General features: G+C 41.4%; 3 non-coding genes across 3 annotated transcripts; 1 reads left to right on the forward strand and 2 right to left on the reverse strand.

The window, feature by feature from the left end:
- Positions 1-11376: 11376 nt before the first annotated feature.
- TRNAV-UAC (transfer RNA valine (anticodon UAC)) lies at positions 11377-11449 on the reverse strand. The gene has a single exon. It is a non-coding gene; the product is annotated as a tRNA-Val (tRNA).
- A 26554-nt stretch (positions 11450-38003) lies between these two features.
- TRNAS-AGA (transfer RNA serine (anticodon AGA)) lies at positions 38004-38085 on the forward strand. The gene has a single exon. It is a non-coding gene; the product is annotated as a tRNA-Ser (tRNA).
- Positions 38086-47768: 9683 nt separating this feature from the next.
- LOC145393118 (5S ribosomal RNA) lies at positions 47769-47885 on the reverse strand. Its single transcript, XR_013896135.1, has one exon. It is a non-coding gene; the product is annotated as a 5S ribosomal RNA (ribosomal RNA).
- Positions 47886-64585: the final 16700 nt, after the last annotated feature.

Here is a 64585-nt window from a genome sequence, read left to right on the forward strand (position 1 = left end):
TTTTTTTTTTTTTTTTTTTTTTAATCCAAGCACCCATCTTTCCCTTATGACATGTCTCTCTTTGAACATTGAAAAACTCTTCATCTCCAGGAATACTTATGAATAGAAATGCATCCCTTTGAGCTATATTAAACAGGTCATGTAAACTCGCCTTGAATTGAGTTTGGTTTCGCAAGTGTTTCATTCATCCATGAGATGTTCTTCTTAGACCTTACAGTTCTTTATATTGAAGATGAAGGTGTTTGCGAACATCGGGCTCGTACATAGTCAGGAAATTTTCTTCGTGCCAGATTTCCATGACTGTCCTGGATGCGATGATGATGCCTTCAGTCAGGGCCCGTTTTTTCTTCACGGGGAAGATAGAACAGGAGCTTCAGCACATCTCCCGTCGGTGGAAGTTTCTGCCTGGGAATGGGAAGGAAAGGACTGGGTGATCCAACGAGCCCCATCTGTTTCTTAGAAGGATTTCCAGTGGCCATTGGTGGAAACTCTGAATCTCATATCCTGAAAGAAAACATTAACACAATAAGAAACTGCTCCCATTCAGCAGTGAAAAAGTCAGATCAAACAAGAGAGACTGAAATATGATAGGGCATAGAACATCTGGGTCAGTTCAACATCCTTATATCTAGGCCACAGCATGTACAGAGCTAAATTTACACGAAATTTAAACAACCGCTCAGTATTCAGTTTTCATTAAAATTTGTATGCGATACCTTTTTCAATAGTTGTCACACAACGGTAGGTTCTTCAGATATGATTTACTGAGTTTAATTTTTAAGAACACTCTAATGGATTAAGAACACATTAACACGATGAAAAGTTCGCCGGTACTTTCATGCCGGCAATACCTATAAATTTAATGAACCGTTTTTGTGACAAGCGGGGAACGCACGACAAAGAGTGTGACGTTCGGGAGGATTGTGAAATATGAAAGGCATAACAAAGCTGTCAGGGGATTGTCGGCGAACTATTGCTCCTGGTAGTGAAATGTTGATCTTATTCCTTGTACTATGCTATATATTATTTTAAAACGTTTTCAAAGGCTTTTATGAATAATGAATAGACGTGTGAACAGTTTCAGTGGCTACTCTTACTTTCACCTTTTCTGTTACTGGATCGTGCTTGCCCCTTTGGTAGTTGTGGGAAACATTGTTATGATGGTGATAATGATGGTACCTTTAATCCCTTTAAAACGATGACGTCTTTTAACATTTAGTTTTTGCTGCCACCAAACGATTCTACTGATGCTAAAAACCGCATGTCACGAAGGGGTTAAAGAGGTCTGTACGATATCTAACCCCTCCAGTTCAAAATAAGTCTCCTGACCTAAGTACAAGAATCGGGACAAAGCAAAAATAAAAGGAGAATGACGTCCTTGGGCTGAAAGGTTTAGTCGACTGACCTAAATTTAAGAATGAGTACCTTTTTTTTTTTTTTTTTTTTTTTTTTTTTTTTAATGAATGTGGACGAAGGTGTTAAGTGGCTTGTGGGAGTAACTGATGATTCGTTTATTTACTAGAGAGTCTGTGTTTGCTGGTTTGGCTATAGTTTGTAGTAGCGGCATAAGTACGTGTGGATTAAGACGTCCGTCCTTGATGTGGTTGTTTGACAGGGTTACTTGAGAGTATTTAGAAGGGTACTCTGTCTTGTGGTGGCCTTCGTCACGGGCCTCACATACTACATGAATTTGTTGTTTGAGAAAGCCTTTAGTTAGCACCTTCATTACAGTGCAGTATTTTTTATAGTGTTCTTGCTGCCTGCAACTGATTACAATGAATTCTGGGGAAACCCTTTTACTGTACTTGGATTAGCAACGATTGGCACTAAGCTGCTCCACTATGAAAAGTCTCCCCCGAGGTATGTAAGATTGACAGATGGCATTAAGAATAAATTGAAAAGACGTCCCCGGGCTGAATGAGATTAAATCTTCGTCACGCCTATGCTACCTAACCTACAGTGACCATATTTTATCCATAGAGACAACCTTGGTTGAAGCTATCACTGCCACACATCCTCGCAACCATACATTACCCAACTACTCATACTGAAAAACAAACTATTGATTTAAATTGCACCAGACCCAAACACACCAACTCACAGCACCCATCTTCACTGGGTGTCCTACGTCCTCCACGAACCTCTTCCCGCTGGATAAAGAAGCGAATGAGTTTAGGTATGTAGTAAAATTGATGTGGAAATGAAAAGAATAAGAATGATACACTGACAGCTGAATTGATGGAGTGATTAACAGTCAGGTTCTTATGTAAACAGACAGACAGGTAGATATATAATCCAGTAAGTTGATGGTAAATATATTGATACCTGAATTTATATGCTGAATTTAAAACTTTTAGTTTAACAGATAAACAGAAATAAATAGACAGCTAAATAGATATCCTAAGTTATTATTTTATACTATGTTAGATACATCTGAAATACTGTAGTAGACATAATAATAAGTTTGTAAATGAACAGGTGATAAGTAGATAGATAGCTACACAGATAGATGTGTAAGTTTGTAAGTATAATGTATTGTAAATAAGTCAGTGAAAAAAGTAAAAGCCTCGACAAACAACCTGACGCTCAGCTGTGCAGATTAATTACCACTTGAAATGCTAGAACGGTCTCCGGCTTGGCGATAGATAAACTGAGGTGGATAAATGCTTTAAAAAGATATACTGAATAGTATTCCAGACGAAGAGATTTATACATGATTGCTAAAATGAGAGGCGTAAGCTAACTTAGTCGATGAATGTATAAACAGAACTAGAGTGGTCGATAGACAGTATATGTAATTTCTTAGAAATTTATTGTTGGATTGATGAATATAAAAACTGAGATATATACGAGCAGCCTGAACTGATTGGTGGAATGATAAAATTGTAAGTGAACAGATAAACGCAGACAGATAGAAACAAACAGATGTAAACATTAACCCCTTCTCTACGATGGCAACTTTTTACATTTTGATCTGTCACAAGACACATTTTTACTGTCAAGACAAGACTCAAGCTGGGAGGGTTAGGTATAGGCTTTGTTAACTCAGTCACAAGAACAGGTCTGCCCTAACCTGAATATAATTTGTAATAAGCAAGAAAAATTAACACCAATGCATCATCCTATTGAAGAGGTAAATTATAAGTCGAGTTAGACGAATGAATTATGACAATTGAATTAATATTTTGAATATAATGATGTCTATTTATTTATTATTATTATTATTTTTTTTTACCAACAGACTTTTATTCAGGACACAGAAGCCTTGTCAAACAGGAAGGGTTACATGCAGCTTTCATTGCCCAAACCTGTCAGTATAAAAAGTGTTTAGCCAATTTCAGTAACATCATATTGTGGCAGCTAGGAAAAAAATTACGTCCCTGGGCTAAATGGGTCAACTCTCAGGCTTCTGTAACTCTCTTAAAGTGAATAATAACATCGTCTGGCGTTAAGGAGAATATAAGACTAGAGTCCCGTGTCCATGGTTTAATTGCACCAGTGTTAATGCTCAGGCTCCATTGAATCTGTCTCACTTGAATAAAATCGTCTGTTGTATCTTGAAGAAAGTACTCAAGTTGTCACATCCTTGCGCTAAACTAATTGATAAAAGGGTGAGGGATAAACTGAAAGATGAATTAGTGGAACACTCCCTCTAATCTTAATAAAGTCTTCTGATACAGTACCGTAACAGTAAAAATGAATAGAAATAAAATAGAAAGCAATAAATTGATAGATAACCTGCTAAATACAAATTAGAGCAGTCCCGCAGATAATGCTCTACTGGAATCACACACCAGCAATAAAAAAGTGAAACTGACTTTACCACTTTTATTTAGCCTCCGATTACCGTGTGTGTGTGTGTGTGTGTGTGTGCAATTGACTTTTATGAATGTAGCTCATGTTTAGTTATGAGTAGGTTGTGTCTGCCTATGTGTACCTCTTTGTGTATGTACTGTATGTGTGCGTATAAGTAATTAGCCACCGGACACCACCGCCCACTGAAAAACAGATCATTAGCATCGATAATGAGTGCAATTTCTGGCTTTATTCATGCAGAACCTCCATGATGTGTTGGTGTGTGTAATTGTCGGAATGATGATGGGTAGGACTGGTGTGTGTGTGTGTGTGTGTGTGTGTGTGTGTGTGTTAATGACACTAGGAAATTGAAAGTGGGGTGATTTCACGAGTGGTAATGTGTCAACCAGATCCAATGTATAAGAGTAATACCTGTGACAGTTTCTGAGCTGAGGATGGGAATTATTACTGTAACGGAATAGATTTCTTGTTTTATGACGGTGAAAATCTGAAGGTAAAGTCTCATCAGGTGTGGTAAGGGGGTGTAAAGGTTAGATAAGGGGAACATAAGAAGAGAGGGTAACTGCAGTAGGCCGGTTGACCCATGCTGGGCAGCTCCTATAAGAGTAACTGAACTACTAAAATGAGATAAGGATAGCAAAGAAGAAGGCTCTCCCCCGCCCTCCAAACCCTCAAACCGAAGCTGGCAGGAAAAATTCAGAAGAAACACCACGAACTGTAGAAAAACTAGCGTGGACATCTTATAGGAAAGTGTGAAAGGAGGAAATGAGACTATCATAGTGTAAACTGAAAAGGAAAAATAATGAATTAGTTCTTGGTTGCAAGATTTTTTTTATACCCACCCTTATGCTTATCTAGCCAATGCCTGAAACTCTCAGTGGAAGGGGCAGGAACTACATTACTAGGTAGCTTATTCCACTTGTCTGCTACTCTTTTGCCAAACCAGTTTCTACCTATTTCCTTACTAAATCGGAATTTATCTAGTTTGAAACCATTACTTCTAGTTCTATCCTGTATGGTTACTTGAAGTACCCTGCTAATATCTTCCTTATTTATTCCTTTCATCCACTTAAACACCTCAGTTAAGTCTCCCCCTACTCTACGCCTTTCGAGTGAGTGCAGATTTAGTCATTTTAGTCTTTCTTCATATGAAAGGTTCTGAACATCGTGTATCATTTTTGTCATTATACTTTGTATATTTTCTAAAGATTTATATCCGTTCTATAGTACGGACACCAAAATTGCACGGCGTAATCTAAATGTGACCTTGCTAATGCAAGATAAAGTTGCAGTATTACTTTAGATGTCCTGTTGCTCACACGTAGCGAAATAAATCCCAGGACCCTATTTGCTGTATTTCTCTCATTAATACGCTGTTGCCTTGGTTTGAAGTTTTTACTAACCATAACTCCTCGATCTCACTCGCATTTCGATTTACTACTTTCTTTGTCATCTAGGTTGTATTGAGTATCTCCAGTGGTCTTGCTTACTTTAAGTATATACTTTATATTTTCATCGATAAATTCCATTTGCCAATTTAGACCATTTGGAGGAAGATAATGGAAAGGGTGAGGCTGGTAAGGGTTTGTAGTAAGTTTGTTGGTTAATGACTACTGAATTTGAAGGTGGGTTAGGTAATTGGCAGAAAAGTTTGAGGGTAAGGTTATGTGAGAGTAAACTGTGTGTAGGCTAATTGTCTGAGTGGAGTGTAGGACTGATGAATGCATAGGTTTAGATACGGTGGCTAATAGCTATGGGAAATTGAAGATAAAGTTAGGTAATAGACCCACAAGTCTATATTTGTAGCTAGTTATCTGAGTGTTTGGTTGACGTAATTATCTGAATGAAGGGTAGGATTGCTGGGGAGGGATCGTGAGATTAATAGTGAATATTTCTGGACAGTTGAGCTGGAAATTAAAAGTGCGGGATGCTAAGGTCGTGTGTGATTAAGTTCATGGTAGTTTAAGATTGCAGTACCTTCCAATTAGAGAATTGGCTCAGTGGATGCTTGGGAAGTGGTACATGTGTGCTTGTTGACGACGGCTGAAGCACAGTAGTATGATCAAATCAGAGTAAGACCATATGAAAATATTTATTTGATTTTGTGATTGGAGTGTACGATCTGTGCTTCTAACTGTCAGTGTATGATTAATGTTGATTGTTTAGGGACATGTGCTCTAGCTAATGACTGGAAGGTGATGTGCTTGTTTATGAATTTTATTAAACAAAATGAAAGAACCCAGGGCAGAGAACCTTCAAACTTTTCTTTTCCGGATGAGGCAAGACCAAGATAGATTCATATTCATGATCCGTTCATTTCGAGATGTCTGCAAACATTATCTTTAAAAGACTGACGGTCATAGACGGTGTGAAAGACAGTATAAGGAGGCTAGCTTCTGAGCTGATGATATAGGCTTGTAATTTGTGGATACGAGACGTTCTCTCAGTTGAACAATATTGATGCTGGCTGCTGACTGCTAGGACTTTTCAGCTGAACAAATGTGTTAGACGTTTTCTTGAACAGAACACCCAGGTTAGGAAATGTAAAGACAGATGAATGATGGCTAGCTCGCGTGAGGATTACTTGATGAGTAGACTGGTGTGGTCGTAACTTAGCTGCCTTCCAGTTTGAAAAAAAAATCCTAAGGAAGTAGGTATAATAAGTAAAGAGACATCAACCGCCTCGAGGGGAAAAGGAAGGAATGGTAAAGTCAGGTCAGTCAATATAGCTCTTACTCCCCACCACGTTGACCATTTCGTACTTCCTGATTTAAACTGGTGTGATTGTGCCCTTGCATATCAGTCAATTTTCACCAAAATCCTGTTTCTTCATCTTTATATACTCTTATGTGACAAAATCCCTATACATTATCATCATGATCCTTCTTTTTCTGTGTTCAGAGAGAAAGAGAGAGAGAGAGAGAGAGAGAGAGAGAGAGAGAGAGAGAGAGAGAGAGAGAACCATAACCTCCATCCTCATTCTTTATAGGAGGTGGGTTATCTTGCATGAGATATACCTGGGTTATACACTACAGACGGTGCTCATTTGGTGTTAATGTGTGATGTCTTTGTTAGCATGCGGAAAGGTAACTGAGGGGTGTGAGGGCTGGGTGGTTAGGTGGGTTAAATCTGTGGGTGTTGGTAGGTGAAGCCTGTGAGTGCTGGTAGGTGAAGGCTGTGAGGACTGTGAGTGCTGGTAGGTGAAGGCTGTGAAGACCTTGAGTGCTGGTAGGTGAAGGCTGTGAGGACTGTGAGTGCTGGTAGGTGAAGGCTGTGAGGACTGTGAGCGCTGGTAGGTGAAGGCTGTGAGGACTGAGTGCTGGTAGGTGAAGGCTGTGAGGACTGTGAGTGCTGGTAGGTGAAGGCTGTGAGGACTGTGAGTGCTGGTAGGTGAAGGCTGTGAGGACTGAGTGCTGGTAGGTGAAGGCTGTGAGGACTGTGAGTACTGGTAGGTGAAAGCTGTGAGGACTATGAATGCTGGTAGGTGAAGGCTGTGAGGACTGTGAGTGCTGGTAGGTGAAGGCTGTGAGGACTGTGAGTGCTGGTAGGTGAAGGCTGTGAGGACTGTGAGTGCTGGTAGGTGAAGGCTGTGAGGACTGTCAGTACTAGTAGGTGAAAGCTGTGAGGACTATGAATGCTGGTAGGTGAAGGCTGTGAGGACTGTGAGTGCTGGTAGGTGAAGCCTGTGAGGACTGTGAAGGCTGTTTAATGGCAGTGCATTGTGCAAGGTGGTTGAAGGCTGGAAAGGCTGATTTGAGAATTGTGAGGGCCGGTTGAAGGCTGTAAGTGCAGGTTGAGGGATGTAAGGTTCAGGTTGAAAGCTGTAGCGCTGGCTGAGGGATGTAGGGACTTGTTTGAGAACTGTGAGGACAAGTTGGTGTGGGCCTGTCTACGGGCAATGAGGGCTATGAGGGCTGATATGAGGGCTGGTTGAGGGCTCTAAGGGATGGTTGAGGAGTTCAAGGACTGATTTGGAGGTTGTGATAGCTGGTTGAGGGCTGGTTTGAGGGCTGTGAGAACTGGATGGGCGTTATACTGACAGGATTGAGGCTGAGACTGGTGTGAAAGTTGTGTTGGTTGTTTTAAGGATTTTGAGAGATAATTTAAAGGTGATGTAGGCTGACTGAGAGCCTTGAGGGCTGTAAAGGCTGGTCTGACAGCTGTAAGGGCTTGCTAAGAGCTGCGAGGGATGGAAGAGCTTGTTGATGGCTGTGAGGGCTTGTCTGAGAGTTTTGAGTGCGGTGAGGGTTGGTTTAAGGGTTGTCTGGCCTATTTCAAGAGTTCTGATAGCTGGTCTGTGGGCTGTGAGGGATAGTTGAGGGCACTGAGAGCTATGAGAGCTTTTTTGAAGGCTTTGGGATATGTTTAAGGGTTGTAAGCGCTTCAGATTTTTTTTTTTCTGTTTGGATGGTTGTGAAGGCTGGTTTGAAGGCTGTGAGGGCACGGGCTGGAGTCCCCTGGAGATCATTAAAACTGGTCGGAGCAAGTTGGGTGTGGCGAGGAATGCTGCCCATGTTGTGAAGGAGGGTGACTTTCAGGATATGAGGATGTAGACGAGATTTGTGAGAGAAGATTTGAAGGTGTGGGGAGATTTGAGGGTGATTGTGGGGTGTGCGGGTGTGGGGTGGGGATGGGAAGAGTGTGAGGATGTGGGGAGATTGTGAGGGTGTGAGGAGCGTGTGGGGTGTGTGGGAAGGATGTGAGGGTTTGGGGAGTTTTTGAGGGTGTAGGGAGGGTGTCGGGGTGTGGGAAAGGTGAGACGGCGTGGGGAGGATGTGAGGGTGTGGGGAGGGTGAGGGTGTGGGGAAGTTATGAGGGTGTAGGGAGGGTGTGGGGAGGTTATGAGGGTGTAGGGAGGGTGTGTGGAATGAAAGACGGCATGGAGAGGATGTGAGGAGGGTGTGAGGGTGACTGTCAGGTGTGAGGGTGTGGTGTATGATGTAACGGTATCTGTAATGGTGTGAGGGAGTATGTTAGGGTGACTGTCAAGGTATGGCGGAGGGTGTAAAGGTGGTTGTGAGGGTGTTCGGGAAGATAAGAGGATATGAAGTTGATGGCTGTGAGTGAATGCGTGAGGGTGTAAATATGAGGTGATTGTAAGGGTAGCTGTGAGAGTGTAACGGTGTGAAACTAGCCCACAGGCTACAGGGCAGACCCTGCCTAAGGCTGTAATTACATCCAGGCACAAAAATGGCAAGGAAAAGCGAGAAGGAAGACCATGCAGTACACAGAACGACAACTAGAGAAGAAACTGAATATCAAAGAGATATCGTAATGGCATTTGAAAAGAATGTTTCGTATCGTTTTACCATCATCATCATCATCATTTAACCCTCTGTTGCCCCATGAGAAGCGTAGGAGCCCGGGGCTAGGCAAGTTGGTCCTGACATTTAAGATGGGAGTGACCAGTCTCACTCATCCCTGAATTTCATCACATGGGCAATAAACTTCAACCACCCCTTGGATATAAACCTGCACAGGCTCAGTCCGGCTGGAGCGCCTTAATTACCTACTAAACCACCAGGCGCCATGATCTGGTTACATGGTTGCCACCGAGCGTGGTAAATGGTTTCCTGGTGTACAGGAAACCATTTGGCTTGTCACTCAGTGTAGTCACCAGTAGACAGGAGGAAGAGGAAAGAATGAAGGAAAGAAAGACAGAAGAGGAAGGAATGGGCAGTCATCCGTGAGCAGCACCATATCGAGTGAGTGGGCGCCCCACCTACGACGTTCGTATCTATCTACCTATCATTCTATCTATCTTTATCTATCTATCAGTCTATCTGTCTATCTGTCTATCTATCTGTCTGTCTATCCATCTATAAGCCGAAATAGAAAGTTCCTGGACATCTTATAATCCGTCTTCAAAAGCATAAGAGGTACATGGTCTTTCTGGAGTAGAAAGAAAGACTGAACTAGAACAAACAGGATTAGAGTGTTCGCCTATTTGGCCTGGCAGCACCGGGTACCTCTGCTAGCTGTTTATAAAGGCTTCAACATGCTTGCATGCATCAGCCTTGGTCGCCTAATGGCGGCTCTGCTTTCCACGCCGCACGATCTCTGGCAGCCTCCCTATTTAGTCCTTTATCTTTGAAGTCAAACTCTACGAGTATGACCTCGTCCCAGGTCTTTTTCGGTCTACCTCTCGCAACCATATCCCCGACGTTCACACTGCTCATTTTCCGTACCCAGTTGTCATCCTCATCCTCTCCACATTCCCAAACCATCTCAGTCTCTCCTTCCTCATCACAACATCAATACACTCTAGTCTTTAATAATAATGATGATGATGACGATGATAATAATAATAATAATAATAATAATAATAATAATAGTAAATCATAATCATCATCATAATATTGTGCATAAAAACTGTCCTGAGTGCATTACTAACGTAGACGATTCTTAGTGCTATAACTCTATGCCCCATACTGTCCAGTCTTGCTTATCTTATATTTTCAGCCGAGCTCTCACCACGTACGCAAGCCCCAATTTCTGACGCCAATTTTATGAACGCATGAAGAGAACAAAACTCGTCTGGCTTAATGGCTCCCTGGAAGTATGGACACTGATAAAATCTAACAATCATGGGCGTTTCATAAATGTCAGAAATGGAAGGCTTCTTTACACCTTCGTACTCTTGGTTTGGCAATTCAGTCCGGTGACGCAGTTAATATTTTATTCTTGTTATCTCATACAGTCTTATTCAGCGTAAGAACACTCTTCAGACTGGAGACGTTACATGCAGTCTTTATTAACCAGTTCACATGGGGGTAATCCTAAGCTGAAAACGGTAAGAAATGCAAAACTATAATATGCAACGCTGTACTGAATACGTTGATAAAACGGTTGTCATATCTTTCCTCAGCAAGACGCATACATTTTCTCATCGGACTGATCGTTCTCAACATTACTGATATTATCATCGGCTTCTTCCACAGATCTTCTAACATTAAACATTCCTGTACGATGACTTCGCAGATTATTTTGTTTTAGGAAAGACCATTTGATTTGAAAGGGTAAATGAAAGTTAATATCTAGCCTCCCCAGTTCGAAAGGTCTCCAGCTGAATAAACTAGTCTGTCTGTGTTTGGTAATGGAGACGTAGAGGCACGAGGGTAGATCACCATTATCCACATGACTTAAAGGTAGGCGATCGAACTACCTCTCACGGCTTTCCATGCCCATAAAACCTTCACCCAGATCTTAAGGTGAACCAGTGCGCACAGCACTTACCACACCGACAGGCACCGTACACCACTAGACAACCAGAGCCTTATCAGTTTATGCAGGTGTGGTCAGTAATCTGCTTTCACTCTGGAGTTGCCAGAATTATGAAGCAGGTTTCCAGCCCTTTCAAATCGGGTGAATTAGAAGGTTAGTTAAAATTATATTACTATCTGACATGATTTTAAGATATCGGTAATGTAAAAGAAATTTTGCTCGTGACCAGATATAAATAGGTAATTACCTGCGTTCGCTGATGAAGTTTCCACACTACGTGAGCTGCATGTAATAAACGTTCATTTACTACTCCTCCAGGCGTTTAAAAACTTTCCATGCTCCCGCCAGGGCTCGAACCTGGGACCTTCTGCGTGTAAAGCAGACGTGATAACCACTACACTACGAGAGCTGTGAAACTAGGGTGTAGGGTATGGAGATGATTGTTGAGGATAATCGTGGGGCTACGAGGATGTGTATGAGGGAGTTGGAATGGGTGTCAAGGAGGTTGTAACTATGAGGATGTGAGGGTGAAAAGATGTAAAGGTGTGGGAGAAGGAGTGAGGGTAAAAAGGGTATGAGATAGAGTGGAAAGGTGGCTGTGAAGGTGTGCGTGTGAGGGTGCAAGGATGTGAGGACGTGGGTATGAGAGGTGTGTGAGGGTAAGAGTGCTAGGATTCCTGTGAGGATGCAAGGATATGAGGATGATTGGATGTGAAGAGGGTCTGAGTGTGTGAGGGGAAGTGTGAGGTTGCGGAGAAGGGTGTGGCTGTGAGGGTGTCAGTCAGTGTGATCGTGGGCATGAGGGTGTGAAAATGGGCATGAGGGTGGGTATGAGGATGTGAAAATGGGTGTGAGGGTAAGAGGAGATGAGGGTGTGAGAAGGGTGTTGATATGTAAGGAGTGGATATGTGAAGGTGTGAAGGATATCAGGATGTGAGGAGAGTGTTAGGGAAGTTTAAGGGTGTGACGCTGTGAGATATATGAGGGTGTGAGGAGAGCGTGTACTTGAGGCAAGTCTCATGAATTTCTAGGTGATTTGTTATCGAGCCCCTTCCTGGGCAGCGGTCTTGCAAGGTACACACACACACACACACACACACACACACACACACACACACACACACACACACACACACACACACACACACACACACACACACACACACACACACACACACACACACACACACACACACACAGTCCAAACACGCACGTGCACACTTTTGCACTGGACTATCCAAAACACACACATTGACGTCATATATAGCACACAGATACATGCACGGACACACTCAGTCAAGCGAATCTATAATGACACATCTCTCTCTCTCTCTCTCTCTCTCTCACACACCGCTCGCTGGTGCAGTGGTAACGCTCTCGCCTAGCATCTGCTAAGACGGGGGTTCGCGCCTTGCTCGGGATGCGAAAAAGTTTCACTGACAAAGCGGGTGGTCACTCTCCTCCTTGAGCAAGAGGATGGGTGTGTGCGTGTGTGAAGGTCAAGGCTTTGCCCTTAGATCGGACTATATGAGCCCTCAGCTCTCTTCCGGGAGGGTAAAATGCCAATGATCACAAAACCATCACGTGATCCTGACCGACCCGGTGAATTACACACACACACACACACACACAAAGATCACTACCTTCATTCGTAGCAAACACACACACACACAGTTTTACTTTGAATACGACTGATAACAGGAGTCAGCTTTATAAAATGATTGGTCAGATTTGAATATGTAACATTAGCAGCATCTGATTCAAAACCTTGATTCCTCTTGGCTGATTATTTGCAGTGTTACGAAGTCTGCACTGAATAAGTCTCACAAAGCCTGAAATAAGTAAGTTTTCGAGGCAAATTTCTCTTTTTTTTTTTTTCAGGTGTTGCGTGTGGGAAGGACAAAAATCTAACCCTTTTCTCAGCTTTCTTCTTCTTCTTCTTCCTCTTCTTTTTTCAATTTCATTCTCCCCGGTAGCATCTGATTCTAAGCATTAACTCCTCGCTTATTTTTTTGCGTGGAAAGGTAGAAGTATGACGTTTTCTTCCTTATTTCCTCTTTTTTTTTTTTTTTTTTTTTTTTCCTGAAGTAATTCTATACCTTAACTTCGATTTGGTGATTTTTTGAGTGTTGTCGAGTCTGCAGTAAACCTCCCATGCTGTTCCGTTTTTTAGCTCAGGCACTATTTTTCTTCTTTAGTTTAACATCACACACACACACACACACACACACACACACACACACACACACACACACACACACATTCTGTATTTTTCGGAAACTTTTTTTTTTTTTTTAATTTCGGTTTCCTTTGCAACATTTGGTTCTAATGTATGGCTCCTCCTCTTCAGTAACCCTTTATATTGTTCCCAAATATCCAATGCATTTCTGGCATTTCGCTTTAGCTTTCTTTTATTTTTTCCCCTTTGTGTTGTGAGACATGACTCCAACGATCTACCTGATTTGGATAACAATATCACCTTCACTGATCTTACTTTCTACTTTTTCGCTTTTTTTCCTTTTTTTTTCTTAGAATGTACCATAACAAAATGTTTTAAAATATATATACTGTATATATGCTTTGGTTTCTATAATTTCTAATTTCTGTCGTAATCATCCACGATCATTTCCGCCCATATAACTTGTCTGCAATAAAACATACATTTTATTATGATAGTTGGTGTTATCTCTCATTGCTCTTTAGTGTGTGCCAAGGCTAACCAACGAAATTTATATACCTAGTCACATCCTTCAATGAGGTTATACTTTTGGCTTGGTTTGTGTGTGTGTGTCAGTGTGTCTGTTTGTCTTGTTGTCTAGATGTCTGTTAGCAAAATTACGGAAAACTACTGAATGGAATTACTCCAGTCTTTAAATTACTACTGAGGACCATCAGAGGAGCAACTTATTAATTCTTAGGCGAAAGAGATCAAAGGTCAGTGTTATGAAATAACATGTAGGGGGATGGTGTTGCCTTGGTGAAGGTATGCGCTCTCTAAATGATTTAAAATTTCTTGTTTCTTGTCGTTCGTGCATCTAGAAGATCCAGTTGAATAATGTGCATTTTAATCTTTAATATGGCCAGTCTTCAGAAACTCCAAGATGGTGTCCTGATTCTAAAAATTTTGTATTTCAATTTTTAGACTGAGGCAACTTTACAGCTCTAATTGTCCCCCGCGTTGGGAAGCGAGCAGACTGATGATGTTTCCAGTTGTGAGGTTGCCTGGCTGGCTTTGTTTGTGTGTGGCACAAGATATCTCATGAACGGCTTGAGCTATCAACATGAAATTTTCAAGGTATCAGGATATGGCCAAAATGTTGGACGAGTTCGACAATGGGCACTAGGGGTCAAAGTCAAGGTCACCAAAATGGCTGCCAAAGGTTAACTAGTTGACCTTTGGTGACCTTGACGCCGAGTGCCCATTTTCGAACTCGTCAAAGATTTTGGCCATATCTTAGTACTCTGAAAGTTTCATGTTGATAGCTCAAGCCGTTCATGAGATATCTTGTTTACCCACGCACAAACAAAGTCAGCCAGCCAACCTCACAACTGAAAACATTACCACTCCGCTTGCTTACCACCCGCGTTGCGAAACTAGTGAAGTGGTAATGTTTTCAGTTGTGAGGTTGGTTGGCTGGCTTTGTTTGTGTGTTTTACATCCTGAATTTACGTTAAATCAGAAATGGAGGTGCAAAATTACGTGCCGAGGAAGATCTGGCTATGCAGGTGTGAGATTCCATCTTGAGATGGCCTCTAGTTCTTCGCCAACTTTTATTTTTTTTCCTCTATTTCATCATTTCCTTCTTAAAGCTTCACGTTCCTAGACGAGTCGTTTTGTCATGATGTATGTTAGCCATTATTATACCCAGATTATTATAAAGCCCCGACTCAGATGTAATCTTTTCTTCCATTATCTTTTATTGAAATCTTTCACCATGTTCAATACTTCATTAAATTCCTTACTTTACATTTCTCATTTGTTTGTGAGTCTTCCACCTTCCTAGATGATCCATTTAAAAACTGTGTGTTATAGATTTTGTAATGCCACACTCATCAGTTAATCTTTTATGATATTCCGATTTTCTACATATATCGCTTTCTTTTAAAGTGGAAATGTGAAACACCTGAACACACTGAGGCTCTCATGTCACATTCGCAACTGACTGAAATCATACGATTAGCTGGACCAGAATAATAGCCGTCCCGACCATGAGGGGGTTAGTTGTACCAATATCAACAACCTCACCTGATTGAAAATAATCCTGCATTAGTTGCAACAAAATATTCATGTTGCCTCAAACATGAGGGGACTAATATGGCAATGCGAAAGAACATACCTTCCTTCTTCTGTACCTTCCTTTCTTCTATATTTCCTCATTTCCTCTTAGTCTTTTACACTCCAAGGCGTGTCAGTTGAACAGTATGCATTTGAACAATGGTGTTTCTTATCTGCAGTAACCTTTCAGTTTGATGGTGCATTTTTTTTATTCTTGCTATCAAACCAGATCATTTTATTTAGCTTATGAAAGACTTCTTATAGCAAAATGGGCTAATGAAGTTTGGTTCTGAACCTTAAACAACTTGGTTCTTTTCCTTCAGAAAAATCGTGTAAAGATTGCAAAAATAGAGTAAACATTATATCTTCAGAGTGAAATGGTAAATACTCCCATTCTCATCTGGTACGAGTACTTTGCCCTTGCCTATTTATCGTGGCAGTGCAAATTTTCAAAACCCACTGAGTCTGTAGACGCCATTTGTATTTGGATATCACCAGACGATTTTATTCACCTTAGGAGAGATTTTCTTTGTTTAACTGAAGGTTTAGATACAGCTTTATGTAACCCCTTCACTGTAAGAGAAATCTCTCTAGTTGATTAACAGTCGTATGATGGTACCGAGAATAAAAGCTAAAGGACGTCACTGGGGTGAATTGGTTTAGGTATATCTATATCTGTCATATCTGTTTGCCTATCAGTATCTATCTGTGTGCGTATATACATGCATAACGTAGTACATACATACATTGTTCCTCTCTCTCTCTCTCTCTCTCTCTCCTTTACCTACCTACCTAGTACGTGGGGAAAATTTCCTAGGCGAGAATAAGTCCATGTTAGACAATAGATCCACTCGGTAAAAATATTACCACGAGGGCAATAAGTTCATGGGAAAAATAGGTCCATGTGCAGAATAGGTGTCTCTGGATTCATGGGGGAAGAGATCTGTGGTGAAAATATGTCCAAGGGGTGAATGCATCCATGGGGGAAAAGAGGTCCATGGGTGAAAATGTATCCATGGGGGAAAAAACTAGTACATGCAGGAACAAATTCTTTTGGGTGGGGGGTTGACGCTTAGGGGTGTAGCAGGAGACTCTCATGTTGCTAGAATTCACAGTTAGATTCTCCTAACATCTCATCTATTACACTTGCCTTTAGTGAATCTTGTGAATCTGTTCTTCCATACATTTCATTTGAGAAAATCGCTGTGCGGCAAATTTTGAAAAATAGATGCACTCTTGCTGGCTCTAATATCGATACACTTTTTCAAGATAATTAATGATATATTGAACAGTGACGTGAAACCCAATGATGCGATCTTCGGTGCCCAACAAACTTGCCGGGATATTGTACAGTATATTAAGTTGACGTACTTTCGATTAAGAAGTGAACGAATATTCCTTACTGCAACTGTTCGTACACAGGTTGAGCGGTTCAGTCTCAGATAAAACTGTTACAACAACAAACGCTAACCATAAGGTATGTAAGGTGTTTAATTTCATAATACTGGGTTATTAACCGCTAAGATCATAATCCGTCAGCTTTAGCAGTCATACTCCTGTGGCAGCTGATTTTCACCATTTATACTGACTGTGACGCTATAAGAGATGGCACAGAGTGGTGTTTTGAAAAATTGGTTGTTACTCAGCTAATCGAAAAATTTATAGCTAAATATAACAGAAAATGTCTTCTTAAAAAAAAAAAAAAATGGGATTTGACTGATGCTTCCAGTTTAAGGAAACAGAAAGTATGTGTTAAGAAAGATCCATATTGTCCAAGTGTCTGACAGGTGATTGTCTGCAGTTCGTTGAACTCAACACGAACAGTCCCCAGTCAGTTACAGTTGCCATACTGGAAAAACACCCATATTTAAAAACACACTACAGCTGTTTGTGGATAAAACATTCTCTACTAAAAACGTCTTAAGTATGGTAATGGGTCAGATGCGGCCCGAATTGTCAAGCTCATAAGTATACACATTTTCAGCGTGAAGGTACAATTCTTACTTCTTCATGGGTTCACCTCTCCCTCCAAATGACTTCTCAAGCACGTCGAAAGTACTCTGTAGTAAATCATCTCCCCATTCTACACATATGGTTTCCCTCTGTTCATGTTTCAGTACCATATGCTGCTCTGGGTAATAAGATACCGGTACTGTCATGCAATGCCTTCCTTAATACCATACTCACACTTAATCCACTATTCACTGCCTTCACCGTTCTACTTTTGTCTTGCTGTACTCTGGCTTCACCTCTTCAGTCATCCCGCTATCCTTACTATGCCTCTCTCGTTACTGCTTTACTTCACTAGATAAAATTTAGGGAAGACCTCGGAAAGAGGAGGGGTTAGACACAAAGTCAATTTTGCCTTTCTTTATGATGACGTCAATGCATGTGGTTTTGTTTACTCCGGACGAATTTATCTAGCTTCGTGGAGGGCTCTCGTAGTAAGAGTTAATCCTTTCGCTTCCCTAGGTGTAGTTGGTTAGTATATTCAGGCTAACATCTGCCGTTTTTCTTTTGATGAGAGGAACCATAACAGTGATAGGGTTAAACGGTACCTTGATGAATTCTTATCTCTTTCGTGGTAGCACTTAGATATTCCGTTCGTACTAAATCCAGACGATTTTGTTCTACTGAGAGAAACTAAAAGCAGGTGGAGGTTAATACACACACACACACACACACACACACACACACACACACACACACACACACACACACACACACACACACACACACACACACTTATTTAACCCATTCAGTATATTTTATGCCTCAGTAGTCACTTTACATTCATCATCAAACTGTGGTACTCAATTTCTCCCTACTCAGTGGATTTCTTATTTCCAGTTATCAACCTTCATGTCATGTTTATTCTAGTGCTGTATTTTGCTCCACCCAGTACCAGCTGAAAGTGAGTTATAAGAATCTGTGTTTAATCTATTGCCATTAATCCTTTCATGAACAAGACAACAATAATATTCTGTTCCAGCTGAGCCAGATGATTTCATTCAGCTGAAAGTGAATCGTGGAAACCTTAGCATTTTAGTGCTGAGAATATCCTCTCTCTTCTTTTCATAATCGTCTGCCTTTAACACCTTCACTTTTGTTGAAAAAAATTATCTGGCTGTAGTAATAATGTGGAGGGCTTAATGAAGAATTTTTAACCAGTCCATCAAAGATTTGTCCTTTATCTTGAATCAGATCATCTGATAGTAGTAAGAATGAAATTTAATGTTTTACTGTAAAGCCATCTCTTACGAAACTGGTCCTCTAAGATTATAAAAATTATCTAGTGGTAACAGGACTGGATAAGACGGGGGCGATTAAACCTTTCACTGCCCGGAGTTTCCGTAAAGTTGAACAGTATTATTCAGCGGTGGTGAGAAATAAATAATGAAGGCTTCACCGTACTGAAGGGATATTAAAGACTGAAGATATTGGTATTCAGAATATTGATACTGAAGAAAATCGTCTGACAGTTAAAAAACAAAGAGACGCCCTTGCACATAGCGCCCTTCCCGCCTACCAAAATCTTGTCTGTGTCACCGGAAAATCAGGGTGTATAGCGAACTCACCACATACTGTACTGCAAAGTTGACCCTAGCGGCCCAAGGACATCCTTTTAGGTTATTCTCGCTATCATTAAATAACTGTGTGTCGCTTGTGCGAAACATTTTGATCTTGAGGAGTTATATTTAGCCTGGTGTGACCTTCTCCACCACGAGGGATCTCTTAAAATATAATTATTCTGCTGTCTGAAGAATCAACTAATATATACCTGGTATGTATATAACATAGATAGATAATTAGATAGACAGATAGATACATACATACATAGATATAGACATAGATAGACAAATAGATAGATAGATAGATACATACATATATTGTAATGGACGGATTAAAGTGTGCTCACCATTTGCTTTAAATTCAACTCTTTGCCTGCACCTAAGAACTTTTCATATATCCTGCAAACCTCAAACGATCTTGGTCAGCTCAGATAAATCCGCCACAGGAAACGGTTAACGAACTTTCTTAATTAGCGTTTTGGCCAAGAATGAACAGCTCTGTGTGTTCTCCCATTTAACATCAGCCGACTTACTGACCTCAGAAATCCCGCCACAGTCTAAAGGTGAAAACTTTGAGAGAACAGTCACAGGCAACAGGTCGTCTACTATTCCACTGCGTCTGCTTCACACTTCTCGCATGTCCCTCACTTTTCTCCTTGGCCCAATGTATCAAAGAGCATCATCAGTGGTCAGAGAAAGATACTAAGCCTCACTGAGTTTAGGAATATTAGGCAACAGAGGAAAGTAAGAGGCAGAAGGGGTGAATTATTAGACAGACTTTTTCCTCCGGCTATACTGGACCGTCAACAAACGTATGAATTCCATGTTACTATACTTGACTGGGGTCGACATTCTCGTGGGACAATATTTATTTTGGGATATGGCTGGTTAATATCCTTTTGTACTTATTATTACAGAGTTTGGAAATATTAGAAGGATTTATATAACACTGAATAGGACAGTAAGATGTAATAAACAAATCGCTTAGGAAAAGGTGTTAGGGAACTTCCATAATTGACGAGAATACGGGCCTGGGAAGCAGAGCGATATATACGACCACTGGAATAAAACACATTCAAAAAGCTTCGTTCTGCGGTTCAGATTGTATTCCATAGTCCAGGTTTTTTTTTTTTTCCCCTACATGAACACGAGACTGATAGCAAATATGTATGATCTTATGTGCATCAGTAAGTGAGGAAGACGAGGCAGATCTCCGTGAATGATAAGGTCAATCCCTGTGATCTGGTGACGTATTTTAGTTGTACTGCCCCCAAACGACTTTAACATTATGATAGACTTAATGAACTAGCGAGTTTACATATTATATACGGTACACAAGTATGATTAACCCCTGCAGTGTAATTACTATCCTCTTAACTAAGGAAACTGTTTATAGTTAGCATGAATAAAATCAGAAATACATCAGTACGATGATGCTTAATTTTTATTTTATTTTTATTCTTCAAACTGCCAAAAGAGTTTATACAGCTCAGGAGAGCCTTTCCGTGCCGGAAACGTTAAATAAATCATTCTTTAACATTGTCACTTCAAAGGGCGTTTCCCAATCTGAGTAGAGTCGCCCAGTGATTAAAAAATAAATAAATAAACATATAAGACATCATCTTTGTCTTTAAGCGATGAAGTGTGCTCTGACAATCGGCTGATCTATCTTAGTATATTCTACACCTTTTAGAAGCGAACATGACTCACAGACGTTAGAGCATTTACATCTTATTATTTATGAAGCTGAATAGTAGCACCGGGGATTATTCATGAAAATACTCCGACTGTAAGAGATGTAAATATGACTCCCTTAGTTATTCACTCCTGTTAAGCATTATTCAGCAGCTTTCTTGATGCTACGTATATCCGTCTTTAGTAATAGATAGCAGCGTAAGATACAGTATTGGGAATGCCATTGCAAGTATTGACAAACTAAAATTACCTTCATGTAAATGGTTGATTAGTGTGGTGGGGATGGGTATGAGAGGATACGAGATGGGGGTTTGCGTGTGTTTGTGTCTGTGTGTGTGTTTGTGTGAGAGAGAGAGAGAGGGGGGGGGATGTGAGGATGAGGTAGGAGTGCAGATATTTATGTTGTGAGCCAGTGTGGATGTGATGGGTGTGAGGTAAGTGTGTGAAGGTTTGGAGGCGGATTTGAGGGTATGGCGGAGGGAAATACGGTTGTGGGACTGTGAGTATTTGTGTGTGTGATGGATGTTAGGGAGGGGTGAGTGTAATCTTGCAGAGATGAGAGGTATAAATTCTGGTAGTGTACTGGGGGATGTAAGGGTGTGGTGAGGTGTGAGGATGGGAGGAATTTGAAGGTCGGGTAGGGGGAAAGAAGAATGATGGTGGTGTGACTAGTAGGTGAAGTACTGTGGAAGAATCAACGTGAACTGGATGTGAAACTGAGGTGGGGGTGGATGGGAGGTAAGGATAAAGCAACGTGGTGTGGGTGCGGGATGTGAGGATAGAGAGGAGTACACTGGAGTTGGGTTATAAGGATGTGAGTGGTTATGAAAATTGTAGTCATGTTTCTCTAGCCTTACTACAACAAGTACAAAATCACTCGTGCTACAATACCCTCTGCGACGAACACTGTGCTTAAATATGCATGACCTCTATTTTTTTTCTTTGTCGGGTGTATTTTTCATGCTGACAGACAAGGGCTCCGCAGTATGGCGCACCCTCCTGAATTTATATGGCTTATGAACTCCTAGCGTTGCGGCTGGTGGAGTGAAGGGTTGACAAAGAGAGAACACTGAGGCGAGGATGATGGGAGACAGAAGAGGAAGACCGAGAACGTGGTGGAAGACAGGGTTGAGGAATGTACGCAGATGGAAGGTGGGAAGATGCTGGGGTCTAAAAATGATGGGAGAAAGGAATGGTGATATATTGTCGTAGCAAACCTAGGTTATCTCTAGGATTAGACTTTTGCTGTAGATAGATATTCAGTTCAGATAGGTAGGTGCACAAGTATACTTTGATGTCTGTTTAAGGCATACATAGAAATTTGTACTTGTAACAGGGTATACTCTTTTTCATATACAAAGACGTGCTAAAGTCGGGCACATTCACACACATGCCAGCAAGGGCACACACAAACATACCCTCACTAAAACAAACTAAACACACACACACACACACACACACACACACACACACACACACACACACACACACACACACACAAAACATTCTGATTTATGCGGACGTACATCTAAAAAGGCACATGGAGGTCTATAGCCACACTCATTTGCTACATACACATACATAGTCATAAGGTCACGCACAGTCTTGCAACCACACGCCATTTAAGCGCACACACACACACACACACACACACACACACACACTGGCATACAAAATCTCATTACTGTAATACTCTTACCAGCCACGCATACATGAAGTCACAAACAGTTTCATTTTAAAGCACAGGGCCACATGGAGTCATTAGCACACACACACACACACACACACACACACACACACACACACACACACACACACACACACACACACACACACACACACACACACACACACACACACACACACACACACACACACACACATTAGCATACAGAATCTCATTACAGTAATACTCTTGCCAGCAACTCATACATACAGGAAGTCACAAACACTTTCATTTTAAAGCGCATGACCACAGACAATTATATCACACAAACACACACACACACACACACACACACACACACACACACACACACACACACACACACACACACACACACACACATTTCGACGCATACGGAACACTAATAAAAACTTCCCAGCCAGACATCCACACACATGGTGTTGAGCTCGTACACATACATCCCGTACATGCACACAAATAGATACACACACGCGCACATTTTGCTTCAGACTACTGTTCGCTGACACACACACACACACACACACACACACACACACACACACACACACACACACACACACACACACACACACACACACACACACACACACACACACACACACACACACACACACACACACACACACACACACACACACACACACACACACATTAATCGCTAGGAAGTGTTTCATCAGGCAGAGTGCAGGTAAGGCTTTTGCAGCGAATTAATTTTTCTTCATCCTTGGCAGTGTCCAGCCCAACACAGTGATGAGTAGGGATGAGGACAGGAGAAGGGCTGGAAGTGTAGGTCAAGGAGAGGTAGGCTGGTTTGCATTATCAGGCTCATATGACTCATTCGTCGGTTAAACACTTCGTATGGCGTGAGGTGAATAAGAATGCTAGAGTTTCCCCAACCACTGAAGGGCTAATTGGGATAGTATTAGCACACCTCGACTCCTATGACCCACTCCCAGCCGAATAAGATCATCTGGTGTTGACTGGAATAATCAGGCTCATGAAGACACAACCACAGCAAAAAATATTAACGATTGAAGGGCAAGATATGAATAGGGATGGAGAAGAGGGGTGGAGACAGGTTTGGTCAAGGAAGGTAGGGCCAGTAGATAAGATGATTACATGAAGAGATAAAAGTATGGATGGATATGGAGCGAAAGTGATCGAGATAGATAATACTATGATAGAGAGATTAACGTTATATGAATGGGATGAGGACTGATGATGTCATGATGGGGATGGATTAGTGAGATAAGTATAGGTAAGCAGGATAGTGATAAGGATAGATGTGTAGAATAATGATAGGATGGATCATACGTTAGGGATATATAGTTAGGAATAGGATAAGTATGATAATGATAGGGACATGATTAGGAAATTTTTGACTAAGTAGGAATGATGTTGACGAGGATAGACACCTGACTGTATAAGGAGAATAAGGACAGCGATAGATGAGTGTGGATAGATAGAACGGAATAGATAACACTATGGTTAGGTAACTAGGACCGAGATAAATAAATAATGAGTACCGATAGGATAATGATAGTGATGGATATGAAAGTTAAGAAGAGGGAAAAAGGGATTAATATGATGGGTATATATAAACAGGATAGAGATAGATTTAAATGTGAGTAAAAAAAAACATAGTGATAAGAGAGAAACAGAATAAAAATAGGCATGAGAATGATCAAGACTGATGCATGAGTGTGGACAGAAAAATATAAGAGGAAATGGCAAGGACAAATATATGTGTGGAGGGGTAAAAAAGGATAAAGATAAAGATACATAAGCAGATCAAGGATAGATATAGATGGATAAATAGGATAATGGTGGGGATATATCATTTGGGATAAAGATAAAATTGTAAAAAAGGTAGACTGACAAATTCGGTTCGGATAAGAGGAGGTAAAATACGTAATGATAGATAAAATGGGAAAGGGTAGATAAATTGGGTAAAGGTTAGGACAGATAATTGGATAAGGAGATAGATAGATAAACAGAGTAGGGAAAGGGATACATGTATCAGATAAGGATAACAGTCGGTAAATCGGATATTGATTGATAAAGTGAGTAAGAAAAAAGGTAGATAAATAGGATAAAGAAGGGATAAATTGTATGAAAATTGGGACTGAAAAGTATGGCAGAGGTTCAAAAATTGGGTAAGGATGTGTAGATAGGTAGGGAAGGATATACATTATTTGTTGGGTAAGGATAAATACATAAATAAGGCATGGTTGGGGTTAATAAACAGGATAATGATAGGGTAGAGAAGTAGGATGAAGATATGGATAGGTAAATGGGGTAAGGATATAAATAGAAAAGTAGGTAAGGATTGAGGTAAGTAAACAAGATTAAGATAGGATAGAAATTAGGGCGAGAATAGGATAGACTGATAAGGATAAGGGTAGATAAATTGGGTACTAACAGGAATAGATAAGTAAAGAAGGGCAGAGGTAGATAATTTGGCTAAGGATGGGCACTGAATAGTAGGATGGTGAAAGGAATAGCGAGATGGGTATTAGGTTGCAGTATATAGGCGATAAGGAGGATATTAGATAAAATGGATGAGGATTGCGATAGACTGGGTAAAGATATAGGATATGATGAGCATAAATATTTAGGATAAAGCATTAGTAAATAGGGTATGGCTGTTGGCTATATCAACACTGTTAGGGTTGTATGCTCAGTATCAGAGGCATAAATTAGTCTGGCATAACTAGAATAAAATATTTATGGGCCATGAGAGTCACGGCAATATTAACATTCAGCTTCAGTGACTCACTCTGAGATGTATAATATCGTCTGGCGTAAACTGGAACAGAATATTGTACCAGAGTTGTCCAGATCTTGTGTGCATTGCAACGGCGGGCTTGCACACGCCCGATGTAGATGAACAACTGTATTATGCACCTTGAAGCCATGTTTTGCCGGTCCTGAGGGTCAACTGATTCGTAGCCCCGAGGATCTCCATTTTTTGTCAGTGGGAAAGGCACCCGGTCCACCCCAATGCTGCACGTTTGGTCGTAGGTATAGAAGACTTTTGGAGTGTAGAGTCGCGGAGTGGCTGTGTTTGTGAGAGAGTCCTTGTGTGTCATTCAAGGAACCTCGAAAAAGCCATGAAAAGGTTAATCAACGTAAAAAGTGCTATACAGTATTTAATTAAGAGTAAATTGAATACTATATCTAGCCCTTAAAATTTTAAAAGACTTGCCCAAGCTCAATAAAATCGTTTTGACTGGGACAGCACATAAGCAAAAACGATCTCCAGACTAAGGATAGATCAGTAGGATACAGAAGGGAGAAATGCAGATGGAAATGAGAAGGATAGGGATAAATTAGCAAGAAAAGATTATTAGGTAAGTGTTGATCAGCAGACAACGATAGATAAAGAGTTCTGATAATAGATAAGACAAAATAAACAATAAAGATAAAATACAGGTGAGCTGGCGAGAGAGAGAGAGAGAGAGAGAGAGAGAGAGAGAGAGCATATGTGTAAGCTTGAGTACATGTGCAAATCTTCAGCATTCGCCCGTGTAAGCTATCTCTAATTCAGTTACTCCTTCAAGATTGCCTCAAATCAAGTTAAGTCAGATTTCATCTCGTTACCTCTGGCTAAATCCAACCCACGTCCCAGATCTGGTGATTCAATTTGAGAGAGAGAGAGAGAGAGAGAGAGAGAGAGAGAGAGAGAGAAAGAGAGAGAGAGAAAGAGAGAGAGAGAGAGAGATTATTACATAATCACCTTGAGACATACATACCACACAGGCTTTACGGTTCTTACTCGGTGGTCCAAGCTCATTAGCTTGAAATGTAGCAGTGTGTAGTGTGTGTTTGTGGGGGGGAGGGGGGGACATCCGACTTCATCCCAGTAAGTTTTGGTGTAAGACAGTGATGTGTCCTTGCCCCCACACTTTTCAACACCTGTGTGGATTGGGTACTGGACCTGTCTGTGAGTCGAAATCACTGTGGGGTATCAATTGGCAATTTCAGGGCTATCGGCCTTGACTTTGCTGATGATGGAGTTATCCTAGCGGAGTCGCTACTGAGTGCCCTCGAGGAACTTCACGAGAAAGAGAAGCCATTGGATTAAAGGTCTCTTGGGCCAAACCAAGGTCCAGGCATTTGGTGGCTTGTTGGATGAAGCAGTTCAGTCTCTCCAAGCATGTGGTGAGGATATAGAATTCTTGGAAAGATTCGTTTATCATGGTAGTGTGGTCCATAACAACGATAGATCAGACAGTGAGATCTCTCGTCGCACTGGTCTGGCTACGGGTTTATGGATTCACTTAATTCGGGTATTGGCGCTATCATTTGTGTAGAGGGACGAAAGTTCGCATCTTCAAGGCGCTGGTGATCCCTGTCTTACTTTATGGCTGTGAGATATGGACGCTAAACAGTGACCTTAAGCGGTGAACTGACTCCTTTGGTACTAAGTGTCTTCGCAGGATCACGGGATATCGCTGGTGCAACCGGCTGCATAACGAGCGACTACTCCGTGATACTAAATCAAGGTCTGTTACCCGCATAATACGTCATCAACGCCAGCTCCAGCTATACGGGCACGTGACCCGCTTTCTTGAGGCTAATCCTGCTCACTGGGTGATCTCGGAACGAGTTAACCCAAGGTGGAGGAGGCCAAGGGAAGGCCATGTACCGTAACTCATGGCTGGAGCAGGTCGATCACTCCTGTCGGGAGATACTTAGAGGAGGAAGAGTAGCTGCCTGGAGGGTTGCACAAAGGGACCCGTATGGGTGAGTCGGAGAGTGAGTGAGGCTACACCACCCGCGGCTTTTGCCCTTTCTTGATTGATTGAGGTGTGTTAGTGTGGGGTGTGGCGGTGTGGGGTGTGGTAGTGGCAGTGTGGCGTGTGGCAGTGTGAAGTGTAGTGTGTGGTTTATGGGCCTTGAGAGGTGTGGCAGCGTGAGGTGTGGCAATGCAAGATGTGGCAATGAGAATCATAGCAGTGGCATTGTGTGGTACAGCAGTGTGAGGTTAGACATTGTGTAGTATAGTGATGTGAGGTATAGCAGAGTGAGTCGTCGCAATGTGACGTTGTAATGATTTGTTTAAACCATTATAAATATGTGATCGAGACTGTGGCCTTATCAAGTCTGTGATCGAGACTGCTTGTCACATTCGCATTTACTACTCTGGATATAGATAGCACTGGGTACAAACGCGGGCTTACTCAATAACTCAGGAGATGGTCGATTGAAAGTACTCGTATATCGCCGCCTCCTCTCCGCGGACCTTTGATAAACTGTGGAAGAAAATAATAAGCATGACGGTGGTGTTACATGGATAGACAGACTGACGAATGAGGAAGTGAAGGAGAGTTGTTGTGTGGATGTGGATGTAATAGAAAGCGCTAGGAGAAATACACTGAGGTGGTTTGGCCATGTGGAGAGGACGGAGAGTGAGAGACCAACTAGGAGAGTGTATATGATTGAAATGGAGGGGGGGAGAGGGAGGGGGAGACCGAGGATGGGGTGGAGGAATGGAATAGAGAGGAGTATGTGGGAGGGGGTTATACGTTGGGGGAGGGCAGCGAAATGGCAGGGAGCAGGGCGACATGGAGGCGATTTGTTTGTGGCTACCCCATACAGAATTAAGACGTTTGGCAATAGATAGAAATAGGTTAGCATCGGCCTCAGAAGAAAGAGCTAGATCGCAGTATCGTCATTTAACGAGATTGTAGAACGTTTAGGTCCTTTAAGTTGAATCTGGGTAATCTTCCTCTGATTTGGTGTACGGTGCATATATAGCCACGTCCACAAATCTTCAAAGCGAGAAGAGATAAGCTGCCCAGACCCAACAAAAAGTGATGGAGAAAAAGAAGGTGATACCAACAATCTTGACGAACTTGAAAATGTCCCGCAGTTGTTCATACCGGGAGAACTCAATTTGGTGAGATATTTGGACCTACCTAAGGATACAGCTGAAGTTCTTGGTTTTCTAGACTGAAATAAAAGAATCTTTCGGCACCAGAAACCTTATCCTCTTGGTATCGTCACAGGGACTGGGAGCTGTCACCATTCTTTGCTGAGGACGAATCAGTGGTGCTTTTGCTGTAACATTCCAGACCTGCTGAGCTATTTTGGGATCTGAGTGAAGGCTTTTCAGTGACTCCTCCAAAAGGAGTTTAAAAGGTGTTTTGCTGCACAATGGGAATAAATATGCCTTCATGCCAGTAGCACATTCTGTCCAACTAAAGATGTATGAAAATGTAAAGTAAGCTGTTTGTTGATATCAAGCATGGGGAATACAACTGTCGGGTGTGTGATTTCAAAATCACAGGCATGCTTCAGGTCAGCAGGCAGGCTACACAAAAAAGCCATGTTTCTTATATGAATGGGACAGCTGAGCTAAAGACAAGAACAGCGTGATCAAAACCTGGCCACAAAGAAGAAATCTGTTGCCTGGCACAAAAAATACAAGTACTTTGCACGAGCCAATGATTGAACCCACAAAAGTACTGCTTCCACCTTTACACATCAAACTGGGTTTGATGAAAGAGTTCGTCAAAGCTATGCCTGCAGATGAACTTTGCCTGCAGTACCTTTCAAAAAAGTTCCCAAACTTCACCTCTGAGAAGAAGCAGGAATATTTGTCGGCTCTGAGATTCATACACAGATGAAAGACTCACAGTTTGAAAAAAACTGTGAATGAAATTTGTTTCAAGTCTGTTGTCGAGGGCTTTTGTGGAAACAATAACTGTTCAAATTACAAAGTCATAGCTGAGACAATGTTGTAGAAGTTCAGGAAACTTGGGTGCAACATGAGTGTTCAGGTGCCCGTTTTACACTCATATCTCGCTTATTTCCCGGAGAAACTCGGCGACCTGAGTGAGGAGCACGGTGAAAGGTTTCACCAAGACATCAAAGAGATGTGGCGGAGGTACCAGGGAAAGTGGAATGTAAACATGATGGCGGATACTGCTGGACCCCAAAGAGAGACTGTAAGCAACTACCAGGAAGTGGGAGGAAGTCACGTGATAGAAAAAGACTGAAAAATGTTTGAAATCTGCATTAATAATCTATCTATCTATCTATAGCCCGACGCCCTAATCCCGCAAAGGGTGGCCGCAGACAAAACGCCTCCAAGTCGCTCTGTCACCCGCCATTTGACTACCCTCCCCCCAACTCACCCCCCCTCCCTCATATACCTCTCAACTCCATCCCTCCACCTCCTGTCAGTAGACAATTATCATTCTATTCATCTCAAAGTGCAGAGTGGTGTTATCGCTGCTTTATGTTAGATCTACTCAGAGAGTTTGAATATCAACATAGTTTTCATAAGAATTATAAATGTGGGTTCTGATGTGTAATGTGCAGAATAAATCACTATCCAAGAAGTGTTACGAAAAAACCCGAACCAACTTGAATATGAACACTGCTCATTCGATGCTCAAATTGTCCAAGCTGAAGCAGTTTCGTACGCAACACATTCCTCACATTATATGCAAATCGAGAACCGTCTGAGGTAAAAGTCAATCCTAAAATAAACGAATATGCCTACTGATCACCCCTCCGCAATGTTATCATCTTTGTCAAACTCGTGATATACCATTCTCAGTTTCATAACCCATGCATTACTAAATTCATGTTTAATTGATGTGGTTAATATTATAGAAATACCACGATACATAGTATATCTATTTTATGTGCTTTGTTCATGAGGTGTTGTATAACCTGGACAGTTAGGCCTGTGAAGTTTTCATCAACTCATTCTTAAAACACAAGTAGTGGTTGTCATTGTATCACAACGTGTAAGAAAATCCTAAGATGATAACCTCGGATATGACAGGTGCCAAGCAGAGAAGTAGCACTTTGATTTCTATATTATCTAGTGGATAATTGTTTGTTGTTTTGTGACCCTCGTTTGAACATTATGCCCATTGCTATGAATTATTCGTTATACACGACATGAAGCTATTAGAGTTATACTATATCTGAGAGAGAGAGAGAGAGAAAGGATCAGGTGTACCAATCCTTACCGCGTATTCACAGCTCCTGTGCCAGTGATAGTTGTGAAGGGTATCAAAGTATGATGTGCTTATACTTTTAGTGGTTGTACATGAAAACACTGCGTTCTTACTTCCATGTTGTTCTTCTTTGCTTGAAGAAAACGTTGAACTGAACCACTGCCACAGCCAGAACGGCCAACAAGAACCGCCTATACATAAAGGGCTTATTATCCCCATCCTGCAGTACTTCTCACTACTACCCCAACCCTCCCCAAAAACCCCATTTTTACCATTCAAACCTAGAATTTCAAGAGGAATGTGGGACATACGCATTCCCACAGTTAGTGTCCTCCCCATATGACGCCTATCGTCACTGAGTACTCGTCCAGCCCTGTCCCACCATTGATCACAATCTATGCCACTGTCCCCTTCCCTACTCCCACCGGTAACTCCATACGGGTGCGAACTACGAGTACTTGGGGACTGAGGCTGCCCTTCTAACTACATACATTAAGAATAATAAAATACTGGTACAGCTTTTCTAGAATTCCATGCATCCTATGGTGAAAGATTTTTTTTTGTAGTTTTGTGACTGTCATTTTCTTATACTTTATTAATATAGTTTACTTGTCTATTTACTGGGACCCTCCACAAGCTGGGAGCCTGAGGTTTCAGTCTCGTTAACTTCCATGTAAATCCTCTTGTGACTTCATATCATTTTAACTCGCTCATTTTTTGCTCCCCATCTTTGACTGGCACCTCAGTGGCCTACTTACAACATCCATCTTCACAGGAAATACATTCACTGGCATGCCCCGCTGCCCACCTTTGTTTAGTCCATCATGTGTACTCCACCCATTTTTGGTATGCTGTGGTTCATATCACAAAAATGATTTCTGCGACTGCCAACCCACCTACAACGCCCATGTTCGCAGGATATACTTACCCTTTCATGTCCCACCATCCATACCTCATCATATACACTTGTTTTTGTCCACGTCACCCAATCCTAAAAGACGTGATTCGCCATTATTTCAAGAACTATTGCGCAGATGGGATTGGTATTTGGCATACGCTTTTACACTCATGACCTGAAGCGATCTGTAATTATTTAGCGATCAGATGAACCTAAACGGACTCAAGAGGGACTGGAATACCTTAACTTCCTTATCTCGGACAGCGTTGCACAGATAAGGATGATTTGGGGGCACGTCCTTATAGGCATCACCTGAATCGATAATTACCTAAGTTGAAATGGTGGAAAAAAAGTGGGCTGAGGGATCATAGAGAGAATTAACTTTTCTGAAATAGGTCTGGACTGATCTACTTGGACGTGAACATGGCTGAACTAAAGAAAAAGAGCTTTAAAACTGTTGATTTGAATTGATGTGGGTTGAGTTGAAGTTCCGTGAATGGATCTAACTGGCCCAGAAATGACGAATGAACATGTCTTCTCATCGCTCGGTCCAACTTGATGTAGTAGGAGTATTAATGTTAGTATTGTCAGTAGTGGCTCAATAGATTAATGATTTTAGTAGCATTGTAAATAAAAAAATAAAGTAGTAATACAAGTAATATAATACTGTTGGTAATCATAGTCGTTTATGCGTTTGGAAACAACAGATTGAAGGTTAGTGTTACTCTTCACATTACAGGTCCACATGATGAACTGGACTGTGAAACTTCGTGTTAATGTGGTACAGTAGTATTAATAGTGCAGTAGGAAGTGTAGTAATGGTAGTAATAGTAATACAGTAGTAACTATAATGGTAGTAGTGGTAACAGTAGCAGTACTAATAGTAGTGGTAGAAAAGAAGTTAGGTCAGTAGTAGTGGTGGAAGTAACAGTAGTATAACTAGTGGTAGTTATGTAATAGTGGTAGTAGTAGATATGGGTAGAAGAAATACATTTGCTATCCAGCCACGCAAAAACAGAACCCCATGCAGCATTCATTGTATTTACGTACGATATGATGTAAAACACAAATGGACCTTCGTGATGCGGACCATCCCCGACATAGAGTTGCTGCTACAACCACTGGAGGATGCTGTCAGGGAACCATTCCTTCCATCACCGACCAATGGCCGTCCCTACACCAGAAGAGAGGGATCTTTTAGCATTGCCATCCAGGATAGGAGGCCTTGGTATTATGAATCCAGCAGCCCTGGCAGGCTGTGAACGTGGGGGTTCACTTGGGTTCATCGAATCCTTGTTAAAGAAGATTTGTGCCCAGGTTTGGACTAGTGAAATCGACCAGGCAAAGGCAGAAAGATATAAAGATACAGATAAGCAAAGAGTGAGAAGCATGACAAAAGGGTCAGCTGCAACACTTAACCGAACAACTTACATCAGACCAGTGCAGAGGAGTTGAAATGGCACATGAGGTTGGGGCATCGAATTAGTTGACAACCCTGCCTCTCAAGCAAAAGGGCATCCACCTCAACACACACGAATTTATTGACGCCATAGCCTTGAGATATGGGTGGCCAACAGAGAACCTACCTCAACAGTGTGCCAGGCACTGTCTTTGATGCGAACCATGCAATGGCTTGGAAGAAGGGAGGTATTGTGTGCATTCGACATGTTGAAGTACCCGACCTCGCTGCGAAAATGCTACAGGATATATGCCACGATGTCAAATCAGAGCCAGCTCTGCTCCCTCTAGGGGTCTGCAACCTTTGATGGACTGGAGGCTGGAACTGCTCTGTTACTCAGCTGGCGGGCCAGATGTTCTGAACTTGTCAAAGACTACACCCCCTCCTCCAGTGATATAATAATAATGATGATAATAATAATAATAATAATAATAATAATAATAATAAAAAAAAATAATAATAATAATTATCTATCTATCTATCTGTCTATCTATCTATCTCTTTCCATAAGCCTTAATCTCGTAAGTGGTGGCCACAAACAAGTCGCCTTCATGTCGCCCTGTCCGCCACCATTTCACTGTCCTGCTCCTAGCTCATATACCCCTCTCTCATATACCTCTCTACTCAACCCTCCATCCCATCCTCGGCCTCCCCTTCTCTTCCCCCCTCTCCACCTCACTCACATACTCTCCTTGTTAGCCTCTCGTTCTCTATCCTCTCCACATGACGAAACCACCTCAGTGTATTTCTCTTAACGCTTTCTGTCACATCCACATCCACACCACAACGCTCCTCCACTGATTCATTAGTCAGCCTGTCTCTCAATGCAGCTCCACATGCTTCTCTCAGATAACTCATTTTCACTGCTCTCACTCTTGACTTGTGTCCTTCCAACATGGTCCAAGCTTCACTTAACAATAATAACAATAATAATAATAATAATAATAATAATAATCATGATAATGATGGTGATGATGATGATGATGATGATGATGATGATGATGATAATAATAATAATAATAATAATAATAATAATGATAATAATAATAATAATGATAATAATAATAATAATAATGATAATAATAGATAATATATAGGAAACAAAACAACACAGCAAAAATTGAAGACGGTCAAAACTCACCTATCTTCACTGGCGACTAGTAGACTGATGGGTGGGGCCCAACTTTGTCTTGTTGGGGGGGGGGGGCAGCATTTTATTTTATTTTTTTTTTTTTTTTAGCAAAATATCGAACCAACTAAAATAAAGGCATTTCTTTTAAATAACCATTAGTTATTAAATATATCGCATGCATGTTATCGTTTATCACATCCCAGATTATCGCACTGGACAATATTTCTTGCATATCTGGCAGTGCTGGATCACTAAGCGCTGGGTGCAGCACGTCACAGCCTCCTAATCTGAGCTCAAATCTGTTCGAATACACACTTTTTCGAACAAACTAACTCTAACCAGTGTTCATCATTGTGAGTAACAGCCAGCAAGAGTTACTAGTTTTTCGCTGACTGGGTAAGTGAGAAACGGAAGAATTTTTGTGTGAGTTTGTGGAACATACTGGCGGACAGGTCAGATTAAGTTTATGGTCCGGGTCAGGCCCTCGGGCAGTAGGTTGCCGACCCCTGCTCTAGACGGTGAGGACTTCATCCACAGAACGCAAACACGTCAAATGATGCAAGAGTGGATGTCAACGCTCAAGGTTTCTGGACACGTGGGCAGGGGGCTTTCTTCGACATTACGATACTATTAATGCCATGGCAGCATGTCACCGCGAACTGTCTGTCGAAGCTACACACAAGAGAGAGAGAGAAAAAAAAACAGAGTCTATCAAGAAAGGATCCAACATGTGGACCACGGCCGATTCACTTCACTCGTGTTCATAACATCAGGTGGGACGGGTCCAGAGGTGGAAGGATTCTACTTGAGACTGGCAGAGGTTCTTTCTGAGAAGAAGCATCAACCTAAGAGTTCTGGTATGACCTGGATGAGATGTCGACTGCCCTTCTCCCACGTGAGATCGACACTCCTATACCTCAAGGGCACAAGGTCATTAGCCCTCAGGCTTGTCTCTCTGGCGGGTATGGATTACGAAGCTACTGTGGTCGAGAGTCACATAGACCAGTGACTCCAATAGATTAATATCTTTATTAGCACTGTAATATTAATGAAAAAAAGTAACGTAATAAAAGTAGTAGTATATGGTTGGTAACCACAGTCGTTGGCGTGTTTGGGGCCGACGGATTGTATTATTAGGATTAGTGTTAATCTTCGCATTACAACTCCAAATGGTGAACAGTATTATGAAGGTTGGTTTTGATCTTCACATTATAATTACCAAATGGATGAAGGTGAGTTTTGAATAAAAAACAGTAGTGGTTGTAGTAGTAGTAGTAGTAGTATATAGTAGAAGTGATAGTAGTAGTAGTAGATTGGTAGTAGTAGTAGTAGTAGTAGTAGTGGTAGTAGTAGTAGTAATAGTAGTAGTACTAGTAGTAACTCCAGGCTCATCTGAATGTGAACCCAATGGACTGCAAGCTGGAGGTGCCCTTCTCCTGCAGTCCACTACCTCCTTTCGGGAAGATAGAGAGGGAGCTGAGGGACGTTTGTATGTGAGTAACAGGACAGCTCCACCCCCCACATATATCGCTGCCACCACATGAGGGCCCTCCTCTCCAGTACCCCGACTGGATGTATAACCCCTAAATAGACTTAAATAAACCCATCTGAATTTAGAGCTCCCTGAATGAACGTGACCGTGCCTGAATTGCTGTGGCCTGAACAGTACCTGAATGGGCCTGAAGTGATTTAACAGACTGGGGAAGAACTGAAGGGCCAGACTTCAGAAGAACTAAAGAGTGTATTGATCTGAACCTATTTGTCCTTTAACCCTGTTAATCCAAGTGACATTATTTTAAGATTTCTACTACTACACCTATTTTACCAAAGTTTGGCTTGAAATTGCCATCTCCCTGTCTTGCATACCGGGTTAAAAAAAAAAAGAAAAGAAAAAATTTACGCTAGAATATTATGCTAGTCATGAGTAAGTGCTGTAGGAATGATGTAGAGCCGCAGTACCATATTTTTTTCTGCCATTTTTTTTTTTATGAAAGGAAGAAGGAACCAAAGGCTAGGAGCCCGCATAACAGTTCCTTCCAAGAAAAAAAAATACAAAAGAGAGCCAAATTCAAGATCCGTTCATTTTGAGTTGCCTTGACACACTGCGTTTGAAAGACTGGAGATCAAAGGAAGTAGGAAATACAGACAGAGGGGGACAGTTCAAGAGGACAGTTCAAGAGGTGCAGTACATAAGAAAAAAAAAAAAAAAAAAAGGCGAAAGGACGAAAATCGGGCCCAAGTTAGTGTGAAAGATCTGTAGGCGATTTTGCTGAAATGAGGTGAGACCCCTCATAGTAAGGGGGCTATATCTAATCCCACCAGTTGGAAAAGCTTCCCCTAAGAGAATATAACAGTCTGAGCTTCCCCCACTTCAGGGGACTAATGGGCCTGAACTGGCGAACTGACCTGACTTCGCCGAAACAGATGAAACTGCCTTTATGAATAAAAAATAGCCTGAGTGGTAGTGAAATGACCTGATGCTGAGTGCACCTGAACTGACCCTGGGCCGGATTTACAAAGCTAATAACGTGCGATACTGCTTCCCTGTCGCAAGTAGGATTTTTTTTTTTTTTTCTAGAAAGAGCAGGAAATGTGTGTATTCAAGGGTACTAGTCTACTTACTAATAGAAAACAGTAAACTGATCCCCTTGCAATCCATATTTGTCGCTTGGCACTTGACCTCCGATACCCACATCTCCCGTGTAATTTGTTAGCGATATCACTGTCATTATCTGATGCTACAGTAGTATGGTGTGACGTTTCTGTGGGGCTGCATGGAAGAGCAATGGACATTTGGCGATCTCGAGGTCAAATCCACCCACTGGGGTTCAACCCCAAACCATATATATACAGTCGCAGTCTCCAATCCACTGCTGTATCCACTCTTATGATCATTACCCCCAAAAGGACCTTCAGTTGTCAGTGCAGTTGTGAGACGGGAGTAAAGCCTAACTGGACCTATGTGGCACTGAACTCACGTTAGTGAACAAAAAAAGAAAAATCTTACTGGATTTAACTGAGAATTGGACCCGAACTACTCTGAACGAATCTTATCACTGCTGAAGATACTAAGTACACTGGTTGTAAAAATACCGGAATTGACCGGAGATATCTTGTTGTGCTGGTATAGATCTGAAGTGGTACCACTGGATATCACTAACTAGGTCATGCAAAAAGGTATTAAGGCCTTTTTATTGTTGTTCTTCCGATGGTATTTCCAGATATTCTCTGGATCTTGCAGGCATGGCACCATGCAGTCATACGGTGGACAAGCGCTACCATCAATAATGTCTGTATTTAGGCTACCTCTGCCAGCAAAGATATAGGAGGTTATGTAATCTCACCCCTGTGTGTTTGCCTCAAAAGGTTATTGATGGATTTCAATGAAATTTTTTTATTATGTGGGTCATTAGCCAAGGAAGAATTTGTTAAATTTTGGTGGTGATTTAATTTCGAATCCCAGTTCAGGACTTTTTTTTGTTGTTTGTTCACAAGGTATCCAAATAAGTTATTGGTTGATATCAATGATATTTTGTGGATATGTGGGTCATGGGCCAATGAGTAGTTGGTAAAATTTTGGTGGTGGTCTAAGGTGGAATCGCGGTTCAGGACTGTTTTTTTTTATATTTATCTACATCATATCTCAAAAAATTATCAATGGATTTCAACGAATTTTTGTGGATATGTGGGTCATGGTCCGAAGAAAAGTTGATTAAATTTTGTTGGTGATCTGAGTTTTCTTGTGTAGGTGTTGATGGAGGTATGTGCTCTCTATGTGCCCTTAACATGTTTGGAGATGGACTTTGCAGTGATGGGGTGAGAAATTACAGGTATCTCTATTAATCCCTTCAGTAGAGTGACTCCATTTTACTTTTGTCCTTTCAGCCACGAAACGATTTTATTCACTTTATCAAGGTGTCTCATAGGGAAAAGGTTAATGTACGTGGCTAGAATAACTGATTGGATATATCTGATCGCGTTGCAGACATTAATGAAAATTTTGAAAGGAATGAGTTCTTTCTTTGGGTGAAAATTACTTGCACTGATTCTTATTTCGGCAGGTGTCAGCGATTTTTCATTTTTAATGTCCAAGAAAAACCTCAGACAACAAAATGTAAGCATCAACACTACTAACGTTTGGCCGATGACTGAGAACCTTTTATTGCATCCTAACTTACAACAGACCAAATTACCTAGCTCGCAGAAACTTATGACAGAGGGTTAATCTCTTGCAGTAGAGCGCAGTGATGGCCGAGTGGTTAAGGCGTCTGACTAGAAATCAGATGGGATCTTCCCGCGTAGGTTCGAATCCTACTCACTGCGAGAGAGTTTTAAGCTAGGATTTTTGAAGCAGACGAAGAAAGACCTACATTATGTCTGCCACGTTAGGAGCTGAATAGGTCAGTTGCGTCAGATCTGATAAGCTGTAGTACAGTTACCCATTAACTGTAGAAGGTAGGCTACGAGAGCGCAGAGAAGGTTAAGGCTCCCTGCAAGTTTCGGGAGAAGGATGTTGGGACTATGTGAGAGTCTTCCTATGTGCAGTTGTAACAACCTGTGTATTTTAGTGCCTTTAGAAAAGAGTAACCCTATCTAGGCCAACCGAGTTACTTTAGTTGTGCTATTTTCTTATGTTTCATATGTTCCTATTTTTGACTGTTGCTTTCAGTGATAGCTGTACATTTGTGTTTTTCCTCTTTTCTTGCTTCTGAGTCCTGCCTACTCCATTTCTCGTAGATCAACTAAGGATAGGATGGTATCTGTGTCTGTCGATGGGTGGGTGCTTTCGATTCTTGCTCACTCCATTTTTGATACTGGGAATCGCGTTATGATAATGATGACGACGAGGATGAGGATGATGATTATGATAATGATAGTATTAACAGCAACAACAAAGGAATCAAGAAGAATTGACCCGGCAGTAGCGCAGGTCTGACTTCTCAAATACTCATAAATAATCAACACAATCAACCACCAATCAAGCCCCCAGCGCATCACCACACCTGACTGACGCGCCCTGCCCCCTGCCGCAAAACAAGTGACTGTGAGCGTGCCGCCTGTTACCTCTTTCATGGCAACTGGCGCTCTCATGAAATATGATACCCGCGTTGTGTCTCCTCATGAAAAGTGGAGGATCAGTGGTGTGTGTGTGTGTGTGTGTGTGGGTGTGGGTGTATGTGTGTGTGTGTGTGTGTGTGTGTGTGTGTGGTGGATGGATGGATAGGTGGATGTTTACTTGTTTTATGGGGGGGGGGGAGTTCAGATAGTAATTAGTGTTGCATATATGGGGGATAGAGGAGTGTGGAACCTGTGCTTAGGATGAAGATATAGGTGAATATTTTTTTCATTCCTTTTCTTTTTGTTTTTCATTTTTACATATACAGTATAAGCTGTGGCGGAACAGTGTAAAAGATTGTGAGATAAAGATATGGGTAAGTTTTATTGATTTTTTTTTTTTTCGCAGTTACTAGAGATGGTGGAACGTGGAAATTGTGGTGAAGATGAAGAAAGGTAAGGAAAGTGAGGAGTATTTTTCTTTCTCTGTTGCTTGTACGGGAGGGTAAAGATAACAGTGTGAATAAAGTGTAGAAGACGAGGAATTGTAAATCAGGTGAAGATCAGTTCTTTTTTTTGCATATACGAGGTACAGATTAACATGGATAACGTTTCTTATATGTATGAAGAGTTAAAGGGAAAAGCCAAACTGAGAGATTATGAATAAATGTAAGAGGTGAGTTTTATTTTTGTTTATATTTTGTTTACTTGTTTTTCAGGTACGAGAGGCCAGAGGAGTGGGAAAAGATATAAGAATGTGGAGATGAAGCAATGTAAGGTGAGGAGAGGAACATTTCCTTCTTGCCCGAGACAGTTTAGGTGCTACCAATATGTGCAAAGTGTGAGAAAGATGATGAAATGTTAGATAGGGTGAATATTTTTATATTTTTCTTACTTGCATGAAGGCGAGACAAAAATGGAAGGCCAAGATGAAAACTGCGAAGAAAAGCAAGATTTTTTGTTTTTATGTGCGTGTCTGCGAGGCCAAAGGCTAAAGAATGTGGGAGATGACAGGAAAGTGAAGACTCTTAAGGCATCCGTGAATTCCAGCTGAGATGCCTTCATATGTATGGTAGGACAACGATAGAGAGCGGTAGGATGAGAGTTGCAGAAAAAAAAATGAAGTTGAAGAAAGGTGAGAAATATAAAGAACTGTGTGTGTGTGTGTGTGTGTGTGTGTGTGTGTGTGTGTGTGTGTGTGTGTGTGTGTGAGTGAGTGAGTGAGTGAGAGAGAGAGAGAGAGAGAGAGAGAGGGAAGCTATGGGATTCTTCTGACACCGGGAAATTTCGCTTACAACTAGGGATCAGAGGATACTGCTACATCTTTTATTACGATGAAATCCCCTTAGATGCGGAAGCATCTCTTAGAGAGGCCCAGTCAGTCAGTCACTCATTAAGAATTTTCGCAAACGTGGTGCTTTACTCAAGGGAAACCCATATTATGCTGCATTTTAATGAAGCCCCGTATTTTCCCGCACCTGTCTAGTACATCCCTGTATATTTGTTTCTTGCAATCGTCAGAGTATATAATCAAAGCATGGAGACGCGCCTCATAGTGGTTATATATTCTTCCATCATTTCATTTATAGAGCACTCTAGTTATCGCATTCTGTGACAGGTCAGAACACGTGTGTTTTGGGGCCAGGACAGGTGTGTGATTAGACTAGGACAGATGTATAGTAAGACCAGGACAGGTGCGTGATGAGACAGGACAAGTTTGTGATGGAGCAGGACAGGTGTATGAAAGGCCAGTACAGGTGTGTAAAGGGCTGGAACGGGTGTGTGTGCCAGGATTGATGTACGATGGTGCCATGACAGGTGTGTAAAGGGCTGGGACAGGTGTGTGTTTGTGTTAGGATATATGAACGATGGTACCAAGAAAGTTGTGTGATAAGAGACAGATGTGTGACGATGTTTGTGAAGGGCCAGGACAGGTGTGTGCCGGAGCTGGGAGGGGCGGGATGGGACGTAACACGAACAGACCACTTTAAAGCTGAGGACTCTGGCAGAGGTTGGCCTGTGCGGTGTACCAGAGCTTCATTGTATTAGAGTGTTAGTGTGTCAGTATGTCAGAGTCAGTGTGTCAGAATCAGAGTCAGCGTTCCAGGTTATCAGAGGGTCAGTATGTTACAGTGTCAGTGTTTTCTATTGTCAGTGTCGTGTATCAGGGTGTCAGTGTACCAGAGGGTCAGTACTCGTAAGTCAGAGTCTCAGATTGTCAGCGTACCAGTGTGTCAAAGTCTCTGTGTGTGTAAAAGTGCCAAAGTGCCAGTGAGTCAGTGCATCATTGTTAGGCGCTGCGCCATTGTGTCTAAGTGCAAGTTTATCAGTGATTGGAGTACCAGTACAGTATGTCATGGTATCAGAGTATCACTTTTAGTTTCGATTTTTGCAAGTGTTTTAGCGTGCCATTGGGTCAGTGTAAATGTGAAAATGTCAGTGCCAGTGTAACACATTATCGCTATCAGTATCGTTGTGAAGGACTGTGAGTGATTCAGTGTTACTGTGTCAGAAACAGTGTGTAAGTGTCAGTGTCTGTGGATCAGAATGTATGTGTCACTGTGTCAGAGTTTCTGTCAAAGGTGTCAATGAAGCAGTGTAAGTGCAGCAGTGTCAGCATGGTTCCGTCAGAGTATTTGTGTCAGTGAAAAACGATCAGTGTCAGTGTGTCACTGCCCGTGTATTATTGTCAGTTTGTTAGTGTAAGTGTCAGTGTGTCAGATTTAGTTGGTGTGTGTGTGTGTGTGTGTGTGTGTGTGTGTGTGTGTGTGTGTGTGTGTGTGTGTGTGTGTGTGTGAAGAGGTTGCTTTTTATACAGTATATATATATATATATATATATATATATATATATATATATATATATATATATATAAAATGAGAGAGAGAGAGAGTTAAAGTCTAACTACAGTCATCCTTGTTTTGAATTTTTCTGTGACCGTTTCAAAAAATGATGATGATAATAATGATGATGATGGTGATGATGGTGATGGATACACTGAAGACTAGGAATATTGTTTTGACAACAAGAGATCTAGTACACTATTATATGCCGTAATGTGAAACCAGAACAACCTGGCAAACCGGTCATTAAAAACCCATTAACACTTTTTTAAGAGGACCGCAGATATTCTCAGTGTTCACAGATGCACCGCCACACACAGGTACTCCTCAGGCCATGGAGAAATATAAGGTCATAAAGCAACAGTGAGAAGCAGAACGAATTGGGTATCATGCACTCGTATAACAACACTGCCATCTGCTTCAGTCCTCTGCTACCAGAGTTACCTGTCAGCCCTTCAGCTGACACTACCCACAGACCAGAGCCAGAGAGAAGGGCCTAGTTCTTCTTTCGCAGTATCGGGCTCTGAAGAGGACACTACAGTAGAAGCTCCAGAGAATACTCCTGTGCCAAACACTACAGTAGATTTCGAGTACTCCGTCAGTGCTTTCTTAGTTGGCATTTGTGTATTTCCTTAATATCGATGTATACTGCATTGGCATTATACAAACATGGATATTGTACAAGGGTATATTACTCTTTAGCCAGATGATGCAGTTTTACTTTTTTCATGCTACCGGTGGATGATTTTACTTTCATTAAAATTAACACATAGCAGTGGAAGAGTTAACTTTATACTGCTATACAAAAAAAAAAAAAAAAATGGTAGGGGAGAGACTGTGGGGAAATTCCTTAAATAAGCCGGGAAAAGCCAGGGATGGGGTTTGGAGGCCTTGGGAGGCATGATGTTGTATTTTTAATATATGATTGGCATGACCATGTGAGTGTCTGTCTAGATAAAGATTTCACCGACTGATTTTGTTTTCACACACACACACACACACACACACACACACACACACACACACACACACACACACACACACACACACACACACACACACACACACACACACACACACACACCATCATTTATTCCCTGCTATCGTGGTTGTGTTATTTCTGACATAACTAAGTAGACAGTTGGTATTAGCTCTCTATTGGTGTACGGGAGAAAATCGGAAATGTGAATCCGAGACTTTTGGCAAAACCGGATAAATGTACATAACCTTGAATTATTGATGAACTTGTTAGCTATTTTGTGAGATGAAACCTAACATAAACGTAAAAACAAACTTACAGGAAGGTCTGATGCAGTAAAGATTAGCATACCAAAATGCAACTGTGCAAACATAAAAATTGAGTCATCATTATCATCATCGTCACCTAATTCATCACAACCATCACCATCATATTCGTCACTTACCCTTTACTTTCAGTCATGGTGTAGGCAGGCTCTAGAAACAGGCAGAATTATAACACATAGAAGTAAGAGAACAATCACCAGCGGTCAAGGAAAACACCTACATTTACCCATCGTCGAAACCTCTGGAATCCTGAGCCCTTCTCTGCAATGGCATCTTATGTATTTTATTCCTACTACCACTAGCCACTTTTAACTGCGGAAATATCTCTTGGAGCGAGCTTGTCAGTCACTCACACTCCAAGGATATTCACACACAAGGAGCTTCACTTTAGTGAGGCCCCATATTAAGGTTCACTTTAGCGAGGCCCCATATGAAGCTTCACTTTAGCGAGGCCTGATATTAAGCTTCACTTTAGTGAGGCCCCATCTGAAGCTTCTTTTTAGCAAGGCCTCATATGAAGCTTCACTGTAGTGAGGTCCCATATTAAGCATCACTTTAACGGGGCCTCATATTAAGTTTCACTGTATGGAGGCCCCAAATTGAGTTTGTGTTTCGAGGCCTCAAATTGAGCTTCACTTTAACGAGGCGCCATATTAAGCTTCACTTTAGTGAGGCCCCATAATAAAATTCACTGTATTGAGGTCCCATGTTGAGCTTCACTTTCGTTGTCTAAGGATTTTCTCACGTTAGCTGCTTCAGTCTAGCTAAACCTCATGTGGTGCTTGGTGCTTCACTTTAATGAAACCCCATATCGTCCCTAATTTATCAAGGACTCCAGTATTTTTTCTTGCAATCGCAAGACAATTTTATCCAACTTAAGATTAAAAAGGAAATCTTGTGAAAGGTTTACTGAGATTACATCAAATCCCTGCATTTCGAGAAGTCACTCCACCCTCAGAATCGTTTGAGGATGGTGAAAATATAATATAAAAGCGTCATCCCGCGAAACAAGCAATAATGGAAAATACGATTATGATGATGAACTTGAACCATCAATACATACACTCTCATCAGGTTACATTTCGTTTTGCAAGATCCCCGCATCGATGTGCCTAACCTATCACAGTCACTCTAGCCGTCATGCACAGTTGCACAGATTCCTTCAGAGCATTTTTGTGTTGGGTGACCCACGTTCAGTCGTGACGGGAATGTGTGTGTGTGTGTGTGTGTGTGAGAGAGAGAGAGAGAGAGAGAGAGAGAGAGAGAGAGAGTAGATCTAGCGAGCATTGAATACCATTGTGATGTTCTGAGGATCTTGCATCGTTTTGCAGGTTTTTGTGTTTTACCCGGGGTACATTTTTTACACATTGATCAGTGGCAAGAATCCTATATTATATTGCGTACCTGCATGCAGCATTGTTGAACCTTTTGATGCAAGATATACCTAAGTGTACCTCAACCAGCCTTGCACATGAAGGGATCCCATTATTGATTATAATGCTTAGAAACCTGATTGAATTATATTTAAAAATTAAAGTTGGAAAGACTGAAAAATATTTTAAAAATCCAAATCAGTAGAACTCAAAGAACCACAAACATAGCAAGATAGAGTAACACTTGAAAGATGAAAATAAACCTATCTTCTCTGCAGCGATATCCGAGGTGAAAGTATTCTATACTATATTGCGTACCTGCACGCAGTATTGTTGAACCTTTTGATGCAGAATATTCCTAACTGTACCTCAACCAGCTTTTCACATGAAGGGATCCCTTTATTGATTATAACCGCGTGCCATGAGCCAGACTTTGAATGCTTAGAAACCTGATAGGGTTATATTTAAAAATTAAAGTTGGAAAGATTGAAAAATATTTAAAAAATCCAAATCAGTAGAACTCAAAGAACCACAAATATAGCAAGATGGAGTAACATTTGAAAGATGAAATTAAACCCATCTTCTCTGCAGCGATATCAGAGGTGAAAGTATCAAATTCCTTGGTCCTGCCTTGAATCGGGCCACCTCAGTCTTTACTTTTCTCTTCTTTTCTTTCTTCCACTCATCTTCTTCACTTTTCTCTTTTCCCCTGTTTCCTCTCTGGGCTTTCTTTCTCCGCTCTTGTCGCGTTCCCTCCTTCTCCTCTTCACTTCTGTCTTTTCCCCTGGTTTCTTTTCTGGCTTTCTCCAATGCCCTCCACTGTTTTACTTCTTTTTATTTCTCTTCTGTTACTCATCTCGTCTCTTTTCATTTTCTCGTATTCCCTGCTTCCTTCCCTGTACTCTGCACTTCTCATCCTATCCCTGTCGTCCTCTTGCTTTCTTTCATGGCTCATCTTTCTCCTTCATTCTCTCCTCTTCTCTACCCCTTTCCTCCACGCTTCTCATCATTTCTATATCCCCGCCCGTCACAAGTACGCGGGCTGACCAATTCATTCTTTCCTTCTCTGCCCTTCTTATTTCATCTCATTTTCGCATTATTCACTTCCCTGCTTTTCTCCACGTCTTCTCTCCTCTCTCGCCTGGTTCCTTCCCTGATATTTTTCTCCTTTTTTTTAAGGTTTTGCTTTCTCTCTCTGCTCTCTTTTTCCCTTGTTCACTCCCTGATATTCTCTTCGCTTCTTTTCTCTCTTATTTTCGTACTGTTTCCTTTTATTTTCATTTCTAATCTTTCTTCTTTCTTCCCTTCGTTTCTTTCATTATTCTTCCTTCTCAGTAGTTCACATTCCGCATCCTTTCTTATCCGTGCTTTTTTTTCTTTTCCATTCTTCGCCTCCTATCTTTCCCAGTTTATTCTTCCCATCTCTTCCTGTCTCTTCTATATCCATGTCTCCATTTTCTCATGAGTCTTCTTTTTTCATGCTCTTTTATCTTCTGTTTTTCCCTCTTTTTCTTCCTTGCCATTCTCTTCCTCCTTTCTCTCCTCTTCGTGTCGTACTCGAGCCTCTTGACCCGTGTCTCCCCGGCAATCTCTCTTTATCATCTCTTCCTCTTCACTTCTCATCACTTCGTCTTTCTTTTCTCACCTCTCTCCCCGTTTCCTCATTTTTCTTTCTTTGGTCATGGTCCTTTCTTGCATTTCCCCACATATATCAGTTTTTCTTTTCCCTCCTTTCTCCGGTTTTCTTCTTTTCTCCCTGATTTTTCTCCTCTTCCTCCTCCTCCTCTTCCTGTTCTCAGTTCTTCTCCCAGTCCCTTTCTTGACATTCCTTTTCCTCTCTTCTGTATTTTTTATTTTCCACCTTTTTTATTTATTTTGTTTTCACCCTTACTCCCCCACTCTTCTCTCTCTCTCTCTCTCTCTCTCTCTCTCTATTATCTATCTATCTATCTATCCACCTAGCGTAAGGGGTGTATCGGATCTTACCCGTCTTTCGCCTTCCAATATTTGGATTACCGATAAACAGAGGGCGCGCTTCTCTCTCTCTCTCTCTCTCTCTCTCTCTCTCTCTCTCTCTCTCTCTCTCTCTCTCTCTCTCTCTCTCTCTCTGCCAGATTTTACCCTTCCCCATGGCAACAAAGTGCGAGTGCGGGTGTGGTGTCTCTAAGGGGAATGAGGGGAATGATGCATGTAAAACTGAGTGGTGTGTGTGTGTGTGTGTGTGTGTGTGTGTGTGTGTGTGTTTCGATAGGTGATCTTTTGTCTGAAAAGATGTGAGTCCTGGGCCAGAGGTTTTTTTATTATGTGAATATATCTAGGACAGAATGTATGACACTGAATATATTCCTGCAGGATCGTTTCTATTTACCTTGTGAAGGCTGTCAGAAATATTGTAAGAATTTAGTACAGTAGCAATACAGATGGTCATTCCATGTGTTCTAACATTCTTCTTAAGACTGGATACCCTAGGGGCTTCTCCCCATTTATTGTCAAGTATATTGCTTAACAGTCGATACCTCCGCCAACGGATAGGGAGTAAAGCAACAGCAATGCGTAATGATTACACTAAAGTTATTTAAGGTACCTCATGATGATAAAGAAATACTAGTAAAATAGCTCATTGTCCTGACGAACACCATTACAACTGGATAACTTTAAGAGTATCATACTTAATCATCGTTGAGCAAGTCAGGCTAATAATACAAGTGTGATATACTCTAAACGAATACGGACGGGATAATTATTCTGTACATAAATCAAACTACCCTCACCCTCTGGTATACATTTAACCATTTTACTGTTGTAGCCACATTTCTTAACCATCGGCTGACACAAGTACCGGAGTTTTTTTTTCAAGTTTCGAAAATTAAGGTCCCCCCCCATTTCAGAACTGTAGACCTACGTATGACGTACTTATTTAGGGCAATATTATCCCCTGACTCATTTCCTTCCAGTCGCCTCAGTTAGAGAAACTACGCCGGGCCTGACTAATGACTGAAAGAAAAAAAAAAACATACTTGGCATGTATTCTCTTTATACAAGTAATGTGGGCTACTTAAGACATAAAATGCAATAAGTGTCCTGTGAGAGATAAATGTGTGCACATTATTGTGAAAGAAACTTAATTACCTCGTTTATGATGTTTTCCCCCTCAATTAACCCCGAAGACTGAGAGTTAATGTGGTGGAACAAGAGAATTACCAGTGAGTTTACGAGCTTTACATTGCAAGCAGTGACAAGATGTGAAAAGATTAATGAAAATGAGTAATATTTCTCTCACACACCCTGCCAGTATGCACATCATGAGGAAGGTTTCATTCATTCATTGCCAGACGCCATGTATCCCAAACGGGGTGGCCAACGGCTTAGAGTTAATTGTTTTACAGGGAGGGGCACTAATCCTCCACCAACCCCACTTGACACGTAGGGATGCCAACAGCATCTGGTGTTCCTAGGCGGTCACCCATCCAAGTACTAACCAGACCCAACGTTGCTTAACTTCGCTGATCGGACGGGAAGCGGTGTACTCAACGTGGTATGGCCGTGCCTCATGAATATATTGTATACATGAATGTAAGAACATAATATATTCCCATTTTTGGAATGTATTTTCTGTGTGTAAATGTTGGAACTACATAAAAATTTTCTGTGTGCAAATGTTGGAGCTACATAAAAGATGAAGTGCCATGTCATTTGAAAGGTAAATGTATGTATTTTCATTTGAGAGAATTGGAGTTATCGTATTTATGAATCTCTTTCCCTCAGTACCCCAAAGAACTAATAGTCAGTGGGACAGAAACTTACGAGTTTATTTACGCGCTTTATATTGTATGCAGTGATGGGAAATTGTAGCATAAAATGAGCAATATTGTTGGCAAATATCTTAGCAATAAGCAGATAAGTGTCAGCTGTTAGGAATATATATATATATATATATATATATATATATATATATATATATATATATATATATATATATATATATATATATATATATATATATATGTGTGTGTGTGTGTGTGTGTGTGTGTATGTGTCTGTGTGTGCGTGCTTATATATATATATATATATATATATATATATATACATATCAGTCACTCAGTCATTTCCTGTGGCACCCCACGGGATGCATAGGGCCTCCATGAACTCTCTCCACCAATATTTGTCTCTTGCCATCTCCTTCAGGTCCCACCAACACTCCTCTCCTGCTTCTCTTTTCATTGTCCTCAACCAGGTTTCTCTCGGCCTACCTCTACCTCTTCTTCCACTAGCAGTCCACTCTGGCACATCCTGTATTAAACTGCCTTCTTTTCTATGTATGTGCCGCAGCCACTTTCAGCGAGACAGTCTCACATATTCATCAACTGGTTCCACTCTCGTAATATCCCTTACTCTTTCATTTGTAACTCTGTCTTGCCACTTTACCCCAAGAATCCTTCTCAGTATTTTATTCTCAAATCCTAATACTTTCTGATCTGTTGCAATTGTACTGTACCATGACTCATGCCCATAAATTAAAATTGCTCTGTCTATGGACTTGTAAATTTTTACTTTAGTACCGTATGTACCGAAAGCATATTATTACTCCAAACAGATTTCAGCATTCCAGCAGCTCGCCAAGCCAGTCTAATCCTCTCCTCAATTTCATTGTTTAATAAAAAAAAAAACATACTTGGCATGTATTCTCTTTATACAAGTTAGTGGGATACAATCGTTCCCTTATATAAAATTTTCTACGTTCTTCACCACATTATTCCCAATTACACAATCGATTTGGTTCTCCACATTCATATTAATAACTTCAGTTTTTCCACAGTTTATTACCAATCCCACTTTTTCTTCATCCTCCACCAGACAATCAAGCACCCTCTGCATCTCGTAAATACTTCGCAAATCAGTACAATATCATCAGCATAGTCCAAATCCATCAGCTTCTTATTTTCTTTCCAGTTAATTCCTGCACCTGTTCTCCTGACAACCTTTCTCATAACATAATCCATAACCAAAACAAACAGCAATGGCGAAAGAACTCCTCCTTGAATCAATCCTGACCTAACTTCAGCTGGATCACTCAAAGAACCACCCACCATTACCTTACAAAAAGTACCTTCATGCAGGCTTCTAATAATATTTACAGACTCTTCTGGTATACCATAGAATCTCATAATTTTCAACATAGCTCCCTTGAAACACTATCAAACGCCTATTCAAGATCCACAAAACACATACTAAGTTGCATTTTCATCTCATTAGCTTGTTGCATTAGATGCCTTACAATAAAACTCTGATCATTACAACCTCGACTCTTTCTAAATCCCGCTTGTTCTTCTCTTAAAATTTTATCAATTACTGGCTCTATTCTGTTCAACAAGATTTTGGAAAAGACTTTTGCAACTACAGGTGTCAAAGGTATCCTCCCCCCCCCAGTTGCCACACACTTAAATCTCCGTTTTTTTTTTTTTTTTTTTTTTTAAATCACTCCATTTTTCCACTCTTCTGGAGTTCCACCATTATCCCAAGCCACATTAAAAAGTTTCAAAAGCGCATTCAACAAATCATCATTTTCCACCTTAAGCATTTCAGGAAATATTCCATCCTTTTCTGGGGCCTTAAAATTCTTTAACTCCTTTATAGATTTTGCTACCTCTTCCAAGGTTATGTCTCCTGCTTCTATCTGCAAATCTCTCTCGGCTGGCAAAATGTCCTCTTCAGCTGGGATTGGTCTGTTCAGGACAGATTCAAAATGCTCTTCCCACCATCCTTTTATATCCAAATCTTTAGTCACCAAGTTACCATTTCTGTCTCGTACAGGTATTTCCTTCCTTCTGTTTTCAGTCCCAGTTAACTCCTTTATGGCCTGATACGCTGCTTTTGTGCTCTGACCGTTATTTTTACTTAATTTAATTTATATATACTTAATTTTATGAAATTAAAATTAAATTAAGTACACACACACACACACACACACACACACACACATATATATATATATATATATATATATATATATATATATATATATATATATATATATATATATATATATATATATATATATGTATGTATGTGTGTGTGTGTGTGTGTGTGTAATACATTATAGCTTATTGTAATGTGAATACACTGAATACGTGATAACAGCATGATTGGCCAGTTAAGGGTGCCTATAGACAGTTGAGTCTCTCAGAACTTTTTTTTCATTTTCATCGAGCATGCTGGACTGACACCAATGACAGTTGCATGCTTGACCGTCTTGAGGCGCTAAAGGGAGTGATAGAGTTAACCAGATACTGTAGAGCAGGTGAAATCAACTTCACCCATCAGGACAAAGGGGGGGCTCACAATGATTGCACATGTAATAGTAACTAGGAGTTACTATAGCAGCAGGCTACAAGTTGCTTTGAAGAAGCGAAACTCTTATGCAGTGACATCTTATATAAAATAGGCAACACGACCACAACTCGAAACAGCCGAAAACAGAAAGGGTTACACCATAACGTACCCACGCCAAGCCAGTGATTAAGTTATGCTCTCGACACGCCAAGCCTAACGTGTTATTGCTACAGAGACCCGTGAGCAGCTCGATACACACATGACTATTTTAACATTTAAATGTTGCTGTAGAAGGATGTTGCAAAAATATTTCTTGACTTTCCTTCCTTTGCATGCTTACCAACTTTCGCGAGACTCATGAAACCAGATCTAGCGATATCTCTTAAATTATAAGCAGAATCACAATAAGATTTACGGGAAATAATATATATTTTTTGCATAATAATTCGGATATTAAAGATTATGTCCTGGGTTGTTTGCTTCATTGTTTCACACTGAATGCATTTTTTTATTTTTTTTATTAATCTAGATACTATTACAATACTTTTCAAGCAGCTGTGTGTAAAAAATAATGACAACCAAAATTCTGATTCTCTCTCTCTCTCTCTCTTTCTCTCTTTGACGGCTTTGCCTTTTAAACAGTATACGAAGGGGTGTAGACGAACTCCTATTTCTATTTTTTGTTTTTCCTTTTCCTTTTCCTTCCGATCCTCTTCTTCAAATGATAAGGTAGTTCATTCTCTTCATCCCATGCCTTTCTGTTCCTCTTTTCTTCTTCTTCTTCTTGCCTCCTCTCTATCTTCCTCCTCTTCTCTCTTACTCGATTCGTAGGGTCAGTCTGTGTTCTGTGCCTCTGTTATTTCCGCCTTTGTCTTTTCCTTCTTTTCTTTGTCCCAACTTTTTCATTGCTTTCATATTTTTATATTCCCTTTTCATTCTTCTTTCCTCTTCTGGCTAGTTCTTCCTCTCTATCTCTTCTCCGCTTCCCCCCTTTCTCCCCTTCGCCCCCTTTCTCTCTTTCGTTTTTTTTTTCCTTCTTTCTTGTTCCGTGTCTGCCTTGTGCGGAAATATTTTGTTGCGTTCTCTTATTTGCTCTCCTTTGGTACTGTTATGTCGTGCCTTGGGGTATCCACCTCAGTCAAGGTCACTGTGCTATCTGAAAAGATGTTGTTGCGTAACCCTGGTTTGTCTGGCCAAGAGACCCATTGACCACAGGGAAGAAGCTGCTTTTGTGGGGCATTCCTACATACAGTAGGAATCCGGTGTCCCACTGTGGTAGACACCGCCTCACCAGGGTCGGACAAGGATGCTTTCCAAGGTGTAGGGAAATATGAGAAGGTTTGATACTACTGCTGACGTCGCAGCTTTTCGTTCCAGCCAGGATGCACAGCAACACCACATGTAGGTTCCTTGTCAGCACCTCTCTGGCGGGAATGAAAGACTCGAACATCACATCATTTTTAGCAGCTGTGGTTGTATAACGACAAGCAAACGGAAGTAATGTAGCCGGTTTGTTTTCATCTGACGTAATTGAACCATTCCCACAGCTCATATACGAAGTTGCAGGTACACGAAATTCGATGAGCCGTATGCATGATGCAGGACTAGGTCTCCTTGATAACTAACTGAATCGGCTCTGCAGTTTGACTACACCAGGCCATCAGACGGGCTGAAAGGGGCTGTTGTTCATTGTCCAGTTAAACGCACTTGAGTTGGCCATTTCTTGGTTCGATACTTGGGCAACTTGATCAGTTTTATAAAGCATCCACAGTAGCTAAGTCATGGGCATATCTAGTCCGCTAAAAACTCAACTGACGTCCATCCAGTGAGCAATGGAACTTGGTAAAAATAATAAATACATTTAAATGAAAAATGTAAACGAGAGAATAATTCGCTTTGCCTCTTCTCCATTGCTTCTTTCCTCTCCCTCTCTACCCTCTTCTTCGATTCCTATGTAAATCTCATTTTTCCGAGCCATTTCCGTTTTTGCCTTTGATTCTCCTATTCCGTCTTCCAAGCTCCCCCCCCCCTCTCTCTCTCTCTCTCTCTCTCTCTCTCTCTCTCTCCCCATACGATCAAGGCCTCTTCCGTGCCTCTTAATTATCATCTTCGATTCTTTCTTTTTTCCTGTCCCTTCCCTTCATTACTGCACGAATGTTCTAGGTGTCTACATTGCTTTTCCCTGCTTTCTTTTACTTTCTCCCCAATTCTGTATCCGCCCTCCAGTTTGTAAGCTCAGACTCTTCCACCCATATTTTCCCCATTTTTCCATATTTTTTCTTTCTCCCTCCTCCTCCTCCTCCTCCTCCTCCTCCTCCTTCTCCTCCTCCCTCTCTCCTTCCCTTTTCGATCCTTAGAGCCTTTGTCTTTAATTTTACAGTTTCCAGTTGTATTTTTGCACATTTTCTTCTCCTTTTCTGCCCTCTGCAACTCTGAATATTTTCTCTTCTCTTTATTTCTTTTCGGTATCTCCCTGGTGTTATTTCCTCTCTGTTGCCTCCACTTTTTCTCGTGTCTTTTATTCAATTGATTTTCAAGCATATCATTTCCATTTCTTACAGTTCATCTTCTATACACTTTCAGTCTTCTTTTCTCTTTCTCATCTTCTACCTTTGATTAAAAATTTCGTTGTAACATTTCCATTTCGTTTTCCATTTCTCCATTTTGCTGCTTCTTCCCTTTCCCTTCTGTCTGCCTGCTCCTTTCCTAAGGTAGATTATTTTTTCTGCGTCTTTTCTTGTTTCTCCTTGTTTCTTCCTCTCTCCCCCCCCCCCTTTTTTTTCTTCATTTTATTGGATTGCTTTTCGTGTCATACTTTTCCTTCCATGTCTTTAATTTATCCCTTGTTCTTCCTACCTCCTCTTGGTTCCCCCTCTCTCTCTCTCTCTCTCTCTCTCTCTCTCTCTCCTTTTGTCCTCTTTATCGATTCGTAGGGTCAGTGTCATCTCTTTTTTTAACCTTTGACGTTTGTGTTCTGTGCCTCCTTTTTTTCCTCTTCATTCCAGCCCTCTTGTGCAGTTGGCAGTGATCATTTTTTTGTTCTTTATCCCTGTAGCCTCTCTTCCTTTGTTTCCTCTTTTTCCTCTTTCATTCATCCCTGTTTTCGATTCCAAGGGTCATTGTCTTATTTTTTACAGTTTCGATTGTGTGTGTGTGTGTGTGTGTGTGTGTGTGTGTGTGTGTGTGTGTGTGTGTGTGTGTGTGTGTCTGTCTGTCTGTCTGTCTGTCTGTCTGTCTTTTCTTCCTCTTTTCCTTCTTCCATCTATTAATTCTGATTTTCGTCTTCCCTTCATCCCTCTTCAGTTCATACAATAGGTCTTTCCCTTTAGTACATGGACATTCTTCGTATTTTTCTTCATTTATCCTTTTCATCTTCACATTCTTCTGTTCTTCTTTTGGTTTCAACTTCTGTTCATACCAGTCTTTTTTTTTTTTTTTTTTCGCCGTTTTAACAGATTTTTCACCTTTCCACCGCCCTCTTCCTCTGTTTCCTCTTTTTGCACGTCCTCGCAGGCCTCTTCTTGGATTCATAGGGCCATTCTCTTCTTTGGTCTTCTTTTTAATACTTTTCCCTCAGCGTCCGTCCTTTCATTTTCTTTCTCTCTTCTTTTTCTCGTCGATGTCAGTTTGCGCATTTCAAATTCATGGCTCTCCGCTTTGCATACTGCGCCATCTCTTCCTCACCCCCGTCTCTCTCTCTCTCTCTCTCTCTCTCTCTCTGCGTATAAAGAATAAGTCTTTTTATTAATATTAATGCCAGACAATAAAACTTCGACAGTGATCTATGTTCCTACCATGTGACTCCCTGCTCGCTCTCTCTCTCTCTCTCTCTCTCTCTCTCTCAGCTCACAAATTTAAGCCCTCTCTCTCTCTCTCTCTCTCTCTCTCTCTCTCTCTCTCTCTCTCTCTCTCCCCTTTTCGCATGTGATTTCTCGGCTTTTTCCTCGCAAACTTTCGCAGGCACTCTCATTCCAAGTCGCCCCCTTTTAATCCACGCACTTTTATGTTTCACCTTCTTCTTCTCCTCCTCTTCCCTTTCTGTTCCTTCTTCCCCCCTTCCTCCTCCTCCCCCGCTTCCTCCCCCTCTTCCTCCTCCCTATCTTCTTCCGCATACTTTCTTCCTCCCCCACCTCTCTTTTCCTATCCTTGTGTTTCATCCTTTGGAATTTTTTGCATCTTCTCCTCCTCCTCGCCTTCTCTCTCTTCTTCATACTGTTGCTCTTTTTTCCCTCTTTTTTGTTATATCTTCTTGTTTCTCCTTCACTTCTGACTTTTGCGCTTCTTTCCTCTGTTCTAATGCGTTTATTTCCACTTTCCCTTCCTACTTTTGCTCTTTCTCTTCTTTCCTCCCTTCTTCTCTTCTTCCTTTCTTAGTCACTTGCTCTCATTCATAGCCTTCATGTCCCTTCTCCTGCTCTTTTTTCTAGCCTTGCTTTTCCTCCTCCTCCTCCTCCTTCTCCTCCTCCTCGTCCTCCTCATCATCATCATTATATCATCGTCGTCGTCGTCATATCCACAGCCTCCCGCTAAAATTGTCTCCGCCTACGAAGTTCAACGGGCATTATGTATCCACCCGTGTCTGTAAGATATCTCATAAAGTTACCGGTATCAGATTTAAAAAAAAAAAAAAAAAAATCTACGAATCTGGACAGTGGGTCAAGGAAAAGTTTATTTGATTTTCCGTTGGATCCGGACCCTTGATGCAGGAATAAGTCATAAATTTTATTGGCGCAGGCGGAGATACGCGTTCTTTGATAATCAGTAACAGGGCAGAATAAGACCGTAGAACTGAGAAACGAGGTGAAACGGTAAAAAAATTCATCTGGTAGGGAAGAGGAACTGCACTAGTAAATCGTAAAGTTTTTTTGATGCTGAAGGAGATATGCATTCTTTAAGTGTTCCTTTTTTTTTTTTTTTTTCGTTTTATCCTACGATTGTTTTTTTCTATTCCTTCTACTCCTCCTCCCCTTATTTCTTTTTTCCTCCTCCTCCTCCTCCTCCGGAACTTCCTCTACCTTCTTTCTCTTCCTTCTCATTCTTCTCGTCTTTCTCCAGGTAATCAAATGGTGGGTGACAGAGCGACTTGGAGGCGTTTTGTCTGCGGCCACCCTTTGCGGGATTAGGGCGTCGGGCTATAGATAGATAGATAGATAGATTATTATTATTATTATTATTATTATTATTATTATTATTATTATTATTATGTGGTAGGTGGTGGCGACCATCATCCACTCACTTGATGTAGTGCTGCCTACTTCTTCCTTAGCTTTTACGTTCTTTTTCTGTGCCTGCCCTCCTTTCTTCCTATTTCTCACCATCATCCACTCACTTGATGTAGTGCTACCTACTTCATCCTTAGCCTTTATCATTCTTTTTCTGTGCCTGCCCTCCTCTCTTCCTATTTCTCACCATCATCCACTCATTTGATGTAGTGCTACCTACTTCTTCCTTAGCCTTTATCATTCTTTTTCTGTGCCTGCCCTCCTCTCTTCCTATTTCTCCCATCTTTCCTGTCACTTCTTATTGCTTTTCTTTCCTTTACAGGTGGCTTTACATTGAGTGACAAGCCAAATGGTTTCCTGTAAGCCAAGAAACCATTTACAACGCTGGGTGGTAACCATATAACAAAACCATACGTGCTCCCTACCTGTCAACAAGTGGGTTGGTGGAGGGTTAGTGCCCCTCCCCGTAAAACAAATAACTCAAAGTCAAATGGCCACCCCTTGCCGGATTATGGCGTCTGGCAATAGATAGATAGATAGATAGTTTTCTTTCCATTCTTCCATCACACCTCCATTCCTTCTTTCTCCATCCCCTCCTCCTTTTCTTCCTCCTCCTCCTCCATCCCCTCCTCCTTTTCTTCCTCCTCCTCCATCCCTTCCTCCCTTTCTTCTCTCCTCCTCCATCTCTTCCGCCTCTTATTCTCACTACATCGACTCAGACTTATCTTACTTGTCGACTCTTTGCCCATTTATATAATTTATGATCCAATGATTTTATTCCATTCTTTCCTGAAATTTTGATTGTTTATTTTCATTCATTCCCCTTCTCTTTTTTTCTTAGGTTACTTTCTTTGAATCTCTCTCTCTCTCTCTCTCTCTCTCTCTCTCTCTCTAATCTTGTCCCCTCAATGCCACACTCATTCCCTTCTTGTTTTCACGCCCTCAACCCCCGTCACCTTCAATCTCATCATTCCATTCATCTCACCGTCTTGTCATCGTGTCATCCACTCAATATCACTATTTCTCTGACTTCTCAGTCTTCTGGTTGGTATCTTCATACCTCCCGTTCCATCTGACATCCCTTCCACCACATATTTTACCATATTCTTTACTATCCGTGTCTTATTCTGTTGTCTAGTAAGTAAGTCTGACCGGAGTTGACTAATATGCATCAATCGATATACCGCAGTTATCCATTTTTTCTGATTTTCTCTCTCTCTCTCTCTCTCTCTCTCTCTCTTTTTTTTTTTTTTTTTTTTTTTTTTTTTTTTGGACACTAGATCTCATTATTCAGTGAGGCTAAACGTAACTACCTCACACCGTGGACGTAATTTGTCGTTGCCGCTTCCTGCCATGAGACGATTGTACTCAGCTTAAGAGAGTCCCTTGGTGGTGAAGGGTTTACTGAAAGCTTTATCTAACCCTTCCAGTTAAAAAAATCTATCTTGATGAAAATAAAATTGTTTGAAATATAGCAAGTTTAACTTTTAGAAATTCGTCACTGGTTTGAAGATGTTAACGATTCATCCTTTGAATCGCCCATGCATTGCTGAGATCATAGAAATAGCATGTTTAGCCCTTTCTCTCGATGACGTATTTTATTATCTCTTACTGATAGCACCGCATGCATTTTGTTGATCTTTTGAGAGATTTTGTGAAATGGGGAAGTTAGACATATTCTCCATTATCTCTTTTACTAAAGAGGTTGCCCTCAGTTTAATAAAGACGTCTGATGATAGGAAGCACAAAGGAAAAAATACCGCTTGAAGGGGCTAACTTTTTTGACGGAAACTGTTGTGCAATGATGTGTGTTGGTGGTGTTAGGCCAGCCTAACTGTCCACGGACCGCCTTCTTTTAAGCTGAGGAAGATTTCTAACATCTCATTCTTTTTCTGTTTATCTGAACACTATAACTAGGTACTGTCTGTACCGTTATTCATAGTTTTTTTTTTTCATTGCTGACATACTTGTAGATTATATACACATTTTGCCAGACAATAAATTGACCTGCTGTATGCAGCATAACTGATATATCGTGAAGGTTTCATAGCAACTCTTCCTTTTCTGTTTGTTTTTGTGTATGGTTCGTTTACGTTTTCGTCTGTGATTTTTATATAACTGTGCCGGTATTTCAAAGATATAAATAGTACGAAGAGATAATAGTAAAGTGCAGTATGCAACGTAACGTAATTCGTCAAGGAAGTGGCGCTAGACATTCCTTAGCCTTCAAGACATGTATTCACGTCAGCTTTCGAGGCTCCGAGCACCTCCTGGTTTTTGCATCTTTCGGCATATGGGACATTAGTACTGTCTAGTATTTCAAAAGGTGTTGGTATTGTGAAGATGCCAGCAGTACTTAGGGGAGTAGCCAGGTATTCGACAAGTTTTAAATCGCCAGGAAAGTGGTGCTAAGAATTCCTGCTGACCTTAAGAGAACACCGACCCAAGCTGCTAAAAGGTGCGTCCGACTGTGCCTTACTCGAGGTGAATTTCCCCCGTGTTCTGCCGGCGCACACCTCGACCATTGTGACCCAACTGATGGCACTCTTACAGGAGGCGTTTAGCTACAATACCTTCCACGCTTCTCCTTTCTCTTCTACACTTAACCTAGCTTTTTCGCGTTCTCCTTTTACACTGAACGCCTTTCTCTGGCTTATTGCTTTCCAAAAATATCCACTTTCCAATTCCTTCCAGTCCCTCTTCTTTCTCCTTCCCTTCCTCTTATCCTTTCTTTCCCTTCCTTATTTATATAATTAAACATTTCCTTACCTTCTTGGGTCCAGTCTTCCTTTGCAGCCTCTGCACTTTCCCCTCCCTTTCATTCCTCTTCTCCATCCTCTTCGTCTCCGCTGCGTACATCACTTCCTTATCTCTCCCTCCGAAGTCAACCTTTTCTCAGTTAAAAACTCCCTTTCACACACTTCCCTTCCTGTACATAGTCGTCTTCTCATCCCTGGCATTCATTCGTCCCTTCCACACCTTCCTCTTAGGGTGACTTTTTAGTTTCAGGCAGCATAAAATAATAATAATACTTCCACTAAGAAGGTTCAGGTATTAATATGATGCGATCTGTCTCACTTCGCAGTACCGTGATTACATAACCGGATGAGCTGGGCTATACCTACATTAGTGAAACTAAGTGTATTGCTACCCTATATTAGTTTCGGCCTGACTTAAACCGAAGCTGTAGTATCCCCACAATAAACAGTCAGTGGTGTGGGTAAAATTCATTCACCTAATCTCACTTTCTCAACCCAGTGTGCTTGATGAGGATGGACTGATGACATACTCTTATCAATGAAAACTAATTGAGAACAGATAGTTCAGAGACTGGTGAAGACAGGTCAGTCTCCCTTCTTCGACAAGGGGACGTGACGGAATGACAGGCTGATGAAGACGAGGTCGATGAAAATATATTTATTTACAGGTCGATGGGGACAATGAAGTCAATCTCTTTCCTTTGACGAAGAACACCATGACAGGAATAATACTCCTGTGTGCACCGAGGATAATGGTGAAGTAAAGGACTGTGGACAGACTCAGAACAAATTGATGAGGTACTGATGAAGAATCAATTAATCAATCTCCTTCACTAAGTCAGTAAGAGGACAGGAATGTTACATCTATCAGCGCCGAGGATAATAATGAAGATAGGACTGAGGACAGATTCAGGACAGATTAATGAAAGACTTATGAAGACACAGCAATCGGTCTCACTGTTTCGACGCATCAACAGGATGACAAGGTAATTACACTTGTGCGTGCAGCGAGAATGATAGTGAAGAAGTGATTGATGACACAATGATGAGGAATGGATAAGCCAAGTACAAATTAATCTCTCCTTCCATCAGACCAACATGATGGGAAGAAGTTACACCCGTCTGCATCGAGGAAGAAAGTGAAGAAGAGATTGATGACAGATTGATGAAAGATTGATGAGAACAAACCAGTCAGTTTCTCATTCGAGGTGCCAAAAAGATAATAGGAAAATTATATCAGTCCACACTTGGGAGAACAGTAAACAAAGGACTAAGGACAGATTGAAGAGGGGAAAAAGGATAACTGATGCGAAATGAAGAAAAACTAATTAGTCTCCCCTTTTGACTGCCGAGCAAGAAAGTAAGAAAATTAAATCTATTTGCATTAAGGAACATGGTGAAGAAAGGACTGATGACATATTGATGAGAGAATGATGAAGACAAACTAATCATCCTTCTTCCTTCGACGGGCCAACAAGACGATAGGAAAATTACAGCCATCTGTAGCGAGGAAGATAGCGAAGAAGAGTTTATTACTTCTTGGTAGGCTTCCCACACATGCAAATTTCCCGATGGCGTTATTGAATGGACTTTAGCTCTGCGTCGTCTGATAACGTGATACTCATAAGAGTGATTGGCAGGCTGGATGGAAGGAGAGGAAGAGGTAGCTAGGTCGGGATTGATGTGTGGAGAGATGGTGAGAGTATGAGGAAACGTGCTATGTTGTAGGGGAAATAATTGTTAATGATTAAGGACAGAGTTCCTGGAATGGTGATGATGGTGACGATCTTTTGAAGTTAGGTCATTATTTCTGCATGAGGTTGATGCCAGATACACAAAAGCGAAGTATGCTTGTGTTTCTGTTGTTTAAAAGTCATATTTAGCAACTCCGGTTCAAGAATATCTCATCTAAGCTGAATACAACCATCTAGAGGTAGTGAACAAGAAAAATGTAACCGAACAGGTTAAAATCAAGATGGAATCGCAACCTGTGACCGTCCGAGGACTTTTTTTTTTTTACACTTGTCTTGCAAGGACGTCTTTTTTTTTTCTTTTTTTTTTAATTCTTGCCAGGCGAATTATTTAGCTTTGGAAAGGCTTTTCGAGTTGGAGAAGTTGATATAGCCTTTATTTATTCGAGGTCAGCGCGACGATTCACTAAGCTTAAGACTTTCATCTGAAAACAGTAGGAATAAAAAATAAAGGGCTCGTAGTGAAGGGGCTAAGAAACTGAACCCTCCCTGTTTAACATCTTCAGCCCAAGGACGTCATCTGTAATGTATTTATGCTGCTACCATAAATCATTTTATTCACACTGAGGCCGCGATACTGCAGTCAGTGTCTTTGCACCAGATAAGAATCCCTAACCCCTTCCAGCTCAGGTGATGGCCAAGTGTAACCAGTTTGGACGGTAAGATTAAGTAGAAACCAAAGAGACTCCTTCTAACCTCATAACTACGTCTCATCGATTTCACGCTTCCGCAACTTTGTATTCTGGTGGAGTGACTTGGTTCCGTCAGATGAAAACAAACCGGCAATAGTCAGAGGGATTAATGAAAACTGAAATTTTACCCTACCAGTCTGATTATAAAAAAAAAAATCTGAGTAAAATCGTCTAGTGCTAACACGAATAACGTATGAAAAGCGCCATCGTAGTGACGGGGGTTAATAAGAAAATGAGGCTATTAGAGGCTGCACAGTTAATGAAAGGGTATTTAAGGAGGGCCGAGGGTGAAAACATTACTCCCTAATTACCCAGGCCACTAAATAAATCACCCAGCTTCATTATTCTTCCTCACAGACTTAAAACTCCTAAGCTCGCGACTCGGGTAGATGAAATATGCCAAGCGGGTTTGAGAGAGGGGAATAAAGGAGTGTGTGTGTGTGTGTGTGTGTGTGTGTGTGTGTGTGTGTGTGTGTGTGAGAGAGAGAGAGAGAGAGAGAGAGAGAGAGAGAGAGAGAGAGAATGGCAAGTAAAAGCAAGCAAAAAATAAATTTCTTTTTTTTTTTTTCCCCAAAACTTGAGAGAGAGAGGAGTCGAAGAATGAAATAAATAGATAAAAAATAAATATTTCCCGTTTCATATTCTACTCCATACAAAAAATTCAAACACCTCATCTTTAAAATCACTCTCTCAAATTCGGGATCAGATCCAAACACAGCAAGTCTCCCCTACCCTCCCTGACCTCCGTAACCATAGCAACCAGCCAGACGCCATAAACAACCTCCCACGAACCACACAAAATTTCCATTCGCAGGTTGAACAGATTTTAGTCACGGCACCATCCTCCATTTCCTAACCACCTTGCATGTGTAACCCACAGAAAAAGGGTGGCTTTAATGGTATCCCCCTCCCTCTTTCCCTCCTCTTCTTTTGCCCTCTTCCCTCCTTTCCTGCCCTTTCCACTCCAATTCTCCTCCCCTCCCGTGTTCTGTCACTATACTTGCCTGTTCCTCCCTCCCTCCCTCCTCGCCCTGTCCCCCATTTCCCTCCCCTCCTCTGTCCCATAAGGTCTATTTTTTCTATCAGTGGTTAAGTAGTAAGTTAAAAATAGAGGTTGTACAATAGAAAAGGGATAGTGGGGTGAAACAGAAATATAACGCTAGAGTACAGGTGTATGATGTAGGTTGATTGTTTTAGGTACAGTATGGTAATAGGTTCCTCTCCCCCAGTCTTGCCCAACCATCCACTCCTCACCTCTCCTAGCTATCCCTCCTTGCTTTCTGTCTACCTCTCCCTTTCTCTCTCGCCCTCCTTTTCCTTCCTTCCTTCTCTCATTTTCTCCCCTCGTTCTCTCTCTCTCTCTCTCTCTCTCTCTCTCTCTCCCCCTCCCTCTCCACACATTCATTATCCTCTCCTCCCCCCTCCCTCCCATCCATCTCTACATAGCTCCCTCACCCCGTCACCCTTGCCAAGCCGTGTGTCGCGTGCTAGCAGGCCACACCATATACCTACCTCTGACTGCTCCTATAGCAAGAATTGGTCCTTTCCTTGTCATTAGGGCAACAGTGGAATGACTGACTGCATGAAGTGGTTGGCTGGCTGGCTCGTTGGATGAAGCTGGTGTGAAAGCTTGGCTGATAGGTCAGTAGGGACTGATTGGTTAGTTGATTGGTTGGTATGGTGGCTTTGTTGGTTGGTTGGATTGGTATGGTGGCTTAATTGGTTGACTCGGTCGGTAGCTTAGTTGGTTGGGTTGGTGGCTGGTTGGGTGAGGGGGTGGTGGGCTGATCTGGTTGGTTGGTTCGTTGGCTGGTTGGTTGGTGTGTGGGTGGATCGGTTGCTTGGTTCAGTGACTGTGGCTCGTGCGGTCGGCTAGTTGTTTGTGTTGTTGTTAATTTTGTAAATTGGTTGGCTGATTGGAGGGTTGGTGGGGTGATTTGTTGATTGGTGGGTTTAGTTGGTTGAGTTTAGTAAGTAAGTTGGTTGTTTTGATGGTTGGTTCATTGAATCGTTTCTTGGTTCTAATTGGGAGCGATGAAGTAAGATGAGGGAAATGGGGATATATATATATATATATATATATATATATATATATAGATAGATAGATAGATAGATAGATGGATATATTATATATATATATATATATATATATATATATATATATATATATATATACACACACACACACACACACACACGCGCACACACATAAATCGCCTGGGATTGTCTCTCTCTCTCTCTCTCTCTCTCTCTCACACACACACACACACACACACACACACACACACACACACACACACACACACACACACACACACACACACACACACACACACACACACACACACACTTTACCCTCCTTCCACGGTCCCTGCCTTGAGCCAACCACAGGGTCTGAAAGAAGATTAAAAACAAACAGGCAACACCAACTTTACCTTAGGAAGTCGGAAGAGAGAGAGAGAGAGAGAGAGAGAGAGAGAGAGAGTTTGTGTGTAAGTGTGCTTGTTGATTTATATATGAGAATGTGTGTATACATTATGCATTTTAATATGAATATGTGTAGATAGAAATGACGTGTGTGTGTGTGTGTGTGTGTGTGTGTGTGTGTGTGTGTGTGTGTGTGTGTGTGTGTGTGTGTGTGTGTGTGTGTGTGTGTGTGTGTGTGTGACTGAAGAAAGCAAATAAGCTCCCTCAGTTCCCACCAAGAACAAGCGTGAAAACCCCCTTATCTTAATTTGCCTTTCATATTTGCCTCCTTCTTTATTCAAACTTTCCTTCCTCTTACCACCTCCTTCCGTTGCTGCCACCCCTTGCCTCACCCCTTCCTTCTCTTCTGCAGACACCCTCATGCCTTTCCCACCCACTCTTGTTTACTTTCCTCTTGCCATCTTTCCAGTTTCCTTTCTTGCTGTCACCCCCCCGACCCATTTCCTCTTCTTCATTTCTACCCTCTCCTTGCCCTGTCTTTTTTTTGCAATATCCTTCTTCTCCTTTTCTCTCCTTGCTTCGTCTTCCAAGTCTTCATTTCCCTCCCTTTCCTTCCCTCACTTCTGCTCATCCTTTGTCTTGGTGTCATTCCTGCTTTCTCGCTTCCTTCTCCCAAAGTGCTTCCTTATGGCTACGTCGCTTTACCTCCTTCCTCCCTACTTTTTCCCCTTTCTACCTTCTCCCCCTCCCCCTTTCCCTCTCCCTTGTCTTCATTCCCATCCTCTCCCCTCGCCACCACCACTTCTTCCATTTCTTACTCTCTTCCTTCCCTATTCTCCTCCTTCCATCCATCTACCACTCGCCCTCTGCCTTACCTCCCATACATTATCTCTCCTATTTTTCTCCTTTTCCTTTAACACTTGCATTCTTTTTCTCTCCCTCCAATCCCCTCCCTACGCAATGACCCTAAAAGTTGCTCCTTCTCTCCCTCCTCCTTCCATTTCTCCCTCTGCTTCCACCCTTCCCATCAGCCTTCCCTCTCCTCGTCCCTGTTCCTTCCTTATCT

Source organism: Coenobita brevimanus, chromosome 23, assembly GCF_032717465.1.
Source record: "Coenobita brevimanus isolate Jiangsu-jjx chromosome 23, ASM3271746v2, whole genome shotgun sequence".
Lineage (NCBI taxonomy): Eukaryota > Metazoa > Arthropoda > Malacostraca > Decapoda > Coenobitidae > Coenobita > Coenobita brevimanus.